Source organism: Notamacropus eugenii, chromosome 2 (genome assembly GCF_028372415.1).
Source record: "Notamacropus eugenii isolate mMacEug1 chromosome 2, mMacEug1.pri_v2, whole genome shotgun sequence".
In the NCBI taxonomy this organism is placed as follows: Eukaryota; Metazoa; Chordata; class Mammalia; order Diprotodontia; family Macropodidae; genus Notamacropus; species Notamacropus eugenii.
In genome coordinates this window covers 55,044,890-55,116,978 of record NC_092873.1, presented here as the reverse complement: position 1 = coordinate 55,116,978, position 72,089 = coordinate 55,044,890, and the positions used below count along the sequence as shown (strand labels likewise).

At 40.6% G+C, this 72,089-nt stretch overlaps 1 protein-coding gene and 2 pseudogenes across 1 annotated transcript; 1 reads left to right on the top strand and 2 right to left on the bottom strand.

Annotated features, from left to right (window-relative positions):
• Positions 1-12,478: 12,478 nt before the first annotated feature.
• LOC140522628 (wee1-like protein kinase 2) lies at positions 12,479-13,610 on the bottom strand (annotated as a pseudogene).
• A 24,213-nt stretch (positions 13,611-37,823) lies between these two features.
• On the top strand, positions 37,824-38,774 carry LOC140523475 (small ribosomal subunit protein RACK1-like; annotated as a pseudogene).
• Positions 38,775-43,193: 4,419 nt separating this feature from the next.
• LOC140522627 (uncharacterized) lies at positions 43,194-55,317 on the bottom strand. The gene is made up of 3 exons (XM_072637978.1): positions 54,103-55,317; positions 49,212-50,380; positions 43,194-43,233 (listed from the first exon to the last, which is right to left on the bottom strand). Exons 1-3 carry the CDS (start codon positions 55,315-55,317, stop codon positions 43,194-43,196), a joined length of 2,424 nt encoding a protein of 807 aa, XP_072494079.1.
• Between the last annotated feature and the right edge of the window lie 16,772 nt (positions 55,318-72,089).

Below are 72,089 nucleotides of genomic sequence, written 5' to 3'. Positions count from 1 at the left end.
GGCAAGTGTTCTCTTGGCTCCTCCCGTCCTGTTTCCCTGGGTTTCATCTCAGCAGTGTCTGTCAGCTGTCTTGGAGCAGATCAAGTGGGGGCTTCACTGGAGAGGCCTGTGTGAGTACTGAGTCATGGCTAGGACCAGTGTGGGCTGAGGTTGAAGAATGTGCCCTGCTGCCCTCAGAGAGTCTGGTCAAGCACATTATGAATTTTAAAATGAATTTGCTGTCATCTATTCCCCAGTACATGAGGTTCCCATGTAGGGTCCTGTTATCAGCGGAGTGGAGAAGAGGAATCAGTGGGGATGGGATTATAGGCAGGGGTGGATTTCAGAGGCAGGTTAGGAGGACAGGTGGAAGGGCGTTGAGGCAAGGGTCAGAAGCAAAGCAGAGGCCCAACAAGACCTGAACCAGGAGAGACCAGCAGGGGATGGGAGAGAGAGAAGGGTCAAACAGAAGGCATGATGCCTGAAGGAAAGAAGGGAGCCACTTGGTTGGAAGCCAGAGAAACTGAGAGGCCCTGAGGAGGGATGAGGAAAGGGGAAGTACTAAACCACCCAAACTGTGTTCTGCATCTGGTGGATGGGGTCCCATTTGGACTCCATGACTTAGGGAGGCTATTGATTGGCTGGAGAGGAGGCTGACCAGGGCTAGCAGAGCATCAGGCCATTTGAGGAATAGGGGAAACAACTGGGATTATTTTGCCTGGAGAAGAGAAGACTGGGTTAGGGGTGGGTTTGGATGGGAAGACCTGATATCTTTGTTCCAGTATCTGCATGACTGTTGTCCTTTCAGCCCCAGAACTGGGAACTATGGGGAGATTGCTAGTGGGGAGAGGTCGGCTTTAGCCTTAATAAAAAGGATGGAAACAACCACATGATGACAATTCAAGCTGGCCCAGACTAGAATGGGTCACCACAGTCAGTCAGCAAGCATTTTATTAAGTTACCTAGGAGTCAGATACCATGCGAAGACCAGGGTGGGAGGGAGAGATAGAAAGAAAGGCAAACAGCCTCTGCCCTTCAGGGTCTCCTATTCTAATGGGAAGAAGACTTCTATAGAGTAGATGAGAGGTATTCTCAAGGGGGAGGCACTAGGAGGCATAGGGTCAGGAGGAATAATGTACTGGTACATGTTTAACAACTGGTTATCTAAAAGAAAGGATAGACAAACCACACTTCTAAGTGAGATCTGCAGGAACATTTTCTCCAACACTTTATTTAAGTCTGGAAATCAGCAAAACAATGAATTAAGTCTTGCCTTGTTTGCTGGGTTCTCAGGTGTCAATCTTCCCTCAAGGAAGCAAGGGGTCAGAGGGAAATGAGAAAAGCATCCAGTGCGAAGGAGGAGACAGAGATGGGAGTTGGAGGATCATGTTCAAAGACCAGCCAGAAGGCCAGTGTTGTGCAACCAGAGTCTGTGGAAGGAAATAAGTAAAAGACTGGAAAGGTAAGAAGGCCCCCTTTGTAAAACACTTTAAAAGCTACAGGACTGGGTGTAGTTTGATCCTGGAGGAAATTCAGAGGGAGCCATGGTTCTTGGTTTAAAGGGAGGGTAGACGTGGGAGCAAGCCTGGTGTGGTCAGACCTGAACTTTAGGAAGATCTCTTTGGTAGCTGAGAGGATGATGGACAGGGTGGGGGAAGAGAGATGAGGCATTGGATTTCCCCCCACAAAGGTCTTTCAGCAGAAGCTAGTCATGAACTCGCCAGATTTATATTAGAGTAAGAAGAGTCTTTTTCCAATCCAATCAAACAAGTTAATTGATTAATCACCTTCTGCTGGTGCATAGTACAGTGCTAGGTACTGGAGATACAAAGGCAAAACCCAGAAATAATCTCTGCTCTCAAAAAGCTTGAATCCCATTGGAGGAGAGCACATGGCTACAATGTAGCAGAGTTGTTCTTTTTTTTCTTTTCCAATTGTGTCTGATTCTTCATGACCCCATTTGGGATTTTCTTGGCAAAGGTACTACCTACAGTGCCACCTAGCTGCCCTGCAATATAGCATGTATATAGTTAATCATTAGATTATAAGCTCCCTAAGGGCAAGGATTATTTTTTGCCTCTTTTTGAATCCTTGGGGCTTAGCACAATGACTGGCATGTAGTAGGTGCTTAATAATATTGATTGATTGATTGATTATGTGCATGGTGATATAAGAAGAGTGATCACTGGAGACTGTAGTGATAAAAAAAAAATTTCCTCCCAAAGGTGGTACATGAATGAGTTGGACCTTAAGTTATGGATTCTGAGAGAAGAGTTGAAGGCAATGCTAGAACTTCCCGGGCAGAGGAGTGCCCTAGTCAGACTTGAAAAATTATTTTGGCAGCTGTGGAGCAGATGGCTTGGAGAAAGGAGATAGTGGCCTCTGGCAGATGGATTACAAGGATAGTGCAATAGTCCAGACTCGAGGCAGTGAGGGCCTGAATGAGGCTGTAGAAAAGAAGAGGATGGGAGAGACTCTCTAGAGACAGAGTTTATACATCCTGTCATGTGATTGGACATGGGGGGTGAGGAAGAGGCAAGAGCTGAGGATGAGTCTGAGGGTATGACCTGGGATGACAGGAAAGAAAGTGATTACTTCTACAGGAAAACATGGTAATTTGGAAGAAGGGGGAGTTTGGGGAAGGGGGAAGACCATGGCCTTCATATGGATAAGTTGAGTTGAGATTGCCTGCAGAACAACCAACCTATACCAAATGGACTTCAGCACTGAGACTCTTCAGCTCAAAAGGCAGAGTGGTATGGTTTCTTAGATTTCAGGAAGATTGGGGTTCAAATCCCATTTCAGATACTAGTAGCTGTGTGACCCCTGGGAAGCCACTGTAACTCTCTGTGCCTCAGTTTTGTCCTCTGTTAAAATGAGTGTATTGGATTCAAAGGACTCTAAAGTCCCTTCTGGCTCTTGATTTATGATTTGAAACAACAGCGGTTGCCAGGAAGGGATTCCCAGAGTGTATCATCGTTCACACTCCAGTCTCTTGTGAATGCACATTAAAGAATGAGCTGAAGGCAGGAAGAATCTATTACCAACCCTTCTGACGCATCTCATGTTTTTTTTTTTTTAAAGACGTTTAAAAGATCTTTTCTTAAACCTCTTGCGCAAAATCTACGTGAAAGCAAACTATTTCCAGAACAGAATGTGGACACATGCTTCCTTCCTGTGCCTCGTCAGGGAAGGCAGATGACAATGAGACGTGGAAGGAAGGGAGAGCCGGAAGCGGGGAAGCCAGGGCAGCTCCTACCTAGACTGGCTTCACCTGTGGTCTTGGGAGTTGAATTCCTATGAGCCGATCCCAAGGAAGCCAAGCTTGAAAATATTCAACAGGAGTGTGCTGCCTTCTCTGTGGGGAGAAGAGTAAGATGGTGTCAAGACCTCAGAGGCCATGTGCTCTTTATTTTGCAGAAGAGGAAACTGAGGTCCAGAGAGGTTAAGAGGACATCACAGGATCATAGATGGAAGAGACCTCTAAGGCCATCTATTCCAATCCTTCATTTTATAGGTGAGGAAACAGGCCTAGGGAGGTTAATTGACTTGTCCATGGTAACAAAGGTCAGAAGAGTCCAAGGTAGGATTTGAACCCAAGTTCTTTGGCTTCAGAGCCAGTAGGATTCCTAGTATTCTATTGCTGTTTGTAGATTTATTGTTGTTGATTGTATGCCATCATGCCCAATCACTGTTACCATGAATGGATGCTTGCAGCACTCTACCCATGTCCCCACACATCTTAGCATGCCTTGTGTCTCTATGGGGGATAGGCTGATAAGCCCCATGGTTTTCCAAGGCCCTGTAAGTGGGCCACCTCCTGCTCCTGCTGCCAAGAACCAGGGCTTTCTCTTGTTCTGCCAGGTCTCATCTTGGGATCTTGATGTGGGATCTGGGATGATTTTGACCCACTGTGAAAAACCCAAAGGTCCAGAGAAGTCAGATAAATCTGAGGAAGCCAAGGCTCATGGACCTGAATCACCCATTCTCATCCGGCCCCATCTCCATCTCAGACACTGTGGCATAGGGTAGGAATTGAGGTGGGAGGGAGAAGTAGGTGGTAAAAAGGTGTGCCACTGGAGTTCTGGTTTTGTTTGTCAAATTCCTTCTATAAAGGAAATAATCCATTTATTCACTACCCGATGATTTTATGTAACTGAGAGTAAATTGGCTTAGGTCAGAAGGATGCCAGCTTCCTGAGGCCAGGAACAGCTTCACTTTTTTTATCTTTGTATCCTCAGCATCTGGAATAGTTCCTTGCACATAGTAGCCCTTTAATAAATACTGGTTAGATTGAATTGAATTAAGGAAGGTATTTTGTGAGAACAGGGACTCATAAGCATTGATTTGAGTACACTGAGCCCAGACTAGGTTTCTAAAGTTTGTGGGAGGCTAGAAAAGGATAGGCATGAAGCTCCTACTATGTGCTGGGAACTGTGCTGTGCATTTACCAGTATTATCTTGTTTAATTCTCATAACAATCCTAGGGGGTAAGTGCTTTTATTATCACTTCCATTTTATAGGTAAGGAAACTGAGGCTTTACATATTATATATCACTTCCAATCTTCACAATAACCCTGTCAAGTCGGTACTATTGTTGTCCCCACTTTATAGTTGAGGAAACTGAGGCAGACAGAAGGTAAATGACTTGCTCAGGGTCACACAGTTAATATGTGTCTAAAGTAGGATTTAAATTCATTTCTTCCTGACTCCAGGTCCAGCATGCTATCCCAGCATCACCAGACCAGGAAGCCCCCTTTTATACAAAGGATCTGTGACTTTGTCAGAGTTGGGGGAATCCTGGTATGGAAAGTTCCTCTAGCTACCTAGATTGCAATTCATCCATGGCTTAGTAGGTAAGTCACACAGAAAGGCTTAAGGAACACAGAAGTTATGTGATTTACCCACAGTCATAACTCTAGGACATGTGAGAGATGGGATCTGAATCCAGGCTCAGAAGTCTTGCCATTCTACTTCTGGTTTGTGGGAGTGTGAATGATAGTGGCCAGCTTTCCCTGGCAGCTATTCCCTAAGAGCCTGGCATCTGAGGAATGTATAGTGGCAGTGTGACCCTGATGTCATTATATTCCTGGTTCTATGCCCAGTGCTTGATTCAGACTGTTCTCTGAAGAGGTATTACAATTAACAAGATTTAAAAAAAAAAATCAACATTAGACTTAGTGAAAGAAAACACTCCCCCAACAAGCTGTCTCATCTAATTATGTTTAGATCAGACAAGATTTCTTGGTCTCATGTAAAATCCCATCTTCTACAGGAAGCCTTCCCCATTCTTGTTCATTTGTCCAGTCCTGTCCAACAGACTTTTCCAATTTTAAACCACAGTTGTTCCATGTTCGGTTCTAATTGTTGCTTCTTGACCCACATGCAGCTTCTTCAGGAGACAAGTAAAATGATGTGATATTCCCATCTCCATGAGGACTTGACACATTTTATTGTGATCTGCACAGTGAAGGCTTTAGCATAGTTAGTGAAGCAGAAGTAGATGTTTTTCTGGAACTCCCTTGCTTTCTCTATAATCCAGTTGGCAATTTGGTCTCTAATTTCTCTGCCTCTTCGAAAACCATCCTGCTCTTTTGGTAACTCTCAATTCACATATCACTCAAGCCTTGCTTATAGAATCTTAAACATAACCTTGCTTGTGTGAAATGAGTACAATTCCTTGGCATTGCCCTTCTTTAGACTGGGACATAACCTAATCTTTTCCTAACAGCAACATTGTGCAAAGACCAATTTTGATAAAATTAACTTCTCAACAATACAATGAACTAAGACAATTCCAAAAGACTCATGATAGAAAATGCTAACCACATCCAGAAGGACAACTATGGAGTCTGAATGCAGATGGAAGCATGCTGTTTTCTCTTTCTTTTTGTTGTTTTTGTTACTTGTGTTTTTTCCTTTTCATTCTGATTCTTCTTTCACAACATGACTAATGTAGAAATATGCTTAACATGATTGTACATGTCTAGTCTATATCAGATTGCATGCCATCTTGAGAAGGATGGAAGGGAGGGAGGTGGAAAATTTAGAACTCAATTTTAGAACAATGAATATTGAAAACTAAAACTAAATAATTTTTTAAAAAAAGTTATTCTGTTCCAATCCCATGGCCACTCTTAAGTTTTCCAAATGTGCTGCCATATTGAGAGCAGCTATCACCTCCACTAGCCTTACTGTTAGCAATGTTTCCTAAGGCCCATTTGATTTCATTTTCCAGAATTTCTGGCTCTAGACTGGTAACTATACCATTGTGGTTATCAGTAATGCTAAAATCTTCCCTCTTTTAATTTCAGTGTCTTCCCTCTATAAATTATTTCTTATTTATCCTTCATACATTTTGCTTTGTATCTATTTGATTGCATGTTCCCATTAGATGAGAAGTTTCTTGAAGGCAGGGACTGTCTTTTGCTTCTTTCCATATCCCCAACACTTAGCACAGTGCCTGGCACGTAGTAGGTGCTTAATACATGTTGATTGAAGATTGATAAGGTGCTACTATGTGGCGACTTTGGACAAACCATTTGACCTCCCTGAGTCTCTAAGGTTCCTCCTGGCTCTAAATCAAAGCTCCTGTGAGCCTGTCACCTCTTTGCCTGAAAGTCCCTCATTGGCCAAATGAGCGGCTAAGACTAGATGTCCTTTGAGGTCCCTTTCACCTCTAAATTGATGATCCTAAGGTCTATTAAAATTGCTGAAAGAAGTTTTTGAATGTGTTTATTAACTTGTCTCACATAGGACAGATCTGATCTCATTTCAAAGGGGTGGAATTTCTCCCTAACTCCCATTCATGCTCACAATCATTTCCTGAGCTTTCTGTGCCTACCTCTGCAGTCCTACTCATCCTGAAATGCGAACACACTTTAAAAAAAAGACTAGAAATGTTGCAAAAATGCAACCAGTGAACAGAAGGGGAACCAGGAGGAATTAGTTCTCTATGTGTGTGTGTGTCTCCTTCTCTTTCTCTTCCCTCTCTTTTCTTTCTCTTTCTCAGCCCTCTTTCTCTCTCTCCTTCTATCATCCATCTATCTATCTATCTATCTATCTATCTATCTATCTATCTATCTATCTATCTATCTATCTACCTATCATCTATCTATCATCTATCTATCTATCTATCTATCTATCTATCTATCTATCTATCTATCTATCTATCTATCTATTTTTCTATCATCTATCTTTTCCCCTGCTCTCTCTATTCAGAATATAAGATGTACAAACAAAAGATTCCATTGGATTGCTAGAAGAAATTTATTTTTTTTATTTTTTAATTTTTTTTTATTTTTTAATGTTTAACAATCACTGCCATACAATTGAGATTTTATCCCCCCCCCCCCGCCTACCCCCCACTACCCCCCTCCCTCCCCACGACTGCATACAATTCTGTATAGGTTCTACATATACTTTCCTATTGAGTATATTTTCACTATAGTCATGCTATGTAGTCAGACTAAAATAAATGGAAGAAATCGTATAACAAATCAGAACATGATACACAAACACACACACACACACAAACATGATCTGCTACATTTTGTGAATGACTTCCATATTTCTTTCTCGGAGTGTGGAGGGCATTTTGCCTTGAGAACCACCTTTGGGATTTTTTTTTTTTTAAGAAGTTCTTGCGTTATTACAAAATTCCAAGTCTACCAGAAAAAACTCTCGCACACTGTGGTCGTTGCTGTGCACAAAGTTCTCCTGGTTCTGCTCCTTTCACTCAGCATCAGGTCATATAAGTCCTTCCAGGCCTCTCTGAAGTCTTCTTGTTCATCATTTCTTATGGCACAATAGTACTCCATTACATTCATATACCATAATTTATTCAGCCATTCCCCAATTGATGGACATCCCCTTGACTTCCACTTTTTGGCAACTACATAGAGTGCTGCTATAAATATTTTTGTACATGTGGGACCCTTTCCCATTTTTATGATCTCTTGGGGATATAGTCCTAGTAGCGATATTGCTGGGTCAAAGGGTATGCACATTTTTGTAGCCCTTTGGGCATAGTAGAAGAAATTTATATCTGTTATAGACTGTGACTCTGGTGAAAGCTGTGGTGGCAATGGGTGTCCCCAGGAGGAAACAGAAATGAAAGATCCCAAGAAAGCAGTCTGGATAGGAATTGGCAGTTGATTGGATATAAGGTAGAATGTAAAGTTCTTGAGCGCCAGGGCTGTTTCAGGTATTTTATATTCTCAGTATTTGACACAGGGGTTGGCACAAAGTATGTGCTTAATAACTGTTTGTTGATCGACTGATTGATTGATATAAGGGGTGATGGAGACAGAAGAGTCAAAGGTGATGATGAGGTTCAGAGCCAGGATAGGAAGATTATATTATCATTAATAGAAATAAAGACATTGGGAGATGTAAAGCTTTGCAGGGGAAGATGATGAGTTTAGTTTCTGATAGGTTCAGCATGCTTTTCAAATAGAGACAACCGATAGTTGGTTAGAAACAGGAAACTGGAGACATTGATTTGGAGTCATCTTACGTTTGCATGCATGGGAAGGCATGAGATCATAAAGAGAGAGGCCAACAAAAGAGAAGAGAAGGGAGGTCTGAGCCTTGGGGACATGGTGACATTTAAGAACAAAGGGTAGACGGCAATGCAAAAAAAAGAAACCAATTGGCATGTATTAAGCACCTACTATTTACCAAACACTTTGCTAGCGGAGGTAAACAGAGCCAGGAAAACAAACAATATATGTGGTAACTGCAACAATGTAAAAGATTTTGTAACCACAAAACCACAAAGGCGAATGTTGCAAAATTACAAAAAACAAACCCAAGCATGCATCTAAAAGAGCGACCTCTTTGCCATAATTAGAGGTCCACAAGCATGTTATATTACATGTTTTCATTCTATTTTGATGAATGAAGTGGTTTGTTTGAATGATTTTTCTCTTCTTTTTTTTTCATTTTTTCTTTAAAAATGTTTTTTGGTATATAAAATGACTCTCTGGGAGGGGGAGGAGGAGGAGAAGGATACTGGGGGGACATTTTGGTGATGTAAGAAACAAAAGTATTAATAAAAAAGTTTTTTGAAAAGAGCAAGATATGTTCTCTAGGGAACCAGCTAAAGTAGGAGCTAACGCGCAGGAAGGTGAAATCCATTCTCATTAGCAAAGTCATCTTGCCCAGTAGGAGACCCCTTACCTACCCAATAGGGAGCCCAGCAGAACAACATGCCCAGCAGAGATGTTGTACTCAGGGGAAGCAGCTTCATTCCACCATGAGAAGAGAAAGAGCATTAGTGCCCTGCAAAGCTGGAGGGGTGAGTCACCTCCACGTCTTCCAGAAGGTCACAGAATCAGAAAATGTGAGAGTTGGAAGGCACTTCAGCAAGCCCTTCAGTCCACCTGTTCTGCCATTGGAATCTCCAGTATACCATACCTAATAGAGGTCACCCAGCCTCTGCTCAAAGGTAACCTCCCAGGCAGCCCACTGCACTTTGGGAAGGCTCTAATTGTTGGAAACGTTTGCTGTCCCCCCCCCCCCCACACACACAAGATACCCCTTCCAATAGCTGTTATGGCTCCTCTCCACCTACTTTCCTTCAGGCTAAAGTTGCATAAGTTCTTCACTTGGTCCTCCTATGTCATGGCCTCAAGACTTTCACTAATCTGTTTGTTCTCCTCTGGAAATCCCCCAATTTATTGAAGACTGTGCCTCCTTACCAGTACATTCTGCATGTGCTTACTCTTCCCCTTGACACTCTGTGTATTTGTGGAAGAGTGTGCTCCAGTTTTATGGCAGGGGGAGAATGCTGAATAGCCTATTATTCTTATAATATCATGTCAGTAAATACTTTCACATTAGGTTAAATGTTTTTTGCTTATTAAAGGTAAATTCACTGGTGGGGACTTATGACCTATAGAGTTTTGTTCAGTCCCACAGGAAATCGTGAACTTTGGGGAAGACCTCAGGGACCTTTGCTATGAACATAAAGTAGAAGGAGAGGTAGCTAAAAGAATGTGCTACATACATATTTTTGGATGTATACATGTCTCCACTGTTAGAATGTAAACTCCTTGAGAGCAGGTACTATTTCCCTTTTGTCAGTAAATGAAATAAAAATTTAAAAAAACATTTATTAAGTTCTAATATGTTCAAGGCACTCTGTTAAGTGCTAGGAATACAAAAAGAGGCAAAAGATAGACTCTGCCCTCAAGAAGCTTAGAATCTAATCTTTGCATTCTCAGTGCTTAGCAGGTTTGTTAATAAATGTTAAACAGGTAAGAAACATAACTCCTGTAGAAAAGCTGTTATGCTCATTGTCTCTTATTACCTATTATTTGATTAAATTTTTTAAAAAAGGAATTCAATTGCTTGGTTGGATAAATTGGTTAAATTAATCACTTAGTAACAAATAATCATTTACTAAGAAATAATTACTTACAAGTCTACGTTATCCCCCAGGACATCCACAGGGATTTTAAAAAAATAATGAAACATATTTGGTAATATTGTCAAAAGAGGGTTTGTACTATTAATACATAAATTTTAAATATAAAATGTTTCAAAAAGGAAAAAATTGTATACTTTTTTAATTTAAATTTTTATTTTCAATTCCAAATTCTCTCCACTCCCTCTCCCACTCAATGAGGAAGCAAGATAGTCTATATAATTTTTTAAAAATTCTGTGTTGTAGTGAGGTCTCCATTTAAACAGCAAGAATTTTTAGTTGACCCAGTAGACAAAGTTTGACTATTTCTTGCAAGTCAAGGGACCTAGTTCAAATTCTAGAACACTTATTATCAAATGCAGCTCTTTGCACACCTTAAAGCTCTATACAAATGGCTAGCTATTTTTTCTGCTGTTACTAGTTGCATGCCCATGAGTAAGTCCCTTGATCCTTCCAATTCTCAGTTTCTTTTACGAGAAAATTCTGACACTTACCTGTCCCACAGGGTTGATTGTGAAGAAAGTACTTTGTGAACCTTAAGCTAGTATTTGGTTATGAGTTATTATAAATGAACTAAACTATGATAGAGGACCCTTGACTCAGATGAAAAAACCATAGAATTGTTAATTTATAGCTGGAACAAACCCTCAGGGGGCTTCTAGTCCAGCCACACATTTTACAGATAAGGAAACCAAAACTCAGAGTAGGTAAAGGATTTTGCCAAGATCATACAGATTGTAAACTGAAGAACTGGGATTTGCCACCCCCTTGCCCCCACCCCCAGGCCCTCTGGCACCCAATCCAAAATTCTAGAGGAGAATTAAGAGTCCCTGTTCCCTTTCAAGGTTTTAAGCTTCTGTTTTCTCACCATCTTCCCTTTCTGGGGCTGCCCATCTGCTCTTTGATGTCAGATCCAGAGACCTCACTGTTCTCTTAGCTGCTGAGCTATTTCCTAAGTAGAGACAATTCTTATTTATTTTTTTTTGTTTTGGAACAATAAAATTTTTATTTACATGTGATGTATTCTTTTAAAAAAGTGATGGAAAGGGGAAACACTTGAATAACATTAATATCTTTAAAAGTCACTAGAAACAAAGCCAAACTCAAGTTTTAAAACCAAAAGAAAGCGGTGATCCCTAGTCAGACAAACAGCCACCAAGGAGAAGGGTAAGATTGGGAGAAGTCAGCAAATGTTTCATTGTTTCCAATGTTTCATTGAAGCTTGTTGGCAACCTCCTAAGTGTTCCTATTTGCAAATATGACTTCCCATTTCAATTAACGATTAGATATTCATATAACTATAGGAAGAACAGAGAATGTTGTCTCCCTCCAGAAAATATATTTGAAGTCTCACTAGTTACAAACCCATTAGGATTCTCTGTTGGGAGCAGGCATTGCTAAAGTCTATTAACCTTATTTCTAAAGTTGAGGCAAAGATCCCATCTCTCTCTAGGCAAAACATCTTCTGAGGGTCCTTTTGGAATGATACAACAACCATCTCTCATCCTAGAAAGTCACTTGAATGTCTTACCATTGCATCGATTTCTTAGAATTCAAAAACTCTTTTATATCTGTGCTCAAATGCACTGAATGGTAGCATCCAGGGATGTGAGGGTAGACAGAGAAATGCCTACCAATTAATATTATTTTTTCAAGTCTGTATCCAGTTGAAAAGCCTATATAGTTTTAGGGGACAGCTACACCTACGATACAAAGCCCAGAAAGACAACTTGCTGGGGGAGTTGCAGTCATTCCTAATGGCCATTGTTCCACTTTATAGCAGCAGGAATTGGTGTCCAGGTCCATCTTGGAGGAGTCACTGTTTCTAGAGCCATACCTTCAAAGTGGGGCTGGTTAGCATGAAATGGAACTCATCCGGGAATTGTGTGGAAGGGAAACAGGATGATGCTTACTCAGATTTCCCTAAGGTGAAACTGTGACCTTTTGGTTTTCCCTCCCACCAATCTACTGGAGCTACTTGACCCAGTTTCAGCAATGAACCCAAGGGGTCCAGGGTAAGTATTGACTGGTATCTTCTTGGTGGCTCTGGGCAAGATGAACTTCTTTCAGTTCCCTCCCAGCTTAGCCATCTTGGACTTTTCTCTGTCTAGCTCCTTCTGAAGCTTTGTGGAGTGTTTGAGGACTGTGTTCTTAGCTAAAGTTGCTTCTGTAGGTCTCCCCTCTGGTTTAGGATGGAGCATAACTTAATCAAATTATAAAAGTCTTCTGAAAGTTTCTGTGGAAGAGCTGGAAGATTGCCTCAACAGACAACACCAGGGTTCATCATTGCCTGGTGATGATTTTGCCCTCTGCAACCACAGCAATTGTGAATTCAAGGGCAAACATGTCTGTTCTGGGCAGGTATTGATAGTCCCCTTGTAAAATCTCATTGACCAAGAAGCAACTGTCTCCCTCCTCTCCTTGGGGGTTCTGGATTAAAGTCACAAGGTGCAGGTCACCAATTTGACACATCATGTTAGCAGAAAGGAATGAGTCATCTTCATTCTCCCCTTCTCCTGCGACATATGGGACATCATCTTGCTTTTCACAGATGTTACTGGGTTTGATTTCCAGGTGCACCAGGCCTGAGTGATGGATATACTTTAGCACCATGGAGATTTGCAGGAGCATATTCTTGAATTCTGGCTCTTAGAAAAAAAATGTCCAAGTTTCTCATTTTCAGACACAGCAGCCTGCAGGCTCCCACCATGGTGGTACTCATTCTGAATGATTATATGGTCTGCCATTCCTCTGCCCATGAGGAGTAGTAACAGCTAACATGGGGATGCTGCCCAAGCATTGCATGTGTGTAAACTTCTCACAAAGCTGAAGTTTCATTTGAGGATCCTCCCAAACATTTTGTTGAGCATTTAATAGCATAAATACATCCATCCAGCCTCTTGATACACTTGTAGGTGGAGCCAAATGATCCTACCTCAATTTTTTCTAACTTCAGGAATTCTTTTTCATTATGGGAAACCATGTTGCTTTCTGTTATCACACATCTCTGAAGAGATTGAAGGAAAGGAATATGGAATGAATGTGCCTATCAGGCAGTTCTTGCTCTCCCTTGTCATCAGAGAAGTCAGGTTCCTCAGGCTCTTTTCCAGTTTTTCTCTTGCTGCTGGATTGAGAGACCATCCTCCAGTAGGATTCTGTGGTGAAGGGGTCCATGTTGACCTGATGTGATGTGAACATCAGGTATGGGCTAATGGCAGGTGTAAATTGGGAGTGCTTAGACCTTCTCATAGATGGCATTCCAGAAAAACACACATTACTTGTTAGCAGAGTCTATCTTCATTCATAGTCTACCTTCCCCTTATTGGTTATTTCCAGTTTATCCTGTATATCACTTATAATTACATTTAAAAACAATTTAAAAATAAATACATAATTGTTTACTCAGAGTTGTTTGCATTATCTCCTCTGTGAGATCCTGGACAGTAGGACCAGAGACAGTTTGGATAACATCCCCAGGGTGATGTGGATTAGGGACCAAGTTGAACAGAACTGGGATGCTACCATACTATCAAAATCGTTTCACAGCAAGGCTTTCGAGACTTCCATGGATGCTTTTGCTAAGTCCTCTAGTAAATCACCTCTTTGTTAGAGTCCATTAATTAAATGACTCTAAAGCCCTTTATACCCATAAATGTCAAGTGCAGTAGTAATAACAAATCAGAAGGAATATATAACTAGTCTTCCTTTTCATACATTGCAAAATTCTCTGATTATACTTTTTCACCAAATATTCCAATAATTACAAAATATCTGTTTCTGTCTTTGTTTTACCCAATGGATTTCATTGATAGCAAGCACTCCAAGCAAAGGAACTTCCTCTATGAAAGCAGAAGGGCCACTTTTCCAGAATTTATAGGGTTGGGGTTAGAATCAGAGTGCATTTTTAGGGTTAAGGTTATGCTATGTCACGGAGGAACTCAGTGACTTCCCTGGGGTCAGACAGTCACTATGCATCAGAGACAAGATTTGAATGTAAGTTTTCCTTACTCCAAAACAGGATCACTATGTCAAACCACCTCTTCTTGTAGGGAACTTCTAATGAACTCTAAGAATGCAGCTCTGCAGCTGATGGTTTTAGGGAGCTGTCTGGAGCACTGAGGAGTTAAGTGAATTACCCAAGGTCACAAAACAAAGATGTGTCAGAAGCAAGACTTGAACCTGGGGCTTCTTTACACAGAGGCTGGCTCTCTGTTCACTATTGGGTGACTCCTGTCTACAGTGGTGGGGGATTGGGCAGGGGAGTGAGGGAAACTACTGAAGGCATCAACAGACAGTTAAATGGGAACAGCCCACCACCCTACAGAGCTTATGAGAAGACGCTGCTCCAAAACCTGGAGTCAACTTGAGCTTGTCACTTGTGTGAACTGAAGAAGTCACCTCCCCTTCCTGGGCCTCAGTTTCCTCATTTTAAAAATGGAGTTAGGGAGAGGATTCTGGAAAGATGGCGGAGTAGGTCAGAAAATTCCAAGCTGTCAAGATTTTCCCTCACAAAGCAGTCAAAATAACACCTTAGGAAAAACAAAATGTGGGTGGAGACAAATAAGAATAGGGGTGCAACAGGCATCTTCCTGGGACAATTTGAGAAGATTGGAAGAAAAATCCCAGGAAGAGGTTTGGCCCTTGTGATGAGTAAACACCTCCAGGCTAGGGTTCCTTTTAATAATAAACAACCAGCCCTGGGGTTGGTTGATTTGAGAGGCTGTCTTGGCTCCAGTCACAGGAACTTTCACCCCCAGGATAGTGAGGGGAGTAGGGTGTTTGAGCCCAGGAAGATTGAGAGAACCTTTGCTGATAAGGAACCCCAGACCCAGCTGTGCTGTGAAGAGCAGTGGGGGCAAGAAGGATCCAGCACATGCCCAGTAAGTGCAGAAGCAGTGGGGTAGAAAGCCTCTGGCTGTGGGCACTTACAGGAGGTTGGAGGCTTGGTTTTGGTTCCAGGCAGGAGGGGAGAAATGAAGATCTGGGGCAAGAGGTACCATTTTCCATACCCCAGGGATAGAGGCTATTACAAAAATTAAGCTATTACCAAAAAAAAAAAAATGCACAGGGAAAGGAGAAAGAATCCAACCATAAAAATCTATTATGGGAATATTGATGGCCGGGGATCATATTCAGAGGAGGATATTGAAATAAATAAAACCCAAAAGAGTAAGGTCACCTGCCCAAAAAGAATTCTTAAGAGATCTTAAAAAAGACTTTAAAAACCAAATGACAGATATGGAGGAAAAACTACAGAAAAAAATAAGAATGATCTAAGAAAAATAAGAAAGTTATGAAAAGAAAGTAAACCAATTAGAAAAGGAGATCCAGAATCTTAAGAAAGAAAATGACACCTTGAAAATTAGAATTGAGCAAAGTGAAGTTAGAGAAATTAAAAGAGATAAAGAAATAATTATCCAAAATATGAATAATGAAAAAATAGAAGAGAAAGTGAAACATGTCATAAGAAAAACAATATATTTGGAGAACAGACCAAGAAGAGAAAATATAATAAATAACCAGACTAACTGAAAGTTATGATCAAAAAAGAATCTTGATACAATAATACAAGAAATAATTTTTTTAAATTGTCCTGAAGCTTTAGAGCAAGGTGGGTAGGGGGGAGTAGAAATCACCACTTAGAAAAGATCCTATGAGGAAAACTCATAGGAATATCATAGTCAAATTCTGAGACACCCAACTCAAGGACAAAATATTAAAAGAATCAAGATTAAAATGACTCAAATATGGTGGTGCCACAATTAGATTCACACAAGACCAAGCAACAGAGACATTAAAGGACCACAGGTCTTGGAACATAATATATTGAAGAGCAAAGAAGCTGAGTCTCTGGCCAAAAATATCATTTCCTGCAAGGTTAAGTATTATCCTCAGTGAAAAAAATGGACATTTGATAAACTCTCAAACTTTCAAGACTGTTAAAAAAGCAAAACTCTGAACTTAATACAAAATTTGACACATAAGAACCAAGAGAAATATAAGGTATATACCAAAGACTGATTATAAGGACAGACAGTTTACTTTTTACTTTTTATGTTTATAAAATGCAAAATATATGTCTAAGATTCTTATTAATAATTGGGCAGCTCATAAGTAAGATTGGAGAAAACCTGAGTAGGATATGAATTTAAAAAGTAAAACCATTTAGAAACAGCTAAAAAGAGTAATAATTTTATACAAATGAGGTGCAAAAGGAAGAATCAATACAGAGAAATTAGGTGGGGGAGGAGGGCTGGTAACCTATTTTCATAAGAAATGGGTTTAAGAAGGAACAATACATATACATTTAGAAGAGTTTAAGAGTCTTCTAAATTCAGAAGAAATAAAATGATAGGGGCATAGGGAGGGGGGAGAGGACAAGGGAGAGATCTTTAGAGGGGTGGGGTAGGGAATAGGAAAAAGGGCTGTATAGAAGGGTGTTTAGATTTATGGGAATGGGAGGATAGGGGAGGGATCCTTGGAGGGTAGATAAGTAATAGGAGGGCAAAGTAATGGGTAGAAGTTAAGTAGAGGAGGCAGGAGGGATAGGAAACAAAAGATATGCTCAAACATAAAAACAAAGATCAGGAGTAAAATGTGTTTGGGAAAGTATGTGTCTATAAAGTATGTGTATGTAGATAGATGATAGATAGATAGATAGATAGATAGATAGATAGATAGATAGATAGATAGATAGACATAGAGAAACATATCTAAACTTTATTGTAGCCTTCCTGGGGGAGAAAGAACAAAGTAAAAAAGTACACAGCAGAGAACAGAAGAACTCACAAGGAAGCAAAGATGGCAATTTTCAACACACATACTATTTATCATATAGGCTTTCTTGAAATGAAAAGTTTGTTACATAATCTGAATCTTCTCTTTTGTTCTGTTATGCACATGACATGCCTTTTTTTTTCTTTTTAACTTTGTATTTAAGTTCCAATATGTGATATGTTTTTGATACGTTTTTGTGATATGTTTTTGGTTCTTTTTTGTATTCTGTATTTGTGTTCTGGTGTTTGAATCTAAAATAAAATTTTTTAAAATGGAGTTAGACCAGGCCCTTTCCTGCTCTAAATCAATCACCTGAGTTAATATATATGTAAGTGGTATCTGTGTAAATGTGTATGTATGTGGGGGGGATTTTTTTTTTTTGTACATGTAGGTATTATGCACTCACATGGGTCTGTCTTAGTGTGGCTCAGGGAGACAAAAGTAGATATTTTTAGCATCTCCTCCCCTCACCCTTCTCCAAGGAAGAATGACTTCTGCCAACAGAGGAAGCAGGAGGTTGGGGCCAGAGGCTGGTCACTCTGCTCTCCTCCAAGAGGCTAAAATTAGATCTATCAGCCCCCATAAATATTGCTAGTCTAGAAGAAGTATTTTTATGTTGAAACTATAGTCCTGATTGCCATCCCTTAACAGAATCTGAGCTCTATATCCAAGGTGTGACTCCCTTTCCACCAAATGCCCATTCCACAACGTAACAAAAAGACAATTAACCATTTATCTATGATATATAAGAAAGTATATGTGTATATATATATTGCATGCATATATGTGTATGTATGTATGTATGTATTTAAGATATTAGACAATACAGAATGAATGAGCTCTCCTATTAGGAGTGAAATAACAGCTCAATCAAAGACACATAGAGAGACAGACAGACAGAAACAGAGAAAGAGAAGGAGAGAGACAGAGAGACAGACAGAGAGAGAGACAGAGGAAGAGCGAAAGTAAAAGAGAGATAGAGACAGAGAGACAGAGAGACTCTCTCAGATTTCACTTAAGAGGAAATTCCCCAAATCTCTGGTGTAGCAAACTGGAGACATGGACATGATATAGAAGACAATTTTTCCACACATCAGTTTCTTCTCAGGATCTTTCTCTCCATTCAAGGACATGAAGAGAAGTTGAAATTATACATTTTTTCTTTCAAAGCTAGAAACCCAAAGAAGCAGGATCTCTCTTTTTCCAGCTTGGCACTGGATAATTCATCTCCGCCAATGAAGAGAGAGTCCCATTAAATTGGCCCTTTGGGCAAAGCATTACATATATAAAATGTTTAAGCACTTTGTGAACCTTAAAACACAACATAAAGGCTAGCTAATATTATTAAATTAAAGTGGAAAAGTAGTGATCATCAGAAACCCTGTGGGTAACTAAGTAGTGCAGTAGATAGAAGGCTAAATTCTTAGCAAGAAGACCTAAGGTTAAATCCTGCCTCAGACACTTACTAGCTGTATGATCCTAGTACACACCAGGTGTTCAATAAATGCTTAATAACTGATTAATTGATTTGTCAGTATGAGCTTATAAGTGTATTTTCAGTCAATTAGCACTTATCAAACATCTACCATTATGTTAAATGCTTGAGTTACAAAGAAAGGCAAAAAACCAGACACTGCTCTTAAGGAGCTCATAGTCCAATAAAGATGACAAGCAGGTAACTGTGTAAAAATAAGTTATATGGAGGATAAATTGAGGGAATTTACTGAGGGAAGGTACTAAGATTAAAGAGGACTGGGAAAAGCTTCTTGCAAGTGAGGCTTTATCTAAGATTGAAGGAAGCCAGAGAAGTGAGGGAGTAGAGTTGGTGTTTTAAGCATGATCAATTAATCACCAGTCAGTGATTAAATTCCTACTATATGTATGTACATATCTATCTATCTATGCATCTCTCTATATGCATGTACATATCTATATGTGTGTATATGTAATATATTGTATATCTCTCTATATATACATAATAAATGTAAAGTAGTTAGGAAGGGAGATGGTGTTAGGAGTGGAAAAAATAAATAGCTGTCCTCTACATGAAATCTCCATTACTCATGGAGTACCTTTTCTTGAAGAGTCCATGTTAATCCCTTTTCCAGGAGGCCCTAGATATGAGCCGTACTTAGGCTTTATTTAAAAAACTTTTCCTGGAACTCGAGGGTAAGAACAATACCAGAGCAAGATGAGAAAAAGCCTTCTCCTTTAAGGTCAGGCTTTCATAGTGTCACCACCCCATCCCTGTCACCAGCAATGAGTGATTTATTATTGCATGATCCCATGATGGTATTATAATTCCCCTTTGCTATTAGGAGTAGTTTTCAAAGGAAAGAAACCTCATTCTTCTGATAAGAGTCCAACCAGACTAGTCTGGTGACAGCTCTTATCAGTGGTCACCATCTTTAATAATAAAAGGCAGCATTTATACAGTACTTTAAGGTTTAATGAGCACTTTACAAATATTATCTCAAGCTAGATGTCCAGCTCTAGCTCCAGGATCCTGTGATTGGAACTCATCTATCCTCTGGAGGCATTAGTTTCCTCATCTGTTAAATAGAGTTCAATAGAGAGTAGGTTCCACTTGCTGATTCTCTGAATCCTAGGAGTGCCTGTCATTCTCCTCCACCTCAAACTCCCCTGCAATCATCCTTTTTCATTCCCTCACTTCCCCTAAAAGGAGACTGCATTGTCAGGTGGAAGCCAAGGCTCTCTTCTTTCTCAGTGGAATCCTTCATGAAAAAAAGAATTGAACTTCTACCCCGAAAGCAATGGTCTGGCCATGGTTCCAGGCCCCAGACATGTCTGACTGGGGTGGCTGTGTCTTCCTCAGCCAATATATTGTCACAAACTTCCTGCTAGCAATGTTCCAAGGACAAAAATTCTCCAAAGGGGAAAAAAAAGAGGAGGAGGGAGTCTATTGGCTTGTTAGAAAGCAACATGTCAAGGCCCTGGGGATGAGGTCTATACAGGGTGATGGGGATCAGAGCTGGAAGGAGTCACTGTTCTCCTAACTCCTAATTTTACAGGTGGGGAAACTGAGGCCCAGACAAGTGAAGTGACTTTCCCAGATTCCCCAGATTTGAATCTAGAGCTTGATGGTTTCAAGAAGAGCGCTTTAACCATTATGCCATGTAACTATAGATTCAGACCTGGAAGGGACCATATCATTCAGTTAGCCCAGCTCCTCATTTTACAAATGAGAAAACTGAGGCCTAGAAAGGTTAAGACCCAAATAGAACCCTCCATTCTTGTCCCCATACCCCAGCTGCTCTGGAACAGCCTCTTGGTACCTTTGGAACCCTGGAACCTCACAAGTGGGAAGGCCTTAGAGGTGATCTCTCTCAGCCTCCCTGCTCAGGAACCAGTGAACTCTTCTAAATCAGCTCCATGCCAAGGAGTGGAGCTGGATATCTAGGCCTCGAGAATGTAGGAAGGAAGGAAGGAACTGAAAAGACTTTGAGGATTGAGGGGGAGGCCATGGAACTCTGGACTTAGAGGACCAAAGTCCGAAGTCCAATGGTATTTACACTTCATGAGTGACCTTGGGCACTTCCTTGACTTTCTGGGCTTTTCTCATCTATAAAAGGAGAGGATTTGTACCAGTTGGCCCCTTCCACTTCACAATCTCTTTATTAGATTAGCACCCATCTGACTGCAACATGGGCCTTGTGCAGCTGAACCAGTTCAAACCAACCTTTCTGATAGATTTTCAGGGTGAGCATTAATACGTTGGAAATCAGCAAATGCTACAAATCAAGGCTTTATTGTTTGGTTTATTGATTGTGTAGACTAAGAAAACAATAAAGAACACGTTAATTGGTGAAGATTAAACTTAAAAGCATGTCACCTCTACAGATGGGGGATGTATGTGAGATTGACAAAGACAATGTTAAACATTTATTGGGACAGCCCTGGTCCCGTATTATATATGTATCATAGTGAAAAGTGGTGAGTTTAGAATCAAGGAAGCTCACTGTTCAAATTCAGGCCTTACCACAAGGAAGTGTGATTTTAGATGAATTCCTTATCCGTTCCCCTCATCCATGCATGTAGTGAGGAGGTTGAAGTCGATGGCCTCCAACATCCCTTCCAGATCAAAATCTCCAAGGTTGTTTTGGTGTAACTCATCCTTAAGCATACATCGTGTTAGGTTTGTAACAACCTAATGAGGCATGAAGTAGAGGAATATGGGAAATATTTGTGGTTTTGGCACTCCCAACATAGGACTCCCTCCATCAAGACAAATCTCACTCCATAAATGTGGCAGCTAGAATCAGAGGCCCCAGGTTCAGCCCAAAGCTTTATCTCTTGCTACTTGAGTCAATTAAATATCACTTAATCTCTCATGCTTCATTTTTCCCATCTGTAGTCAGGGTGTCAGACTAGAAAGGCACCAAATTCCTTTCTGGACTTTAATCTATGAACCTATGACTCATCTTAAGACTCTTAAGAGATGAGTGGCTTATGACAAAGAGGTCACATGACTTACCCAGGGTCATGCAACTAGAAAATGTAAGTGGAATCTTATTGACCTCAAGTATAGCAGTCTATCCACTGCCTTTTCTTCTTTCTGGTTAATATACTGCATACAAATGTAAACACCTCCCTGCAGAGGACATGAAGACAAGAGAAGGCCCCAAGAATTATTACAAGAGCACTCTGAGCTTACTTTTTAAGGTTTAGACTTTAGGGCTTATAGAGCATTGGGAAACTTTGAAATCTTACACACACACACACACACACACACACACACACACACACACACACACAGAGAGAAATTCTTACCTTTCACTATTATAGAACCAATGCCTATTATTCCTTGGAATATGTGAACAAGGGAATAAACCTTGGCTTTTATTTCAAAAACCTGCAAAGTAAATTAAAGCATTCTTTAGCTTGTGCATATTGTCAGCTAATTCAGCTTCTCCAGCTCCCCCCACGATCCCCACCCCCACCCCCAGCAGGCCCTCCCACTTGTTCCAGAGAGGCTTAGAAAATAGCACGTCACCCACTCAACTCCCTGTCTCTTTCTTCAAGGAAAATATTTATATGATACCACAGAGAGGGTTTCCATGGCAGTGATGACTTTCACACAGTTGCCTTGACAACTGCTTGAGGCTGTCTTGAACAATTTGAAGTACTCTTCTTGGACAAATAAGGAGAACCTGTTAAAAGTGACATCTAGTCTATGGAAGAAACCAGAGCCTTGAAATCTCTCCGTTCCATTTTTCTTTTTTAATCCTTAATTCATTTTTCCTTTCTTTTCTTCCTTTTTCTCATCCATCCCTTCCACTTATCATTTCCCTGAACATTCTCTCTTAGTCTCTTTATTTTTTTTCTTTTTCCCCTGCCCCCACCTAGGATAGTTTCCGAGCATTATGTTTTGATTCACTATGGAGGCAACTTCTGAGAGTTCTGGGAAGGGTTAAATACATGGCATGTAGGGACCATGCCAAAGATTACAGGAGGGAGAACAAATAGACACATGGTCCTTTTTATAGAGCTTGGGGACCCTGCTGGTGGGGATAGGAAGCAGGCTTCTGCAGGTCTGAGAAGCAAGCCTGAGAGGAAAGTCTACAAAAGACTGAAATGTCTCTCACAGAGACTAGGCTAAATTTCCCCACACTTCTAATATGTATGACCTTTTCTACATTAGATCAATTTCCTAGCCCTCCACTGGAAGAAGAGGAAAGTTGTGGTGGAAAACACTTTGGGCTGGGTAGACGTAGGTAGACCTAGGTAGAGTCCCAGCTCTGCTATGGGCTGGGCTTATTCAAGATGCTTCCTTTCCCTGTGCCTCAGTTTCCTCAGCTGTATAATGAAGTATTTTTATGATATTATAAGGTCCTCCAAACTTTGGCAGTCCTGGCTCATATTAACCAGGGCAGGGACTCTTTCATTTTTGTTTTGCTATCTATAACCTCTAACATATTGGCTGACACATAGTAGGTGCTTAATAGATGCACACTGATTGATTATTAATTGATCAAAAAACTATACTTCTCCCCTCCCCAAGATACTTACTCACCTGATTCTTCAAATTTTTCCTTCAAGGGAAAAATTTTAAATAGGACATATCTATTAATTAAGCCTTGAAATGAGAGAGAGAGAGAGAGAGAGAGAGAGAGAGAGAGAGAGAGAGAGAGAGAGAAAGGGAGAGAGAGGTGATAAAAATTCTATAAATAGATGATAAAGATGGTAAAGACAGAGAAATAGTATAGAGATAATAGCTGATAGAGATAGGTAGATAGACAGATATACATGTACATAACTTGAGAAGCTCAGAGTTTGAATCTTGTCACTGTCACCAGTTGCCAGTGGGACCTTTAGAAAGTCACCTAACTTATCTGGGAGGCAGTTTCGTTCTGTGGGAATTGAGAAAGTTGGACCAGATGGCATCTGAGGTCAAATCTGGCTCAAAATCTATGATCGATCCTGTGATCATGTCCCTCTCCTGTCCAACAAGCTAACCCTCGTAACAAAAAAATGAAAAAGAAAGGAAAAAAGAAAAGTTCAGCAAAACTAACCAATATATCAATCAAGCCTGAAAGTAAAAGTAGTGTTCCCCACCCATAGCCCCCCACCTGCCAACTCTGCAAAAAAGAAAAGAAAGGACATTTTCTCAGTTTTTCTCTGGGACCAACCTTGATCACTATAGTCACATAGCATTCAGCTTTCTTCGGTTTAGTTCTTTCCATTTATATTATTGCTGTCATCATGAATATAGGTTTTTTTTTTGTTTCTGCTTATTTCTCTCTGCATCAGTTCATATAAATCTTCTCTGGGGACTTTCTACACACAACTGGACAGAAAAACATGGTCCTGCTTACAGGACCACTTGATAAATTAGGTGCTTTGAAGATTAGAAAACCTTTGGGAATCAGTAGCTTTCCCTGCAAAGGAAATTTCTTTGAAAGAGTTCATTTACTATTACTAGAATTTGTTTTTAAACTTTCCTTCATTGTGGAAATAGTTCAAGACAGAAGCCACACCCAGAGACCAACCTTGCTGACCTGTTTTGCTTCATCCTTTCTCCCAGTCTGCATCTGATGGTGGAAATGCTTTGTAGAGAAAGAAAGCAAATCATTTAGATTATTTCCTTCTTCATAAAATATCTTAAAGTTAAATAGGATCTCAGAGGCAATTCATCTAGGCTATGCCCTCCACACTATCCCTTACAAGTAGGTGTTGATTTTCAGCTTGGAAACCTGAAACCCCATGTTTTCCAGGAATGGAAAAAAGACCCAATCTACTTCTGAGCAGCCATAATTGTTAAGCATTTTTTCTTGTGTCAAAGCTAACTTCTATAAAACGAACATTGCTCCTTCTTTGGCCCTTTGGGGATAAGCTGAGAAGCAAGACTTGTACTCAACTGTTTTATGTCTTGGGCAAGTAGAAGTTTTAGAAACTAAGTATGATGGGGGCAGGTGGGACTAACCAATGAAGGTCCAGTGCAATGTTCCCTGCCTGGTTCCAATCCAAAATGTGAAGGCTTGGTGAATTTACTTCCAGCCATGTGTGACTGAGGGACAGATACCAGGGTAATAAAAAATCTTCCAATAAGATAAAAAGATGGAACTGAGAGTACAAAAAACAAATTCAGATGGAAAATCTCTTAACTTTTTAATGGCTCTTGAATGAGGCAAATTGCTATGAACCACTCAGTGGAGAAAAGGCAGGCTGCCCACTCTCCTGTCCAGCTGCCATGTATATGAATATATGGCCACCCTGCTTCTTTCCTTATTCTTTTTTTCCTCATCTTAGATAATAGGATGGATAGAGATGGAACAGATCAGGTCACTATCTCATGAGTTTCAAAAGATCAGAAGACCCAAATGAGGTGCCCTCAGCAACTAGAATGAGTAGTAGAGACCACCAAAGCTAGTGGCAGCAATCTGAGTCTACTGAGTGATCTGACTGGCCCAGGTCAGTAGTATATTGGCTGTTAGTGAAGATGCCATGTCCTTCAAAGACATAGCCCAGCTGAGCAAGAGAAGAACTCATCCATCAGTGATACCACATCCAGAACTGTACTTGGTAGGGACTCTACAAGAGGGCCAAGAGTCACAAGATCCTTGGTCCCATGGTTACTTGGTCACCAAGTCACTTGGTCCCTTGGGACTGGGTGTATGCAGAGGACAGAGTGCCCTCCTCAGAGGATATTTTTTATAACTTCTCCACTTTCTATATCTTCTCAGAAGATATTTCTTTTCTTTTAAAGCTGATGACAGCTGGTTGATTGACATAGTGAAAACAGCTCACAAGCAATAGTTTCAGAAGCCACAACCTCTGGAATCCTTAGGGAGGAGTAGTTAGCTCACTCCAGAAACTAACTTTCCAGTGTGAGCTGGGGCCTGAAGACTGAGCCCAGAAGGAGTGTTACACCCCAAATAGAGTGGGTAATAGGTTGATAATTTTCAAAGGTAGAGAAAAGAATTTAGACTAAGGACCATCTCTAGAAGAAGATGATTTATTTCATTTCCCTAAAAGCTTTCTTGATATTTAGGGCTTGAATAACATCCTCATTCAGACTCCTTTAGATCTCTTACTTCCACCATTAATTAGGGCCTACAGCCTACTTCTATAGAAGTAAGATTGGCAGGACTGAGAGATTCCCCTCTCTCATGGAAACCAAAATCAAAGGCATTTGTAAGTGTAATTGTCATATTATTTGTTAGTATAGTTCCCATTAATAATAGTATTTCACAGGTATGTAGTTTAAAAAAGCATTTCCTTAAAAAAAAAACCAAAAGCCTAATGAGGTAGGTGATATAAATTTTATCCCATTTTAGAGATAAATTGAGCCTCAAGGAAGTTAAATCACAGATTTTGGGAGTTGGAAGGGACCTCAGTGGCCATCTAGACCAAACCATACTTAAAAGGAATCCCTACTACACTATACCCAACAGTTATCCATCAATGCTGAGATGTTTGCTACGTGCCCAACATTCTGCTAAGCTCTGGGGATGCAAATAGAAAAGCAAAGACAGTCATTGCCCTCAAGTAGCTGCTATTTTAATAGAAGGTGATGCACAAAGGGGAGTGATGACCAGAGAGGGGCCCTTTGACCCAAAATGGGACAGTGATATGGAGAGTGCAGCCATAGGAGAGCAATGGCAGAATGGATTGGAATTATGGAGGTGGGAGGTGACTGGGATTGTACTTGTCCAATGGCAAGACAAAGAAGTAACTGGAATTAAATTCCATTTCTTTCATGTCATCTCATCCACATTCCAGGAAAATCCATCTACTGATTCTAAATCAATCCTTCCCTAGTCTGCAAGCACAGACTCTAGTCCTGTACTTCAGACTTGGATGGGGCTCACCGCATGTTATGATCTTTTCAAGTAACTAAGGATGAAAAATAGTTTGGTGACTGGTTTTAGATGAATGATGCTTTAAGGAAGATGGAGCAAGAGAAATTCTCTTCTTTCCAACAACCAGACTATCTGTGTCCATTCTATAGAGCACCGAACTTGGAACCAGGAAGAGCTGGGGTGCTTCAAAGCTGTGCAACCTTGGGGAAAGTATCATTTCTTCTCTGAACCTGAGTTTTCTCTAGGGTGAGGGGGGGATTAGATAACCTCTAAATTCTCTTCCAACTCTAGAGTAGCTTACCTGGGAAAAAAGGATTTGGGATGGAAGCAGGGAGTCTGTAGGTCGTAGCTTGAACAAAGACTAAAAGGAAGGATTTGAATGAGAAAAATCAGAAAACTGAGCAAATGAGAATGCCCAGCTTTCCATATGGCTGCTTCTCTGCTGGAAAAAAAATCTCTACATAAAATTATATACACACACATATAATATACATACATACATACATTTTTTTCATCTCTTTTTCTATTGGTAGGACTAGCAACAGTACCACAAGGACATCTATAACAGCAATTAAAGCCTCAGAAATGCAGTCACGACTCCTGGGCTCAGACATGGGTCATTGCCATGTGGGTGGTGAGAAGGGGTCTGACAGACAATGGGAGTGAATGAAACCCCTCCTTTCCCTCTCAAATCGCGGCTCGATCTAGTGGTGCCTGCAGCGGGGGCTATTGTAAAGTTGAAAGCAGCAGAACAAAAGCGATCTCCCCCCTCCACCTCCGCCTCCAGTATCTGAACCTCAGTTCCTGTGACACACATCAATGGTAGCACTTGCAGGCCTCTATTCTTCCACCCACTGGTGGTAGCTTCAGTGGACCTAATGGAGCCCCCACTCCTTTCCAAGTCCTAGAGATGATTGGCACTTCTTTCCACCTGTTTGTGAGCCCTGATGGATAGGCCATGTGCCCCAAGTTTGGGGATAAGCTAAGATGTCCTATTTTTCATCTCATTCACATCCCACTCTTAGAATCATAGAATTTCAGAGCTGGAAGGGATCTGGAACTGAATCAGTCTAAACCCTCTCATTTTTCAGGAGAGGAGAATGACTTGCCAAGAGTAAAGCTATCAATCTCTAAGTATTACTGGTTCCTTAAGAGAAAAATGTCATGAAACCAGCCAGTCTGATCTGCTTCCCAGAAACAGCGAGGAGACATTTCTCCTTTCTGTTATCTCTGTACTGGGGATTGAGACTTTGTGCTCTGAACAATCCCATAAGGTCCACTGAGGCTCCCCTAGACATTTGTAATCATGCGAGAAGAGGAGAGAGGAGAAATAACAGCCCTCTTTAAGTATGTGAAGGGCTATCAAATGAAAGAGGGATCAGACTTGGTCTATTTGGTCCCAGACAACAAGACCAGAAGTAATAAGAGGAAATGGGAGAGAAGCTGATGATGGAAACCATCATGATAGCTCGCCTTTTTTCTTTGGTGAGTCCTACATCTCCAAGGACCTCAGCAGTTCTCTGGGCTTCTAGTACAACTCAGAAATGAAAAATGCTCAGGCTTAGCAGATGGGACCTGCACAGTCCATATACTCAAGGAACCCAAGAACTAGGTATGCTCTTCATTGTGACTATCTGTTGCTGCTCCCTTCCTCCAGCTTCTTGGTTCAGGAATTCCCCCATTTGGTGCAAAGGCTTAATGTGGCCCAGGAAGTCCCCTGCTTGACTTGGGGTCACCTCCACTTGATCCAAGAAGTTTAGTCCAGGAACTCTACTGGATTCGGTATCCCTTTATGGTCACCTCCATTCCAATGTGGGTTTAAGTCCCTGCAGCTTCAACTTAGTCTAGGTTGAGCATCCTTCCCTGAGATTTTGGGTATCCTGGATATGTAGACCTCCTCCAAAAAACTGTTTAGAGTCTGTGTGTTTCTTTTCTTTTTTTCTTTACTTTTAGTTTTCAACATTCCTCTCCACAAGATTTTGAGTTGCAAATTTTCTCCCCATTTGTCCCTACCTTCACCCCAAGACACCGTGCATTCCGATTATCCCTTCCCCCTATCTTCCCTCCCTTCTATCATACCCTCCTTCCCTTATCCCCATCTTCTCTCTCTTCTTGTAAGGCAAGATAGATTTCTATACTCCATTACCTGTATTTCTGATTTCCCAGTTGCATGCAAAAACAATTCTCAACATTTGTTCCTAAAACTTTGAGTTCCACCTTCTCTCCCTTCCTCCTCCCCATCCATCCCCACTGAGAAGGCAAGCAATCCAATATAGTCTATAAATGTGTAGCGTTGCAAAAGACTTTCCTCCATCCTATCCTGCCCCTCATTTATTTTATGCTCTCTTTTGACCTTGTCCCTCCACTTAAGTGTTTACTTCTAATTATCCCCTCCTCCCATTTGCCCTCCCTTCTATCATCCACCCCATCCCACTTATCCCCTTCTCCCCTACTTTCATGTAGTGTGAGATAGATTTTCATACCAAATTGAGTGTGCATGTTATTCCCACCTTAAGCCATATGTGATGAGAGTAAGCTTCACTTTTTCCCTCTCACTTCCCCCTCTTTCCCCTCCATTAAAAAAACTTTTTCTTGCCTCTTTTATGTGAGATAATTTGTCCCATTCCATTTCTCCCTTTCTCCTCCCAATATATTTCTCTCTCATCAATTAATTTTATTTTTTTTAGATACTGTCTCTTCCTATTCAACTCACCCTGTGCCCTCTGTCTATATATGTGTATAATCCCTCCAACTACCCAAATACTAAGTTTCAAGAGTTACAAATATTATCTTTCCATATAGGAATGTAGACAGTTCAACTTGAGTAAGTTCCTTATGATTTCTCTTTCCTTGTTTACCTTTCATACTTCTCTTGATTCTTGTGTTTGAAAGTCAAATTTTCTATTCAGCTCTGGTCTTTTCATCAAGAATGCTTGAAAGTCTTCTATTTCATTGAATGTCCATTTTCCCCCTGAAGTATTATACTCAGTTTTGTTGGGTAGGTGATTCTTGGTTTTTACTCCTAGTTCCTTTGACTTCTGGAATATCATATTCCAAGCCCTTGGATCCCTTAATGTAGAAGCTGCTAGATCTTGTGTTATCCTGATTGTATTTCCATGATACTTGAACTGTTTCTTTCTGGCTGCTTGAAATGTTTTCTCCTTGACCTGGGAACTCTGGAATTTGACTACCATATTCCTAGGAGTTTTTCTTTGGAGATCCTTTCAGAAGGTGATTGGTGGATTCTTTTGATATTTATTTTACTCTCTAGTTCTAGAATATCAGGGCAGTTTTCCTTGATAATTTCATGAAAGATGATGTCTAGACTCTTTTTTTGATCATGGCTTTCAGGTACTCCCATAATTTTTAAATTGTCTCTTCTGGATCTATTTTCAAGGTCAGTTGTTTTTCCAATGAGATATTTCGCATTGTCTTCTATTTTTTCATTCTTTTGGTTTTGTTTTGTAATTTCTTGGTTTCTCATAGTCATTAGCTTCCATCTGTTCCATTCTAATTCTGAAAGAGCTATTTTCAGTGAGCTTTTGAACCTCCTTTTCCATTTGACTAATTCTGCTTTTTAAAACATTCTTCTCCTCATTGGCTTTTTAGACCTCTTTTGCCATTTGGGTTAGTCTATTTTTAAAGGTGTTATTTTCTTCAGCATTTTTTGGGTCTCCTTTAGTAAGCTGCTGACTCTCTTTTCATGATTTTTTTTGCATTGCTTTCATTTCTTTTCCCAATTTTTCCTCCACCTCTCTTTCTTGATTTTCAAAATCCTTTCTGAGCTCTTCCATGGTCTGATACCATTGCATAACTTTTTTGGAGGTTTTGAATGTAGAAGCCTTGACTTTTATGTTTTTCTCTGATGGGATGCTTTTTTCTTCCTCATCTGAAAGGATGGAAGAAAATGCCTGTTCACCAAGTAAGTAATCTTCTATAGCCTGATTTTTTTTCCCTTTTTGGGCATTTTCCCAGCCAGTTACTTGCCTTTTGAGTCCTTTGTCAAGTGGAGGGTATGCTCTAGGGACCTGTAAGTTCTCAGTTCCTTCAAGGGGGTACAATCAAGATAGAGGACTTTACTCCTCTCCTGGTCTGTGCTCTGGTCTGGGAGCAATCACAAGCACTCTTCTGCCCAGCATCTGTGAATAGGATTCCCTCTCCAGAACTTCCACCAGCTCCACCAGCTCATGCTCCTCCTGACCCTAGAACCACCACTCAGTGTTGAGATTCAGATCAGCAGCTCAATTCCCCCAGCGTCTCTAGGCCAAGGGCTCCAAAAATGAACACTGCTATGCCTGGGGATGGGTTAGGGAATGACCCTGCTCCCTTCTCACCCAGGTGAAAGAGTTTTCTCACTGACCTTTGAAGCTGTCTTTGGTATTTGTACATTGTGAGAAATCTGGGAACCACTGCTGCTACCCATTATTCTGCACCCTGAAGCCTGCTCCAGTCCTGTCCCTGCTGTGTCACACAGCCAATGCTGGACTGAGCTCTGCTCTGAACCTGGAGCAATAGACCTTTCCTGTTGGCCTTCCAGGATGCCTGGAAATCTCTTTCACTCTGTCATTTTGTGGCTTCTGTTGCTCTATAATCTGTTTGGTCATCTTTTACAGGTATTGTATAGGCTGTGGAGGGAAAGTTTCTACAGATCCATCCTTCTACTCTGCCATCTTGGCTCTACCCCCTGTGTGTTTCTTTCACAGAAAAATGATTCAAAGATCTAGTTATGTTTAGCCTGTGGAAGAGAATAATTGTTCACATTTATAACTCTTTATTCACAATAAATATGTATGGAAAGGATATCATGCTCTGGTGGCCTGGACCACCTCTCATTCTTCAGCCTCCTGAAGCCTAACTCCCAGTCCTACCACATGAGTGACATTACTCTCCCCAAGGTCATCAATGACCTCCTTATTTTCATACAAAAAGGACTTTTCTCAGGCTTTGATTAATTGTCTATATCTCTTGTAGTCCACAGATTTCTCTTGAATTGATCCAAAGTTAATCACTGAGGGAAGGAATAAGGAAGCAGGCAGGTGAAGAGTGTGCCAAGGTCTCTATGGTACCCATTGATTGTCCCTAAGGGAGCACCATTGGTGAAGTACATGACCTATCCAGTTACATGCTTTATGGAGCTTATGACTAATTACATTTTCACCAACAACAACCAAGCATTGGTTATGTAGCCTATATCACACTACAGAATGGCCCCCAAGAAAAAAGGATGCCACAAAGAGTGGTGGCTATGGAAGAAAAAGATGTAGATTCAAATCTCATCTCTGGTATTTACTACTTTGTGACTTTGGGTGAGTTATTTAGACACCATGGGCCTCAGTTTCCTCTTCTGTAGGATGAAAGCTGCATCCTATCTCTCCACCATACCCAGTTGCCTTTATAAAGGTTTTATAGTCAATTTCCTTTGCTAACATAACAATTTCCAGACCATCAGGAGATTTCTTGTCTAAATGATATACCTCCTATTCCCTTTACTGGGAGCTTTAAGGTTAAGCTTCCTTGAAAATCTCCACAATTATATTGTAAGCTCTGTGAGAGCAGGGACTATCTTTTGCTTCTTTTTAGCACTTAGCACAATGCTTGGCCCATAATAGACCTTTAATAAATGCTTATTGATTGATTGAAAATCTCATCCAGTTGGTGAATACTGCTCATCTATTGCCCATTTTTTCTATGCTTCCTACACCTAGTAGAGCCCAAGATCCCAGTCCCATCCCAGCACTTTTATTCTCTTAAAATGCTGCTTCTTCCCCCAACTTTCTGGCTATTCTTTCCTTCCTTAGCTTCTATGGTCCTATGCTACCATGGCTCTCCTCCTGCCCCTCTGCCCAATCCTTCTTCCCCTCATTTGCCAGCTTTCTTTTCTTCTTTCTAACTACAGGCATTGGTCCCAAGGTTCCTTTCCTGGCCCCATTCTCTTTCCTCTCTGAAGTCTCCCTCAATAATTTCATCCCCTCTCATGGTGTTAATTTCTGGGAGAGTGACTCCAGCCCCTACCCCTTCCCTTAACTCCAGTCCTGGATCTCCAATCTACCACCAGAGAGTTGTACCTGAATATCCCACCTACACTGAAAATAGCAGCCCGAACATTTCTGATCTCATGATCTCTCCCCCAGAGTCTGTCCTTTCTCCTAACTGTTCTACTGTTGTTGACACTTAGTGGCCAAATCATATTTCTGTTGTCTGTGCCTATGTCTTCACTTTTGTTCCCTTCCACTGGCACTGGCACCATCTGAGTTCAAGGTCTCATTGTATCTAGCCTCCTGTCTTCCCTGCCTCTAGTCTCTTTGTGCTCAAATCCATCTTAAACACTCCTGGGTGAGTAATTTTTCACAGCGCTCAGTTTATTTCACATTCCTTTTTTATTCAAGAGCCTTCAATGGTTCCTGATTGACGATTAAATAAAATAAAACTCCCATCATTCAAGACTCTCTATGCCCAGGTTCAATCTGCCTTTCAGGTCTTACATCATACCCATGTATCCTCAAATTTTCCCTACCTGAAAGGTGGAGACTGGGGCATGAATACATTCCAGGCCAAAACCAATGACATGCAAAGGCATGGAGGGTGAAAGGGGGAGAGTGAAGGTTTGGTCAGCCAAACTTCTTTGCTCATTCCTGGTCTCTTACTTAGAATGTTGTAACACCACATTTGGTCAGCCAATCTGGAACACTCATTGTTCCCTATGCCCATCCTGCTTTTTTCTGATATCTATGCTTGGGCTTTTGCCCAACTTGTGCTTGTGCCCCATTGTCATCTGGTGAAATCTCTTTTGAGTTTCTTTCCCCTCCATGAAGGACTATCCATACAATGTCAGAGCTGGAATGTACCTCAAATGGGCCCTCCCCTTCACAAATCTTGCAGCCAGTTGCTGGCCTGTATAAGCTTGCCTGGAGAACAGGTCACCATTCCCTTGTCACCAATAATAGATTCAAATATGGCAGCTACTAGTCTTGTTGTCCATTTGATCTCTAGGAGCAAAGTCCTCCAGCTGAAATATGATATGATATGTTATATTATCAAAACAAATTCAAGATAGTTTGGAGAGGGAAGGCACCAGTAGCTGGGAGAATGTGTCAATCTCTGTTTCCTCATCTGTAAAAATGGGAATAATAATAGCACTTACCTCCCAGGGTTATTGTGAGGCTCAAATGAGATAATGTATGTCATTAGTGAAGATCTGACATGGCTAAGGTTCCTGTGATTCTTCCCAATTGAGGCAGAATTTGGGGGGGTGCACACCAAGGGGTATGAGAGTGGAAAGAAAGTTCCACAAAATGAAAGGCAATATAGTATAATGGAAAGAATACTAAACTTGGGGACTTGAACCTGCATTCTTGTCTCATCTTTGCCTCTTACTACAAGTGGGCAAGATGCTTCCCATCCCTCAGTCTCACTTTTCTCATTTGTAAAATTAAAATGTTGGACTAAAGGGTCTCTGAGGTCCCTTGCAACTCAAAATCTAGACTTTTATGGTTGTAAGACCTTAGGCAAATCACTTTCCCTTTCTAGCCTCAGTTTCCTCTTCTGTAAAATGAGAGCATTGGAGTAGATGACCTCTAAGGTCCCTTTCCTTCAACTCTATGGAAAAGAATACCTGACCTAGCTCATGGTCTGCATCTTCAAAAAGCCCAGAAGAAAGAGGTGTGCCTGTGCCTACTTCTGGAGTGAACTCCAGAGCTCCTAAGACACAAGGAAAATGTTGACCAATAAACCTCTGCAATTTCTCTTGGAAGTTTCACAGGCTGCCTCAAAGGGTTCTGTTTTTCCAGGCTGTGGCGCCATCCTGTGGTGTTTCCTTGGATTAATTGGTTGTTCTTTGTCCATTTCATGCATTTGCTGCTGTCCAGCACTTCCCACTACTCCAACCCTGTTCAAGCTGGGTCCTTCCCTCTATCCCTCCAGCCTAGAGAGGTTAAGGGTCCTGTGGGTAAGGGGAGAGATGGAGGGAGTCGCTGTCTTCTTACTTGGTTTGAGCTCCTTCCACTGATTCTAATCTAGGAGTGACCTTAAGATGTCGTTTCCTAAGTTATAAAGAAGCAAGAAACCTTTGAGTTCATCTTGTCCAGTTCTATAATTTTATAAATGAGAGCCTAAAGCCCAGATTGGGTGTGACTTTCTCAAGATGGTGCAGCCTGTCCCCAATTACAGAATCACAGAATTGGAGAATTGGAAGTGACCTTAGTCACCTTCTAGTCCAACGTATACACAAAAGTCAATTCCACTATAACACACCTGATGAGTGGTCATCCAGCCCAGTTTGGAGACCTCCAGGAACAGAAAACTCACCACCTCACAGGCAAACCATTTTACTGCTGGACAGTTCTCATGATTAGACAGCTTTTTCTCTCCAGCATCAAACCTTGATTTTCCTCTACAATTTCCATCAGTCATTGTCCCTGGTCCTGACCTTGGCGGCCAAACGGAACAGGTCTAACCCTTCCCATATGTGATAGCCTTCAGATACTAAAGGTCAGCTACCATGTCTCCCTTGAATTTTTTCTTCTCCAGGCTAAAAACTGTTAATTCTTTGACCAATAGGATTATTTTTAAATTTTAAAATATTGCATATATATATACATTTAGATAGATAGATATGTACATTAAATTAATAAATGAATCTACACCCCAAGTCTTCCAATTCTCTGATGCTGGATTTGGAGTTAACTGTCCTGGGTTCAAATCCTGCCTCTGATACTTTTCTTCTCTATAAAATAAGGGGGGGGGGGGGGAAGAGTTTGAACTCTAAGCTTGCTTCCAGCTCTAAAATCTGTGTCCTGTGATTCTATGATTTCTAATGTTTCTTCTAGATCAAAGTACGTCTATGTCTACAACGCAAACTTGGGTACACTCTGCACTGTATCTTGCTGCTTTCTTAAATGTGATTATTTATGGAAATATGCTTTACATGTACATATATAACTATGTCAAATTGCTTACTATCTTAGGGAGGACTGAAGGGAGGAAATTTGAAACTCGAAATTTTATTTTAAAAAATGAATGTTAAAAATTGCCTTTTCATGTAATTGGAAAAAATAAAATACTATTTAAAAGAAAAAGTGTGATTATCTTTCAATAATTGGACTCTTAAGTTTCTAGACGTTCATCAGTAAAGAGGAAGATGGACAAAAGATGATGAACTAAGAAGTGGCAACAACAACAAAAATAATAATTACTAGCATTTACATAATTATTTATAATATATAATTTATAATTATTATGTTATTTTATTCTCACAACCCTGACAAGTGGGTGCTATTATTATTCCCATTTTACAGAGGAAGAAACTGAGGCAGACAGTGGTGAAATGACTTGCCCATAGTCATATACCCAGAAAGGATCTTTGTTCAAATTTTAACTCAAGTCTTCCAGACTCAGATCCAACACTGCGCCCCCTAGCGCCTCTTTGCTGCTAATGAGACTGAGAAAAGGTATCTGGCGACAGAAAGCAGTCAACCTGAGCATGTTTACGGTCAGAGGTGAAAGAGTCATTAGAAATGGAGGAAAAAAGAAGATGAGAAAAAGAGAAAATGGTTGATAGAGTAAAGTCCTAAAAGAGAAATAGAGGTGTGATTGTTGCTCTACCCCCACTCCCTATACTCACCAGCCCTGAATTACACTGTTTTTGTATGAGAAGCAGCTTTGGTGTAGCAGGTGGAGAGCAGGCCTTGAAGGTAAGTTCAAGTCCTGCCTTTGACATAGACTGGCTAGATGGCCCTGGACAAGTAACCTCTGCAAGCCCCAGGCAACTCTGTAAGAATCTCCAAGTGTCAGAGCAGGCTTCAATCTCTATTGAGAAGGAGGTCTTTATGCCAGTGGAATCACTGACTCCATCTGTATTCACGTATTGAACTTCTCCAATGCTAGCTGATCTGCACTGGCAGAGGAAAATTCCGCACTAGGAGTTCACTATGCCAATAAGAGCACAGGCCTTGCTGAAAAAAGAAAAGAATTACACGTATTTCTTTGTGCATGTACTATTTTCCTCCAAGTAAATGGAATCTTCTTGAAGGCAGGGACTGTTTCTTTTCTGTCTTGTAGCAGAGTGTCTGGCACCTTGGAAATGCTTAATAAGTAAATGCCTGCTGAATTCAGCTGAATTGAAACTTAGGACTGAATAGAAAGAGAATTCAGCAGGGTCTTATCAGCAGAATCTCCATCATCTGGTGCCAACCTCCCTTCTATGACTTATTTTCCATCAATCCCCTCCACACACACTATGTTCCATCACCTGGACCACTAGCTGTTCCCTGATCTTCTGCTTTCTCCCATCTCTCTGCCTTGCAGTTGGCCATGTCTCCCTCCTGACACACCACCCTGTTGTACTTCTTTCTACCTGTGGAAATTCTTTTCTTCCTACAAGTTTCAGCTCGGGTGCAGTCTCCCCCATGAAGCCTTCCTTGACATGCCCAGTGGAGGAGCACTTGCTCATCTTCCTATTGCTCCCAGCACTTTTCTTGACTTTCCCCTCCTCAGCCTTGTCCCTTTCTAACTTCTATCCTACTTCTCTGTGTATGTGCACTCACCCCCAGAGATTGGAAACCCCCTGAAGGCAGAAACTAGGGAATATTTATCTCTGCCTTTCTTACACCAAATATTTATTATTCCCACATACACCAAAATATTGATTGCAGCATTTTTCATAAGAGGAAAAAACTAGAAACAAGTAGATGCTCATTAGCTAGTAATGGTTTAACAAGCCACAGCACACAGAATCATAGATGTAAGGCTGGAAAGGACTTCATGAACATAATGAAATATTTTTAAGTTGTAGGAAAACAGTGGAGATGACAAACACCGAGAAGCACAGGAAGATTTATATGAACTGATGAAGAAAGAAATCAGTAGAACCAGGAAAACAATGTACACAAAGTCTACAACAATGGAAATGGGAAGAAAAATAACAAATGAAGTCAAATGCTAGGTAACTATAATGACTAAACTTGACCCCAAAGAAGAAATGAGAAAATGCATGTCCTTTTCTTCTTTGCAGAGATGGGGGGACTATGAGTAAAGAATATTGTATGTATTGTCATATTCAATCGATACTTTAATTTTGCTGATTTTTTTTTATTTTTTATTTCATCTTCAAGAGATTGGTCTCTGGGTAGTGGAGAAGAAAGTGATGTATTTGGAAATAAAGATGATAGGAAAATTATTTGCAATTTTTTAAAAGAATAAATGCTTGTGCTCTTTTCTTGCTGGCCTGCTGGTGTGAAGGAGAACTGGCTGGTCTCTCTCTGTACAATCTGGATCCATCCTTCCTCCTGGAGCGATCCACCAAGGTCTCGCCATCATGACTGAACAAATGACCCTCTGGGGTACCCTTAAAGGCAACAATAGCTGGGTGACGCAGATCGTCATGACTCCCCAGTTCCCCGACATGATCCTGTTAGCCTCCTGAGATAAGACTATTATCATGTGGAAGCTTACCAGAGATGAGACAAATTATGGGATCCCCCAGCGTGCCCTCAGAGGCCACTCACATTTTGTTAGTGATGTGGTCATTTCCTCTGATGGCCAATTTGCACTCTAGGGCTCCTGGGATGGCACTCTAAGACTATGGGATCTCACAACTGGCACTACCACCAGGTGCTTTGTTGGTCACACCAAGGGTGTGCTGAGCGTAGCCTTCTCTTCTGACAACCACCAGATTGTCTCCGGTTCACAGGATAAGACTATCAAGCTGTGGAATACCCTGGGTGTCTGTAAATACACTGTACAGGATGAGAGCCACTCAGAGTGGGTGTCTTGTGTCCGTTTTTCACCCAATAGCAGCAACCCCATCATTGTCTCCTGTGGCTGGGACAAGCTGGTGAAGGTCTGGAACTTGGCCAACTGCAAACTGAAGACAAACCACATTGGCCACACAGGCTACCTTAACATAGTTACAGTTTCTCCTGATGGCTCTCTCTGTGCCTCTGGAGGCAAGGATGGTCAGGCAATGCTGTGGGACCTCAATGAGGGTAAGCACCTCTATACTCTGGATGGTGGTGACATAATCAATGCCCTCTGCTTCAGCCCCAATCGCTACTGGCTCTGTGCTGCCACTAGGCCCAGCATCAAGATCTGGGACCTAGAAGGCAAAATCATTGTGGATGAGCTTAAGCAGGAAGTGATCAGTACCAGCAGCAAGGCTGAGCCTTCCCAGTGCACATCCTTCGCCTGGTCTGCTGATGGCCAGACTCTTTTTGCTGGATACACAGACAACTTGGTATGGGTATGGCAAGTGACCGTTGGCACTTGATAAAGGGATCAACCATAACTCAGATTTTGAAATAAAGACCTTGATTTTTGCCTTTTGAAAAAAAAAAAAGAATAAATGCTTGTTTAAAGGATTGAATTGGTTTTTTCATCTTTTGAAGTCTAAAGGTAAACATAAGAAGACCCAAACATCAGCATTATAGGGAAATCTCCAGATCACAGCTTCTGCAAATGGGATTTTATATATAGACAAGCATTCTGACATACCAGAGGTAAAAAATTCAGGGATATGGCTTGGAAAAATTGAAGGTGAATTCCAGGTAGGCACATAGTATCACAGAATCATAGATTCAGAGTTACCAAGTGCCTCTTCCAATGGAAAGTTCCTCCTGGAACTTCCATTTTGTTGAGGGGCCCAGATGGGACTTCATTTTCCTCCTAGGCCTGTTCCAAGCTCCTAAACTTGCAGACAATGTTGTCTCATTCATCTGTCAGCACTGGTGGCCTCCTCATCCTAGAACATCTGACCATCCCTGCAGTTTTCTCAACTAGGAACATCCAGCCCCCCTCCTTCCGCTGTTGGCAAGTTACTCTTAGAGCCATCATTTTGTGGAGGGGTACAAATGAGTACAAATTCCTTTCCTGGCTTCATTCCTGGTTTCAAGACTTTAAAGCTTACCTCCCTTCTATTCTCCCCTTTCCACCCCACTTTCCAGGTTCTTTGTCTATATTTTCTTTCCCCCACTAGAATGCAGCTCTTTTTGCTTGTATTTTTACCCCTAGAACTTAGCACAGTTCCTAGTACATATAAGCCCTTAATATATGCTTATTTCCTTCCTTTCTTTGTTACCATCTAGTATTCTTGGTCAACTCCTTCATTTTCTAGAAGAAGAAACTAAGGGTCAAAGAGGTTAAATGATTTTCTTGAGGTCCTAGAGCTTGTAAGTAACACAGCTAGGATTTGAACTCAGAATCGCAGGACTCCAAACTAGTGCTCCTATCCTTGCACCACACAGTCTCTTTAGAAAATCCTAGATGTGAGAAGCCACTACTACTAGTAAATGTGAGTTTAGAACCTGACACTCTAGCGAAGAATACACTCCCCTCTATCCTAGAAATAGAATGAAATCCTGAGACGACCTGACAAATCATATGGCATGGAGGAGCAAACTGAGGCTCCCATTTTTTTTTCATATAAATATGTCTAAATGAAGCTTTATTTTCAATCTTGTTAAATCCATGGCAAGGCAAGCTTAGCAAGCTAAATTTTTTTTACTTGGAAATTCATTTGTAGGCTCATGGGGTCATGATTTTAGAGCTAGAAGGGATCTAGTTCCTGGCCTTCCCTCCCATTTTATGTATGAAGAAACTAAGGTTCAAGGTCTTACTCTTCAATTGCCGTGACCTTAGGCAAGTCACTTACCCTCTCTGAACTCAATAATTCTCAATAATCTTTCAAATAAAGATAAAGACTAGATGACCAAGTCATCTCTTCCAGTGTTAGCACTTTGTCTATCACTCAATGATACATTTAGACATCATCACACGTAAGATCTATGTTTCTTTACATTAGGGGAAAGAGTGGTTTCACCTCCCCACCTCCAAAGCTCTTCCAGCTTAGCCTTTTCCACTGGCTCTCCACTCTTTGCCAATATCCCTTTGTGGTTGCCCCTTATCCACTCACAACTCTAGGCCTTCTTCTGGGTCTCCCCCTTTCTAAGGAACAATTTCCCAGCCAGCATACCATCAAGCTTCCTACACCAGACTTCTTTTCAAACCCCATCTGTTTCACCAAGTCTTCCAGCTAGGTTGACCACTCACTTCTATGCATCACCACCAGACTGTGATGACAAGCCACAGGTTCAGCCACTTTGGCATCTATCTGCCAGGCCTCAGAAACCAGGAGGGCTCCAGAATCTGACATGGGGGCATCTCAGTCGGTGAGGGGAAGACATGAGTGGACATCCACATTTCCTCACCCATCTGGACTACACCCATGAACCTTTTGATCATCACGGCTCTTCATGTAGGCAAATCTCTTGTTCAAGATGATTTTAGAGTTGGGAAAGACCTTGGCAATCCAAGAAACAGTCCAACCCACACCTGAAAATGCATTCCCACTCAACTACACCTGATAAGTGCCCTGTCTTGACAACCTCTAATGAGGGAGGACTCACCCCTTCCAGAGACAGCCTGTTCCCATTTTGAACATCTCTCATTATCCATATTTGAGTGCTAGCTAAGGACTAAGAAGCTTCAATTTGTCCTTCTACATCTCCAGCCATCGTTCCTGCCCTCAAGGATCAAATGCTGTGTGGAACCAGCATCCAAGGAGACCACTGTGATCATCGTCTAGTATCCTTGGAAGCACCAATAACCCCAGTGAAGGTGAAGTCTCACACCCACCTGTCGTTGGATGACAAATCCCTTCCTTATGTGGCTTGGTGAAAGGAAGAGAAAGGTCTGATTGAAGACCCATAATTTCTTGGGTGACTCAGTGCTGACGCTGTTCTGTGGCTGGGAAAATAAAGACATGGAGGAACCAAACTCCAACTTGGGAGGGAGGTTTGCTGTGGACAATTGGAACTGGGAGTGAGCGGGTCGCTGAGGTTTGAGATCTCTATGTGTAGTGCTTTTGATTTTTACTACACTTTTAGTCAAACTCATGAATCAGCTTACCCAAAGATGACCTTGTCTGGGAAGTGAGTGGCTGAAACAATGCTGTCTGCAAAGGAAGAGATGTGACCGGGAGGTGGGGAGGAGTCATATGAGCGATGCTTCCTGAGACATATCGCTAGATAAGAAGCAAGGATGACAGAGTGTAGGGTCCCTGATGTGTACCTACCTGTGGATAGGACCTAGACATTCGTATAGTAATAGTTAGTGGGCTATTAGGGAGCACCATAGTGTAGATCCCAAACCTGGAGTCAGGAAGATTCGTCTTCAGGAGCTCAAATCTAGCCTTGGACGCTTCCTAGCTGGGTGACCCTGGGCATGTCACTTAACCCTGTTCGCCTCAGCTCCTCACTTGTAAAATCGGCTGGAGAATGGAATGGCAAACCACTCCAGTGCCTCTGCTAAGAAAACCCCAAATGGAGTCACAAAGAGTTGGACGTGACTCAAATGACTGAATAGCAATGATAACTAACATGTATCTAATACCTTAAGACTTTCCAAGCACTTTAAAAATGTTATTTCATTTTGCCTCACAACTCCATTTTATAGATGAGGAAACTGAGATTGAGAGAGGTTAAGTGACTTCTCCAGGGTCATACAACTACCAAAAGTCTGATGTTGAACGTGAACTCAGGGCTCCATCCACTGCCCCGCATAGCTACAAGATTATTTTAATTTTAATTTTTCCATCTTCCTGACCCCAGGGCAGGTGCTCTGCGCACTATGGCATCCCCTAGCTGCCCAGTTGTCATTGTACCAGGTTTCCAAAAGATGGAAAGCATGATTGTAGGGGTGAGGAGAGGGAAAGATCACCCCGGGAAGTCTAGATCAAAGGAGAAAAATAAGCTCCCAGGCATATCTGTGTTTGCTCCCAAAAGTATGAGGCCCCAGGTTTATGGCAAGCACAGGTTATTCATGCAGATTAAACTTCTAAATGTGCTGTGTGTCTTTTTTTCTCAGAGAACTGGTTGCTAAACATTTATCAGCACACCCCTGGATGTAGTAGTTCTGGAAACTTGCCTGAAGACCCCCATGGCTCCCTATTGCCTTAAGGATGAAATGTAAGCTTCTCCTGCATTTTAGACCCTCCATCATCTGGTTCTACCTTGTCATGCACTCTCTATCTCAACCAGTCTGACCCTGATATTATTTCCTGATCTCCTGTTGAAACCTTGGGGTCCCTTCATGACTCAGTTAAAGCTGTATCTCCTCCCTGAAGCCTTGAATAAGCCTAGTAGCCATTAGTGATCCTTCCCTGCTTTTTCAAAATTCCATTGCTAATTGATAAGTAAAATGGAGTTGTTGCATTCCATTCGCATTATGAGTATCTTGCTATATGTAATATCCAGCCCCCATCTACCTTCTGAGTAGAAGCTCCTTAAGGCCTGGTCATAATATCCTATTTAAAACTGGACAGGACCCCAGAGGTCATCTAGTCCAATATTCTAATTTTCTGGATGAAGAAATAGGCTTAAAAATGATTTTTCCAGGGTCACACAGGTAGTGAGTAGCAGAACCTCGATTGGAACCCAGGTCCAATGACTCAATACTTAAGATTTTTTCCCATGGCACTACATTGCCTCCTGTGTCTTGGGTCATTTTATATAAATATTTGCCCGGCACAGTGTGGTACATATTAGAGATGTTTGATGTGATGCTGAAATGCAAGAAAGTTGGGGGACTCTTCTCTGTCCTAGGATCACTATTAGTAGATATACCCTGATTGGAGAAAGTAACTTGGAGTCTGGAGAATGATATGTCCAATCTGAAACTTATTTTTTTCCCCCTAAACAGGATGAGGAGTGAGGGAAATAAATTCTTCACGAATGAAAGTTGACACAAGATGGCGCCACTTCCCAGCCAATATTTTGCCACAACAGCTCATAAGGAGGAACTCTTTAGACCAATCTGTTCCTCCTCTCTATCTGTTCACCTGCCCCTGAGGGGGCTTCTAAAGGACGGTGTGACTGCTGGCACATCTTTGCCCCTTTGTTGGTCACCTGTGCATATAAAAAGGCCAGGAATGTGAATTCCCTGTCTGTCCTACACACTGGTCTGTTAGGGAACAAGAAAGAGTGCACTTCTCCCGTATCTGCTACCAAATCTCCAGGCTCATGGATGTTGGCTCAGGTGTCAGATCCACTCCTTTTTTTGAAATGTATAGATTTCTTTTTAGTTTTCAGCATTCACTTTTATAAGATTTTTGAGTGCCAAAATTTCCCCCCTTCCCCTCCCCTTCCCAAGGACAGCATGCAATTTGACATAGGCTATACATGTACAATCATATTAAATTTATTTCCACGTTCATCATGTTGTAAAGAAGAATTAGAGCAAAAGGGGAAAACCATGAGAAAGAGAAAAAGAGAGAGAGAAAATAGTATGCTTCGATCTGCATTCACACTTTATAGCTCTTTCTCTGGATGTGGGTAGCATTTTCCATGGACCCACTCTTGCTTCCCTCATATCCATCAGTGACATCAGGTCTTGGGATACAGTGACGGCAAAGGCTTGATACCCTGCCTTCCCTCTCTTCCAAAGTGCAAGCAAGGGTGGTGTTTTCTGTTCTTGGGAACACAGCCCTGGAGCTAGAACCTTGAGAACAACTCGAGTTTCTCCTCACTTCTCTTCCAAGTCCCCATCAGTCTCAGGGCAATTATTTTGGGTTTTTCCTAGAGACACTGTGAGGTAGCAGAAAGGGTACTGGTCTTGGAATTAGGCAAGACTGGTTTTGATTTAGCTTTCCTGAGATAGATGGAGGGACTCATAGATCCAACGATGGGCTGGAAAATCTATCAGTCTTCCCTTGTTAGAGAAAGGTGGTCTGGTTGTCAAACCTTGGGAGTTGGGTGCTCAGAGGAATTTGGTGACCACAGGGCCAATGCAGATGGCTCATAAAAACAATGCAGTGTCTAGCAGAGACACAATGCCAAGTACAGAGACATTATCTGTAGTATTAAGAATTTATCATAAAGCCTTATTCTAAAAACAGCTTTGCCAATCAATACCCCTTCTCCCAAAATTTTATTCCTTCCCTTTCTCCTCCTCTCCCCTTTCCCCTTCTCCATTCCTGTCTTCTCTTCTCTCTTCCTCTCCCTGGACCTTCCTGTTCCTTTGTTCCTCTTCCCTCCTTTTTTGCTTCTCTCCTCATCTCCACATCTCCTTATCCATCCAGACCGTCCTCCACTCCATGTACCCATTTTGTGAGGGAACTTAGAAAACATACCTTGAAGTCATTGTGAACTAAGAATTAAAGCCTAGCCCCCTTGCGATTACTTATCAGACTTTCATTGCCTTGGTACCTAAAATGAATGCACTCTTCTTGAAAATATGTGCAGTTCTGAGCAAATGTTGGACTTTCTCCTCATGATTACAGTAACATAGTCAAGATGGAAGGAGCCCCTGATACCTTTCTCACAATACCATTGACAAACGGAGCCATGCGAACACCTCTTCCATTCGTACCCTCTCTTTGGTGCCTCATCAGAGAGGAACAACCAGACAGTTTTTGAACAGTTATCTCTGTTGTATCTTTTGTGGTATCTTGCATAATTTCAGATGTGCAGTAGGGGTATCTTTTCTTAGGGGGAAAATCTTAAGGGGCATGTCTCTGCTAAATCAAGTGATACTTTAGTCAACCAACAACAAGCTCAGTGAGATCTTGCATTTTCTAAATCCTGCCCAACTGTAAAGCTAAGGTCACTTCGAGAAGAGAGATTATCAGTTGCCTGCTCTCTTTGCATATTTTTGTAAGCTGACTTTGCACATACTCAGTTTGTCTACTACGGAGTCCTCTGAGTTCCCCACCACATGGATGGGTCTTCCTTTAAAAGTGGTGAGACCTGAACTGGTTGCTCTCTTTCCACCATCTCTTCAATTGGGCTCCAGACTGCTATAACCAGCATGGGCACCCAGTAAGAGGCAGAATGGATTTGCCTTTTCCCTGCCCACCTCTGAGAAATGGGCCTAAAGTGTTTCTTTCTTTTCTGCTTTGTTTGCCCTCAGTTTCAGATGCCAGAGGTGATTCCTTAGGAGTCTTGGAGTTTGAGCCATGATGACTTTGGAGCCAAGATTATAGGCAGATTGATGTAACAACCAGCCATCTCAGCATGGGAGTGTAAACACTTGCTGAGCACTATAACATCTCCTAAACCAGACCTGCAGTGACTCCAAAGAGATTATCCCCAAAAGCCAGGTGGAAAAGGAATGCCTTCATCCACGTGATGAAGCCAACTTGGATGGAAAAAACAGCTCTCTCTCTATCTCTGTGAATGTATACACTTACATATATACATGCACATATTTATATACATATGCGTAAATATATATGTGTACACACTCACATATGTGTATATATGTGTATACACACATATGAATATATATGTATGAGTGGAACATTAAGCCATTCTACTCACATATATTCTACTCGCACATATGTATACATACATTATGTATGTATGCATGGATGTATATCTTGAGCAGACAGTGCTAATGAACAATGAGCTGGGCCCAAAATGAAACATGGGGAAAAGGGGATGCATGATGCTTGATCATTTCAAAGTTATTTTAATTACCCTAAACTTCCCATGAAATAAAGGTGAATATATTTAGCACTAATACTCATTTGGAGATAATTGTGCAGCTTTGAACTGTAATGTTGGAAAAGTTTGAGATATATAGTTTCTGGGTATTTTAATAATTTTGTTGATAAGGTTAGAATGTTACTAATAAAAGAGATCAGTGGCACTCTCAAATTCTAAGGATCCCTTATGGTGATAGGCTCACAGTTTATGTCCTTGGAAGAGTGGGTGTTCCCGAAGGTGGTAATCAACTCTGATTGGTTAACAATGAATGAGAAAATGAATATTATTATGAGAGGTGGATTCATTCTAATGAATGTCTTGGGATTAGTAACTTGGATGACCCTAGTGTTGTTCAAAGAGACTTATCAGTTTATATATCACCTATCTGACAAAAGAGAGAATCCACATTTTCCCAGATCTGCCTGAGTAAAACTCAATGAGCAGGAATCTTCCCATTTGTTTAACGTTATAATTTCATTTTCGATCTTTGATTAGATCTTAACCTGGGTAAATCTTTGCTCAAGATTTCCCACACTAGTTGATTTCTGGATAAGGAAGTAGAAAAGAACTGAGTGGAACAGGTATATTTAATGAAGACTGCTCAGGGGACCCTTGTGTCAGCCAGTTTGTCTCACCCAGCTCTGAGAAACCAAACAATAGAAAATCTGTTTTTCTTAGAGATTCTAGTTTTTTTTGAATTCTTTTTGTGCTCGAGATAGTCCTTGACAGAGACTGCTTTTTGCTTACTCCTAGACTGCTTTTATTTACTCCCTTATCTCCTTTCTTAGACAATTACTCCATATTACGTGACAGTCCTTGAACAGGAGTTGTTCATTCCCATATTCCCCCCTTTTTCTAAAAATTACTGTTGTGCACTTATCCTTTGATGCTGGGGTAGATTTTCCATGGGTAAGTTGTACCCTCAAGGCCCAGCCAATGGGCTAAGAGAAAGGGGGTTGGCATGAGGGTATTGTGGTCGGGGTCTATAAAAACTGCTGTGCAGGGCACCTCCTCACCCTCCTCGGCCATCGTCATGTTGAGCACAGGCAGAAATGCCCTTTCTTGAGAAAGCTGAATAAATATCTTTCCCTTTTACTCCTTGGTCAAGACTCTAATTTTATTAAAGGGGTCATCCCACACAGAACTAATTCAATTAGTTATTAATTACAAGAGAAATAATCATTTCTCTCAGAAGCATTAAATGTTAGTCTGTCAAGATTTAAAGTTGAGAGCCCCCAAAGAGCAATAGAGAGACAGGTCAGAGGTATGTGCAACTTCTAGCAGATTCCAAAGGAGTAACTATGCAAGAGAAGCTACATAAAACATATCATCACAAAAATGAATGACTGTTAAAAAAAAAAAAAGATCAGTCACACCTCAAGAGTAGAAAATGATCAATAGATGCCCTTCATAGGATCATGGGGAGAAAAGAATATATATCGATAGGTCTTTCACTCTGTTACTTTTATAGAAACTGAGTCCTAGAGGGGTAAGTTGACTTGCTTAAGGTTACACCAGAAATGTGTAATGTACACCATCCATGTCTTCTAAGTCTGAATCTAGTGCCAGTACTCCTGTGCTAAGCTCCCTCTCCACCATGTTCTATTGGGTATCCAAAAAAACTCAGATAATGAGAGCACTGTTTCTTCCAACTCTCATCCCACTTCCGCTATGTTGTAATTTTAGAATGGCATAAGCGAGGCTATAGTGGGAGGTATAGTGGGAGTTAAAAAAAATCTTCCCTGCCCATTAATAGGCCTCAGATGGAGCTACTATGGAAAGTTTGCTTATGGGAAGATTTGCTTGCTTGCAGGCTTTTACACTTTTTGGTAATTTGACACTGAAGCTCCTGGGCTGTGAGGCCTTCTGGCTCTATATATACTCTGAGGTTAGGTTTTGCTTTGAGGATCAATCATTGTGATTAAGCCAGATGAGACTCTGGAAAGCCACTAAGGAGCCCCCCTCCCTCAAACTGCTTTGAAAACCCAGATGTTGTTGCTTCTCTCTCTAGTAACTAGGTAAGTATGTAATGGTTAGACAGTTGGATCTGTCTGTAGATCTGTGATGTATGTATTGCCTGTGGTCAGACAGTTAGAAGTCTTGTCTGTTGGTCCTCCTTATATTTTCTCTGTTGGTACATGTGTTTGATTAAAGTGACTACTGATTCCTCAAAAGTTGCTTTCCTTTTAGGAAAGTAGATCTAAGAACCTGTACAGTAGACCCCCCTCTGTATGCTGGGGTGCTTACTGCTACACCAGGTTAGAAAGGCACAAATGGGTTGTTATCTGACACAATGGAAGGATCATTATAGTGAGAACACAGTTCTACTAGGGTATTGTAATATTAAGCAGAGCCTTCTGTTGCAGTTTGAGGTGCTGAGAATCCTAAAATGTAAGGGTAGAGGGCAAGTCTGCCTCGAAAGAATTTGACCACTCAAGCCTTCTTTCAATTAAAGTAGTGAGACTTTATTTAACAACATTTTTGTGGGCAAGATTCCAAGTAAATCTCCACAATTTAATGGGGGTAAGATTGGTACTTATATACAAGAAAAGACAGTGAGAAGATCTAGAGGGGATTAAGGAGTATCAAGTAAACTAAGTAACTAATCATGGTGAGCTAGGGAGGGCCATATGCCTTAAGTGAGAAGTCAGGGCTTGGGTTGTATATGAGAAAGTTCAGGAAAATTCAGGGTTCAGGTCCCATAACCCTATCACTTCCACAAAAATCTTAATCTGATTCCTAATAGTCATATAGAGGTAACAATCAGCAGAGCACAAATGCTACAAAGTCCTAATAAAGTCAAAGGTTTCAAATATTGACCTGGGCATGTTTGTTGTCCTGAGTGAGGGCCTCTCTTAGTTGTGAGATCCTCATTACCAGAAAGTCAGTATCAACATAATGATCTTTTTCGGTGAGAGCAATCCATGAACGGCACCTATTAAACTATAAAAGGGAGTACAACCTCTATTTGAAAGGTGTTGTCATTTATAAAAATCAGATTCTTGAAGAACTGAAGTAAATATGAATAGGAGTCACAATTATCATTACTAATTTAATTTGATAGCAAGGGTCTTGATCTAGTGTAATTACCTCAAGGTAATGGGAGTAGAGGGCATGTGATTCTAGGGCAAGTGTTCATCAAGTCAATTCTGTGCTATAATACCCCTCTACTATTCTCTCAAGTCCACCATCATCTTACTCAAAAAGAGCTATCTAAAATTTTCTTCAAGAGATTTTTGGCATCATCAGCAGCAGTATTAATGAAGTGCACATGTAGGCAGTAGGTCTTTCCAAAATGGAAGCCAGCATTGACAAAAGCTACTGGAGAGAAGAGGTTGTCAAACAATTTTAGGAGCTTTCCCTTGATATTCTCCTCGGTAAGAAGTGCTATCAAATCCAGAGACTTCATGGAGGCCTTGATCTCCTCCACTGGTCTTTCCAACTTCTGTGCCACCTGAAGAAGAGATGTATCATCCACCCCAAAAACATCTCTATAATATTTCAAAGACTTATCCAGTGTATCTAAGTCATTAATAATGAAGCCTGCTAATGGAACAATGACCACAGTAGCAGCCTTCAAAGCCTTCAGCCAGATCCTTTCTTTCAGGGCATCCTTCTTCCTCTCAATTACAGCCTCAGAAACATTAGGCAGGGCCAGCAAAAAAGTGTAGCGTTTATGAGCTGGAAGATCCTGTTGCAGCGTTTCCTCCAGCTTTGGGAAGTCATAATCAGATAAATCAAAGTTAGAGATTAGGAAGACTTGAGTCTCACTCATACCCTCAAGGTTTTGCAGACAGTAATTTCTCACTCTCTGTAGAATTCTCTCCTCAGAGAAAGACTTGGGTTTGAACTTCCTTTCATTATCCAAATCTATATCTACCATGGTTCTAACAAAGTAAAATTTCTTTTTCCTCTCTCTTATCTCCTGGACCAACTTCACATCATTGACTGTGAATCTTGAAGCTGAAAGGATGATGAAGAAATCATAGTTCTCGAACTGCACTTGATTCAGATAAGTCTCAGGATGAAAATAAGGGGTCCCAATTCCTGGCAGGTCCCACAGCTTCACATTAGGATATTTAGGGTGCTCATAAGCAGTAGCTTCCATAGTGGTCTCTACTACCCCAGTGCTTGCAGAGTCCTTTTCTTCATGCCCAATTCCTCGAAAGGCATTGATGAAAGTGGACTTCCCACACCCTGACTCCCCTGTCACAGCAATATTCAAGAGAACATTTTCTGATGCTTTTAGTGTCTCTTGGATACTGGAAGCCACCTCTCCTAGTCGTCCCTCCTGGAAGGCAGACTGGATCCAAGTAATTCTATCTTCAGGCAAGAGGTCACCATATATATTGGTTGCCATTCTACTGTATGGCATAAAGGTGGAGGCTAAGTTCTGAAAATTCTCACCACTGAGGGTAGTATTCAATGCCTCCATGATGCCAAATTATAAAGGGACCTGAGAGGGTGAGAAAAACAGGCAGATTAATTCAATGGTGTAGAACAATTTTCAATGTTAGATGTGAGAGAGGAGAACATGAAGTGACATTGTCACCTGACCAATAGATGGTGTGGCACGAAGTTCAAACCTGCAACAGTATAAAGAGCTTCCACTGGTCTGAACAAAATGTAGTCTTTCTGTAGCCTTACTTGGGAAGCTACCTGTTCATTTAGGGAGGAGGAATGTAGAATTAATCAAAGCTCTCCTGATTTCACAACAGGTATTTTACTTTGTTTAAGGTGAGCACGTTTCTCACAGTTGGGGGCTTGCTAGTTGGGCTCATTTCTCACATCCTGTGTGATTTGGTGGGAGAATGTGAGGCAGATTTATGGCTTACTTGTCATATTTTGATATTTCTTGTATTGAATAAATGTTATATGTTGAATAATGTTATCATCACTCCTGCTTTTGCCTTGATGGAAATGAATTTCATGTCAATGGGAAGTACACTGATGGGGGCTCAGGAGCTAGAGAGTACAGAATAGGAAGGAATCTTCCTCTCTCTTCCACCATATTAACCCTTTCTCATGATGCACCAAAGTTATTGCTAAGATTCTAAGAGAAAAAGAGGTTGAGTTGTAGTCATATTTTCATAGCCACAGCCATCCCTTCCACTCTAGGAATATGAAAATAAGTTAGAGTGAGTCAATCAGCCCAGAGTGAGAGAGACAGACAGACAGAGGGACAGAGAAAGATAGAAAGTACCACTGCCCAGGAGTGAGTCTGAGACCACTCAGGACACATTTATATGAAGGCATGGATGCCGTGTTTATTATATTTGTATCTGACAGGAAGCAAATAAAGCATAAGTAAAACGTTGGCTGATTAAACTGGGATTCAGAAAGTTCACAGCAGGCTATAATAATGGATCCATTCAAATAAGTTGAAATTTAATAGACATGCATGAGTTCAAAAAACCGACTGTATAAAAAATTAGAGATAGAATATAGCAAGACAGCAGGTTATATAAAGGGAAGAATAAGACACTTAAGTGCTTCAATTATCTTTAAACACAATATGAATCAGCAAAGAATGGTAGCCATTTAGACAATTCCTACTGGTGTACAGCATTGTAGTAGGCAGTGGAAGAGAAAAAAAAAAAACAAGATTAGGTAAAGCAGAGTCCCTAACCTCATAGTGTTCACGATATAGGAACAGTATAAAATATAGAACAGATAACCATAAAATAAAATCATAAGTGATAAGGGCATTGAAGTGTTGCAACATAAAATGTCCTATGAACTTTCTGATATTAGTCAATGCAATCTCACAGTAAATTCATGATAACATAATGTCCCCCAGCGAGATAGGTGATAGTCCAATCCTGCTCAAGTCAGACTGTGTACCCTGAAGTTGCCACATTCCAGGAATGATATTTCCAAACTAGAAAACACCAGGAGGAAGGCAAATGGGGTTACAAAGAGCTTGGAAACTGTGTCATTAAGGTATCAGTTGAAGAAACAGGAGATGTTTAGCTTGAAGAAATGACTTGTGGATGGTATAAAAGGTGACTTTAAGGATGACCATGTGGAAGATGGATTGTGGTAGCATGGATTAGGAATAGCAAAGGGAAATTTTTTATCTCCTTATAAGGAGAATCTCAATAGTTGACACTGTCCAAAAATGAATGGGCAGCCCAATAAGTGATGAGTTCCCCACACTTTCAGGTCTGGAATTAGGCAGGATAAGAATATGTTCGGGATGTTGCAGAGGGGATATGACCTCTAAAGTTCTTTTCAACATTGCAAACTATGATCCAATGATTCAGAAATGCAAAGGCATAAATAGGATGGAGAAGATCACTTTTCCTCTCCTCTTTACCTCCATCCCTACTTCTCCTTTCTGTCCTTTTGCTTCCAACTTTCCTGTTTCCCCCTTCCTCTTCTTTTTCTTCTTTTCCATTTCCTGCTCCCACTTTCCCCTTCTTTACCCTTCCTTTTATCTTCCCTATCCCTTGCCTTTGAACTTGACTTCAAATTCAGTGATCAAGTTACTCAGAACCAACTCATGGGAGGAAAAAAATAAAGCAATAGGAGTTGGTATAATATGACACACATCTTTGTGAGACCACTTTGTGGTCAACTTTTAAAATTATTTCCTATCTCTATATCCATTTGCTTTTCTCCCTTCCCCTCACTCCCCACTTCTTTCCATGTCCACAGCTATGTGGTGTACTGGATAGAGTGTTTGACTTGAAGTCAGGAAGACCTGAGTTCAAATCCTGATTCAGACACTAACTAGCTATGTCATCCAGGACACGTCATGTAATAATTGCTTTGAGGTACATTTTCATTTGTGAAATGAAAATAATAATTGTACTTGTCTTAAAAGATTGTTTTCAGTATCAAATGAGATAACATGTAAAGCATTTTACAAACTTTAAAATTCTTTATTAGTAGTAGTAGTAATCGTAGTAGTAGTAGTGGCAATGGTGTTGGTAGTTGGGGTTATAGAAGTGATGGTGATGGTGGCAGTGGTGGTGGTGCTGGTAGTAGTAGTAGTAGTAGTAGTAGTAGTAGTAGTAGTAGTAGTAGCAGCATCAGCATCAATAGCAGTAGTATCTCCATATCTGTGGCTCTGATACACTTTCCCACATGACTACCCTCTATCAATCTTATATTGTTGAAATTAGTCAAGCAGTCATGCGCTATTGTCCTCTCCTTATTTTGTATGTGTGAGGGTTTGTGGGTGTGGAACTCTACATGTAACACCACATGTTAAAAAAGTATTTTAGTTAGTTTTACTGAAGCTTTGTCACCTTTCCCTCTCTTTTATTTCCCACTACAAAGTATGGCTCTCTTGGAGAGGAAGTGGGAAAGGATACATTGGGAAATGTGAATCATGTCAAAACAAAAGTTATCAATAAAAATTATTATTAAAATTATTATTATATTATTATTATTACTACTATATGCCTTTCAACAAAGTAAGGACAAAATCCAAGCAGCAAGGCGAAGCAACAAGCATTTTTATTTATCTCTAGGATTTAAAAAAAATTTTGAGTTTCAAATTCTCTCCCTTGCTCTAGCTCTTTTCTCACCCACTGAGAAGATGAACAATATGAGATCAATTATGCACGTGAAATAATTTGAAACATATTTCCATATTAGTCAGGTTGCAAAAAATCAAGAGAAATAAAGAAACTGAAAAAAATTTTACTTTAACTTGCACTCACAGTACTGTCTGAAGGTGGAGAGCATTTTTCATCATGTGTCTAGAATTGTCTTGGATCATTATCTTGATCAGAGTAGATAAGCCTTTCACAGTTGATCATCTTTACAATATTACTGTTACTGTATACAGTGTTTTCTTGGTTATGCTCATTTCACTCTGCACCAGTTTATACAAATCATCCCAGGTTTTTCTGAAACTACCTCATCTCATCATTTCTTATCACAACCATTTATTAAATGCTTAATATGTATGAAGAACCAATTAAATTCCACAAGGGAAATGAAGTATGAAGAGGGCAGTTAACAGCTTAATTTATGATCAGAATTTTTATGTTCGCCCCATTAGAATTCTAACGAAACTAGCATTAACAGGTATGGAGGGGAATGGGCCTGACTAGCTCTGCCAAAGGTCATTGCTCTAGGTCCACCTGTCTTCTATTTTGCCAGAAGGTCCATGTTTGTCCAGCGTTCCTCAGAGGTTTCCCATAATTTGTTGAGGAGAATTTTAGCATCATTGGTCACCATCTCAAGGAAGTACAAGTGTGTATAGTAACTCTTTCTGAAGTAGAGACCAGTGTCAAGTAGACTTCCATTCACTGAGCAGAATATTTCAGCATAGCTTAAAAGTTTCTCACTGATGATTTCATCCTTCTTAATTGTCAGCAGATGTGGAGACTTGATAAGAGCCTTTACCTCTTCCAAAGGTTTATTGGATGCCTGCGAAATCTTAAGGAGAGATGCATCATCTACACCAAATTTTCTTTGATAATTGGCCAAAAGTTTCTTTAATTGAGCAATATCATCTTCTTTACTGATACCTATGAAAGGCATAGTGGCCCATGGGCCAGTCTTCAAGGCTTCCAGCCAGATTCTTAACTGAATATTAGCTTTTTTTTGGTCAATTATATCCTTGGAAATATTGGGAAGGGACAGAAAAAAGACACGGCGTTTATGCTCTGGAAGCTCTTTTGCTAAATCATCCTTCAGCTTAGGGAAATCATAGGATTCTAATTCAAAGCTGGAAATCAAAAAGACTTGTGGCTCCTCAATCCCTATGTCCTGAAGATGTTGTAGGCAGTTCTTTTGTATCATCTGCATAACATTCTCCTCCTTGAAGGTCTTGGGCTTAGATTTCTTTTCATTAAGCAAATCAATGTCCACTTTGCTTCTAACAAAGAAAAATTTCTTCCCCATCTGTCTGATCTTCTGGGCAAGCTTCACATCGTTGACTCGAAATCTTGATGAGGAAATGATGAGGAAGAAATCATAGCAACTGAATTTCACTTGTTCAAGGTAACTCTCTGGTTGGAAATCACGGGTCCCAATGCCTGGAAGGTCCCATAGCTTTACGTTAGGAAACTCTGGGTGTTCATAAGAAGTAATGTTTGTGGTTGTCTCTATGACCCCAGTGCTAGCAGCACCCTCATCTTCATGCCCAACCCCTCGGAAGGCATTGATGAAAGCGGACTTTCCTGCACCTGACGCCCCTGTCACTGCAATGTTCAGGAGGGCATTATCCATATCTTCAATCACCTTATTGATTATAGATACTGCTTTATCAAGTCTGCCCTTCTGCAGGTTTAATTTGATTGAAGTGAGTTTTTCTTGAGGCAGGAAGCCTAACCCCCCAATCTCTGTATTGTTATAATCATTTATCATATTTGAGGCCAAAATCTTTGGATTTTCTTCAGAAAGTAAAGAAGGTAAAGAAGAGGATGAATGGTCCATGACTGGTCAGTGCAGATCTCTGAAGAAAGGAAAGAATAAGAATGGTGAAGGAGAGCCAACCACCAAAGTGGTTTTTAGAATCAGCTGATAGCAAGCAACCAGACTCAGATGTCTTTCCTCCTGGAAGAAATTGCCGTCCATTCTGGGTTTTTCTCTTTGAGTATTAATCTGTCTCCCTCAATTCAGTAAGCATCTTTTATACTCTTCTTTAGCCTTAATTTGTATTTTGTAAGTGGTCAATACATTTTGGTGGTGGTTTTAATGGTTGTGGACTGAGTTATGGAGGAAAGAAGAGGGGAAAAGGGAGTATCCTTCTAGCCTGATGATTCCACAGCTATACTTGGTAAAACTTCCCAAAACCAAGTCAAGTACATAAGCATTTATTGAGAATTTGATAAAATGAAGTAGGGTCAAGATGGCAGAGTATTAGAAGCAGTACAGTGATTTCCCCTCCACAAACTTCCCCCAATAGATATAGATGATGCACCAACTTAAATCTTGATGGAGAAATTCAGAAGAAGTCATAGTGAGTCATTTTTCCAGCCCATATCAACATAAGGAGACACATGGGGAAGTCATCAGATACTGGGGATAAGTCGGGCCAAGAGCATACTATGTGGAGCACTCCAGCATCCAGAGAGAGGCTGGACATCAGGCAAAAGAAGGTCCTATACTCATTCTGGGACACCTTCAGGGCACCAAGAGTGATTGGTGCGAGTTGACTGCTTTCTCACTCACTACCGACTCATGAGTCACAACTGTGTGGATTGAGGAGGAGATCTGCACAGGACAGTGGTTTCCCCAGGGGAGGAAACCTTGGGCTGTGTGCTGAGGAAATTCAGAAGTCAATAGCAGCATCAACAGTGTGACTTAGACTCAAGGCTTAGAGCTAGGTCTCAGTTCCCAGTATTTAACCCAACCCACAGAGGAATAACCAAGGTAGAAATTCCAGACCAAAGGTGAGCCTGAACTTCTGTAACTCTGAATCAACAGAGCTTTCCAGCTGGCTGATAGTCCAGCGTCAGTCTACTCTTGCTCAGATTCAAACTCAAGTCAGGAACTTGCAGAGCTTAGACCAGGGGGCAGCCTGCTCTAAATTAAATTACTTTGGGAGCATTGAAAACTTTCAGGTCCTCAGCCTATTCCTGAGATTTTGGAATAGCACAGTATTCAATGCCCAGAGAGCAGCAAGAAAACCAGTCCAGATCTTCCCTCCAGAAGTGTGACAAAGCCCAGCCCTTACAGCAAGTCTGAAGTCATGAAGTAGGTTAGAAGAATGGGCAAGCAAACAAAGAATTCCACCATGATGCACTATTATGGCGGAGGGATGCTCAAGACACAAACCCAGAAGAAGAGAATGATTTCAAAATGTCTACAAGCATTGCCTCTGAGGAAAACACAGCTTGGGCTCTAACTCAATTAGAATTGTTGGAAGAGATGATATGAGGGTTGTTTTGGTTAATTTATTAATTTTTAGTTTTCAAAATTCATTTCCTTAAGTTTTAAATTTTCTTCCCTTCCTTCTCCTCCCCCCTCCCCAAGATGACATGCAATATAGGCTCCACATATGCATTCCCATTAAACACATTTTCACATTAGTCATGTTGTATAGAAGAATTAGAATGAATGGGAGGAACCATGAGAAAGAAAAACAAAACAAAACAAAGCAAAATAGTCTGCTTCACTTGGCATTCAGACTCCATAGTTCATTCTCTGGATGTGGATGGCGTTTTCCATCAAGAGTCCTCTAGAATTGTTTTAGGTCTTTGCATCACTGAGAAGGGCTAAGTATATCAAAGTCAGTCATCACACACTGTGGCTGTTGCTGTATAACATGCTATTCTCCTGGTTCTGCTCACTTCACTCAGCATCAGTTCATATAAGTAAAATAAGAGGTTTTTTTAAAAAAGAATTTAAAATGTTTTTGTAAATAAAATGAGAGTGCTTGAGGGAAAAAATGAAAAAGAAACAAGAACTATGGAAAGGGAATTAACAGCTTGGCACAAGAGGTACAAAACCTTGCCCAAAGCAAAAAAATTCACTCAAAGTTAGAATGGACCAAACAGAAGCCAATTACTTCATGAGGCAACAAGAAATGTTGAAGCAAAGTCAAGGGTTGGGGCCAAGATGGTACAGTAGAGATCCCAAAATTTCCCTCCAAACAAATGAAAGTTACACCTTAAATCAAATTCTGGAGTAGTAGAGTCAACAAAAGGTCAGAATGAGACACTCTTCCAGCCCAAGACAACATAGGAGGCCAGAGCCCACTTGGGATGAAAACACAAGTGGTGGGACTAAGTGGTGATGACAAGAAAAGATATGATGGAAGGAAATATACATTAGTAATCACAATTATGAATCTGAATGGGCTGAACTCATACATGAAGAGTAAAGGGGAGAGGCTACAGCAGAATCTATTCTGCTTTGGCTAAAGTAAAAAACAAAAGCAAGGGTAGCAATCATGATCTCAGACAAAGCAAAAGCAAAAATAGACCTAATTAAAAGAGATAAGCAGGGAAGCTATATCTTGTTGAAGAAACCATAGACAATAAAGTAAAATTAGTACAAACATATATGCACCAAATGGTATAGAATCCAAATTTTTTATATTAAATTATTTTATTTGTTTTCTGTGTTCTCCAATCACTTCCATATATCTTAGATTTTTTCCCCTCCCTTCTCCTTCCTTCCAGACAAGGACTGTTTTGAAAGTGCCTGGTTGACTTTGGCATATACTTTTGGAAAAGTGGTATGATAGAGATATGTGGTTATTAATGCTCTTTTTTGTTCTATTTTGTACGCAGAAATGCCCATTCTAGGATGCCTAGGTTCAGATTGTTATAAAAAGCAAAGCTTTATCTATAAGTAGAGAAAGATGAGAACAGAGATAGAGGGGCAGAGCGTGTGGAAGAGAAACATCAGGACATGGGGTAAAGACCTTCTGGGACTTTGAGTGATCCTGCCCCTTTCTTTCTTATCCCTTTGCCTCCTCTTTTCCTTTTTTCTCTCTTCTTTTTCTTTTGCCTATAAGTCCATATATCAAACAACCAAAAGAAATCCATCTATTAGATGACCCCTGAGATATCTTCTACTTCTTAACCTACCATGTGTTCCAAAGTGTATTTAGAAAATGACAAAGCTCATTGTTTGATAAAAATTGCTGGGAAAACTGGATAACAGTGTGGCGGAAATTAGGCATAGACCCATACCTGACACCGTACACAAGAATAAAGTCCAAATGGGTACATGATTTAGGTATAAAGATTGATACCATGAATAAACTGGAGAAGCAAGGAATAGTGTATTTTTCAGATCTATGGAGAAGGGAAGAATTCTTTACTAAAGGAGAGATAGAATGCATTATGAAATGCAAAATGGATAACTTTGATTACATTAAACTGAGAAGTTTTTGCACAACCAAACCCAATGCAACCAAAATCCGGAGGGATGTAGTAAATTGGGAAAAAATTTTTACAGCTAAGCTCGGGGATAAAGGCCTCATTTCTAGAATATATAGAGAACTGACCCAAATGTATAATCATACAAGTCATTCCCCAATTGATAAATGGTCAAAGGATATGAACAGGCAATTTTCAGAGGAAGAAATTAAAGCTATCTATAATCATATGAAAAAATGCTCTAAATCACTATTGGTTAGAGAGATGCAAATCAAAACAACTCTGAGGTACCACATCACACCTATAAGATTGGCAAACATGACAGAACAAGAAAATGATAAATGCTGGAGAGGATGTGGGAGAGTTGGAACACTAATTCATTGTTGGTGGAGCTGTGAGCGCATCCAACCATTCTGGAGAGCAATTTGGAACTATGCCCAAAGGGCTACAAAAATGTGCATACCCTTTGACCCAGCAATATCGCTACTAGGACTATATCCCCAAGAGATCATAAAAATGGGAAAGGGTCCCACATGTACAAAAATATTTATAGCAGCACTCTATGTAGTTGCCAAAAACTGGAAGTCAGGGGGATGTCCATCAATTGGGGAATGGCTGAATAAATTATGGTATATGAATGTAATGGAGTACTATTGTGCCATAAGAAATGATGAACAAGAAGACTTCAGAGAGGCCTGGAAGGACTTATATGACCTGATGCTGAGTGAAAGGAGCAGAACCAGGAGAACTTTATGTACAGCAACAACCACAGTGTGTGAGAGTTTTTTCTGGTAGACTTAGATTTTTGTAATAACACAAGAACTTCTGAAAAAAAAAAAATCCCAATGGTGGACCTCAAGGCAAAATGCCTTCCACACTCAGAGAGAGAAATATGGAAGTCACTCACATAATGTAGCAGATCATGTTTGTGTATGTGTATCTGTTTGTGTATCATGTTCTGATTTGTTATACGGATTCTTTCATTTATCTTAGTCTGACTACATAGCATGACTATAGTGAAAATATACTCAATAGGAAAGTATATGTAGAATCTATACAGAATTGTATGCAGTCGTGGGGAGGGAGGGAGGTAGTGGGGGGTGGGTGGGGAGGGATAAAATCGCAATTGTATGGCAGTGATTGTTAAACATTAAAAAAATAAAAAAAATTAAAAAAAATTCAATTTAATATAAGCAAAATCAACCATTTTACATGTGATGCAAGCTTAAATTTGTTTAATCAAAAAAATCTATCATTTGTATTACTTGGAAAGTATAATAAAAACATTTGCAACTGTAAAAAAAAAAAAAGAAAAAAAGAAAATGACAAAGCAATGAGATCTGCAGCTTCCAGAGAGGAACATTGATAGAATGTAAGGATGGAGGACCTCAGGCTTGGAACATCTGGGGACATCTGGCAGAGGTGAAATTTGAGATAGGATGTAAGGGATGGATGGGAAATCAGCCCATGAAGAGGGGCCAGGGGACTGGGGGGGGGGGGTGTCAGATACCTTAATTGGATTCTGTCACCCCTTGAATCCACTAGATCATGTGGAAAAAAATCAATTGCTTCAGTGAGAAACCAGCTCCACACTTACCTCTGGGGTTAGTGGACAAATACTCTGGCCTCCCTTGGACACCTCTCTTTTCAATGATCCAGAGCTTCTGTTGCTTGATTCAAAGGCAGGAACAGATACTAAAACTTCTGACTTCAAGATTTATATATGATTAAGTTCCCACCCTTATACAGTGTGTTGGTTTTCTTTTGATAAAGGGGACCTGAGATGAAGCTTTCAATTTCATTTTCCCAGAAAAGACAACATTTTTAAGAAGGGATCTTATGAAGGAGGAAAGGATAAAGGAAAGGATTTTGAGCTCACTCACCAATTACTCAATCAACAAGTAGGTATTCGCTATCTCCTCTTTGATTCAAAGTGTTTTAAATGCCTGTATTAAACACCTACTGTACATGAGCCACTGCACTTTGTTAGAACAGCAAGGGTCCTTAATGTCAGTAGGTTTTGAGGTGTGCAGAAAGAGACACAGGCAACTGTCCTGAGCCACAGGCATTGCGGAGAAAGTGCTGGGAGACATGGGGGGTAATATAGGGGGTGCTGCATGGAAGAAGCTCCTTAGCTGGGTCTTGATGGGTGATGAAGACTTCACTGATCAGAAGTTAGAGAAAGGGAGGGAGGTGGACAAGGTGATGCCCATTTGGGGAATGGTGAATTGGTCCATTTGGCCGGATTATGGAATAAAGTTGATAAAGGATTGTCCAGGTGCACTTCTTTGAAACTTCAGCAAATAAGGGACAAGGACAAGAAGATTAAGATAATGACAGTAGCCAGCATTTATGTAACCCTTTAAGGCATAAAAAGGGCTTTACAAATATTGACTCATTTGATCCTCAAGAAAACCCTAAGAGGTAGGTACCATTATTTTCCTCATTGTATAGATTGGGAAGGGCAGTTAGGGGGCACCATAGTGCACAGAGCACTGCGCTTGGAATCAGAACGACTCATCTTCCTGAGTTCGAATCTGATCCCAAACATTTACTAGCTGTGTGCCCCTGGGCAAGTCCCTTCACCCTGTTTGCCTCCATTTCTTCATCTGTGAAATGAGCTGGAAAAGGAAAGGGCAAAACCATTCTTGTATTTCTGTCAAGAAAACTCAAAAATAAGTTAAGGGGATGTCCATCCATTGGGGAACAACTGAACAAGTTGTGGCATATGAATGTAATGGAATACTATAGTGAGATAAGAAATGATTAACAGTCAGACTTCAGAAAATCCTGGAAAGACTTAGATGAACTGATGCAAAGTGAAGTGAGCAGAACCAGGAGAATATTATATACAATAACAGCTACAATATGCAATGACCAACTTTGATAGACAGCTCTTCTCAGCAATGCAAGGATCTAATACAGCTCCAAGAGACTCATGATGGAAAATGCCATCCATATCCAGAGACAGAACTTTGGAGTCTGAATAAGGATGGAAGCAATTTGCTCTTTTTTTCTTTAGTCATTTTGTTTTGCTTCTTCTTTCTCATGGTTCCTCCCATTGGTCCTAATTCTTCTTTACACATGACTAATGTGAAAATATGTTTAATGATTTAATAATTTATTATTTTATTATTACTTTAATTACATATAATATATAGATATATTGCGTATATTACAAATAATAATATATTACTATTTTAATATGTTATTAAATTATTAAAAATGATAAAATAATTTAATGAATGTATATGTAGAGCCTGTATCAGATTGTAAGCTGTCCTGGGGAGGGGGAGAAAATTTAAAACTCGAAAGCTAATGGAAATGAATATTGAAAACTAAAAGTTAATCAATTAATTATTTCTTTACAAAAAAGAAAACCTCAAAATGGGATCAGAGAGTCAAACACAACTGAACAACAATAGAAAGGAAAACTGAGGCTTACAGGGGTTAAGTGACTTGAACAAAGTCACACAGCTGGTGTCTGAGGTAGAATTTGAATTCAGGTCTTCCTGATTCCAAGTCCAGAATTACATCCAGTGCATCCATTCCTAGCCACATATTAAGCTAAGATGATAAAGAGAGGAGGTCCTTTCTGGTGGGATTGAATTCTAGTATACCTTGCAACAGATCTAAGGGTTTGAGTGGCTTGGTGGCACACCAAAAGTCTGTCAGAGTATGAATTTGCCCCCAGAACAAGGATTTTTCCTTATCTTTTTCTTGGTTGTTCATTTGCAGAGATCTGCAGGAAAACCCTGGAGTTTGAAAAAACAAACGGTAGGGCCTTGAACTTTTGAGCTCTTTGCTGACAACTGGACAGATAATCTTTATCTGGTTATCATCTATCTGGCAGAAGTACTGCAGGGTTACTAGTGATTAGGGTTGGGCCACTGATAAAGGGAATCCAACACTGTACCTACAAGAATTATCAAAGCAAATCACTATACTTTGACCCCTGATCTAGAGGAATAGAAATCCTCAGAGTCCCCAAGGGAGCCTAACTGGGGATACTACCGCTAAGCCATGGAAGCAGCCCCTAGCTCATATCCCAGGCTTCACAATGAAATGAAAGTTGAAGGAATTGCCCCAGGAAGGGTGTGTTGCACTGAATTAAAGTAACCTTATTATAGACTCCTGTTTGAGTCTACTCCTAATGCTGTAGCTCATGAGCCCCCATTGGTGTGCCTCCCATTAACAATTAATTGGTAGAGTTAATTAGCACTTGGAAAAGACATTTTATTCACATGGTATGGAAAAAAGTAATTACAAAAACACTATGCCCCCAAACTGGAGTGGACTCTTCCACAAACACATATTATATCCATAGAGCAAGTGGGCACAAGCTGGAAGGGAAATGGTAGTAAGGCATATATCTAAAGAGCACATGTGGTCAAAGCATCTCACAAGTCTTGGTACTCCAGGGCCTTGACATCCTTTCCTTCTCCATAATTCAGGACCATGATGTTCTTTCTGCCTTTGGAAAGTCTTTATGAAGTTCTCTGCCCAGAATGGTATTTGTGCTAGTCAGGTCACTAATGTTGCCTGGGCTTGCTCCTCACAAAGCTCAGTGTTATTCCTGGACAGGCCAATCAACTAGATTCCCTGAACTTGCTGCTCAATGAACAGCTGTTCATTTCTGCTTCCTACAATTTCAAGCAGTAATGCTATCTTGTCTTATTCTTCAATGAAATGACCTGTTCTTTCTAGGATCTGTTATTTGATCCACCTATTCTTTGACTCTGAATTATTTAGTTTCCATTTAAATCATATGATAAATACGTTAAAAGAACATGGAAGGAGATATTTTTCAAAACAATAGATAGGGGAAGAATTCTTGATCATGGAGGATATTAAAATGGGAAATTTTGATTACATAAAAATTTAAAGTTTCTGCACAAAGAAAATCAATGCAGGTAAAAGTTAAATGTAATTGGTAAATTGGGGAAAAGCTTTGTAGCAATTTTCTCTGATAAAGGTCTGATGCTCTAGAAAAAAACAATTAAAAGCTAATTCTAGTATATAAAATCAAAAATCCCAAATGAATAAATTGCTATAGAATATTAAAGGGAAGTTTTCAAGGGAAGAAATACAGGATACCAACAGCCAAGTGAAAAAAAATGCTACAAATCACTATTAAAGAAATAAAAAAAAAAGACACGGAATAATCTTATCACAAACATTTGATGGGTAAAGATGGCAAAAACAGAAATTCACAATTTCTGGGGAAGGTGAGGTAGGGGGACAAGGCACAATTATACACTGATGGTGGAGCTATAAATTAGTCCAATCATTACGGAAAGAAATTTTTAACGATACCCACAAAATCATTAAAGAAATTGATGTAGAAATGCTGCTTCTGTACATTTGCTCCAAAAGAGATCAAAGAGAGAAAGGACAAAAACATTTATAGTAGCACTTTTTTGTATTGGCAAAGAATTGTTAACTAAAGGATGTCAACTAAAGAGTGGCTAAAGAAATTTTAGAGTTATAGCATAATGGTATATTATCATGCTGAAAGAAATGTCAAAAGGGAAACCTGGGGAAACTTGGATTAACTGATGCAGAGTGAACAGAAATAGGACAATTTGCACAATTACTATTAACATTGTAAAGAAAAAGAACTAAGATCTCTGACCAATTCAGTGACCAACCATAATTCCAGAGGATCAAGGAGAAAGGTTGCTTTCCATCTCCTTTGGAAGATGATAGTGATGGGTTCCAGGCACAAAATGAGGAATACACTTTTTTTAAATAGGGGAGGATTGGGAGCAAGAAGGGGGATGCTGTTCAGTTGTTTCAGTCATGTCTGACTCTTCAAGACCTATCCTGGGATTTTCTAGGCAAAGAGATGGGAGTGGTTTGCCATTTCCTTCTCCAGTTCATTTTTCAGATGAGGAAACGGAGGAAAACAGAGTGAAGTGATTTGCCTGGGATCACTTAACTAGTAAGAGTCTAAGGCCAGATTTGAAGTCAGTAAGATGAGTCTTTCTGACTCCATGTCCAGCACTGTATGCACTATGGTTCCACCTAGCTTCCCATAAGATAAAGGAATAGCTATAGGGAAGTAAAAGAAGAGGGTAATTGAAGAATGTTTTAACGTGCACAGAAGAGTAAGTAGGAAATTCATAGGGGAGACAAAGAAAAGTAAGACAGCTTTTAAACTAACATGCTGAATGTACTATAAAATATATATATTTTTAAAAACAAGTTGAAAGTAATAGAGCACTGTGGTTTCATATAATAATCCTCTTTTTCTTTTCTTTTTTGTATGTGGATATGATTATGTTTGTTGGTATATACCAAATTCAAAATAACAAAAAATAAAAATTATTTTTACAAGATGCTAGACATGCTGAGTCATGCAGACAAATATTATTTCCTTTTTTGGCTGGGTTGGCAAAGTAACAGATCGGAGAAATGCTTCAGGTCTAATTTAACAAGACTTTAGCAAATAATTTGCTAAAGTATTTCAGATAATTCTGGAGAAAATGAATTCAGAGCTGGCTGGATGGTCAGACAGACTCAAAGAGTGATGTTAATGGTTCAGTGTCAACATGGTTGGGGACCTATGCAATTCCTGTTCTACGCAAGGAGCACAGGTAGACCAACTGACCTTCGAAAAATGGTGGCCTTTCTTTTTTAAAAAAAAAATATTTATTTTTAGTTTCCAACATGCATTTCCACAAGACTTTGAGTTCCAAACTTTCTTCCCATTTCTCCCCTCCACCCACCCCAGGGCACTGTGCATTCTGATTACCCCTTCCCCCAATCAGCCCTCCCTTCTATCACACTACTCCCTTCCCTTATCCCTATTCCTTCTATTTTCTTGTAGGGCCAGATAGATTTCTATATTCCATTGCCTTTATATCTTATTTCCCAGTTGTATTTAAAAACAATTTTTAACATTAGTTTTTAAAACTTTGAGTTCCAACTTTTCTCCCTTCTTCCCTACCCACTCATCCCCACTTAAAAAACAAGCAATTCAAAATATGTTATACTTGTGTAGTTATGTAAAAGACTTCCATAAAATTCATGTTGTGAAAGACTAACTATATTTCCCTCCATCCTATTCTGCCCCCCTTTATTCTATTCTCTCTTTTGACCTTATCCCTCTTCAAAAGAGTTTACTTCTACTCCCATTTGCCCTCCTTTCTATCATTCCCCCATTCCACTTATCTCCTTCTCTCTACTTTCCTGTAGTGTAAGAGATTTTCATTGCAAATTGAGTGTGCATGTTATTCCTTCCTTAAGCCAAATGTGATGAGAGTGAGGCTCACTTTTTCACTCTTACCTCACCCCTTTTCTCTTCCATTGAAAAAGCTTTTTCTTCCCTCTTTTATGTGAGGTATGCCCCTTTTTATTTCTCCCTTTCTCTTCCCAATATATTCCTCTCTCACCCCTTAATTTTATTTTTTAATATATGATCCCTTCCTATTCAACTCACACTATGCTCTCTGTCTATATGCATATAATCCCTCCAACTACCCAAATACTGAGAAAAGTCTCAAGAGTTACAAATATTATCTTCCCATGTAAGAATGTAAACAGTTCAACTTTAGTAAGTCCCTTATGATTTCTCTTTCCTGTTTACCTTTTCATGCTTCTCTTGATTCTTGTGTTTGAAAGACAAATTTTCTATTCAGCTCTTGTCTTTTCAACAGGAATGCTTGAAAGTCCTCTATTTATTTATTTATTAATTAGTTTAACTTTTAACATTCATTTTCACAAAATTTTGGGTTCCAAATTTTCTCCCCTTTTGTCCCCTCTCCCCACCCCAAAACACCGAGCATTCTAATTGCCCCTATCACCAATCTGCTGTCTCTTCTATCATCCCTCTCTGCCCTTGTCTCCATCTTCTCTTTTGTCCTGTAGGGCCAAATAACTTTCTATACCCCATTACCTGTATTTCTTATTTCCTAGTGGCAAGAACAGTACTCAACAGTTGTTCCTAAAACTTTGAGTTCCAACTTCTTTACCTCCCTCCCTCTCCACCCCTTCCCTTTGGAAGGCAAGCAATTCAATATAGGCCAAATCTGTGTAGTTTTGCAAATGACTTCCATAATAGTTGTGTTGTATAAGACTAACTATATTTCCCTCCATCCTATCCTGTCCCCCATTACTTCTATTCTCTCTTTTGATCCTGTCCCTCCCCATGAGTGTCGACCTCAAATTGCTCCATCCTCCCCATGCCCTCCCTTCCATCATCCCCCCCCACCCTGCTTATCCCCTTATCCCCCACTTTCCTGTATTGTAAGATAGGTTTTCATACCAAAATGACTGTGCATTTTATTCCTTCCTTTAGTGGAATGTGATGAGAGTAAACTTCATGTTTTTCTCTCACCTCCCCTCTCTATCCCTCCACTAATAAGTCTTTTGCTTGCCTCTTTTATGAGAGATAATTTGCCCCATTACATTTCTCCCTTTCTCCTCCCAATATATTTCTCTCTCACTGCTTGATTTCATTTTTTCAGATATGATCCCATCCTCTTCAATTCACTCTGTGCACTCTGTCTCTGTGTGTGTGTGCATGTGTGTGTGCATGTGTGTGTGCGTGTGTGTGTGTGTGTGTGTGTGTAATCCCACCCAGTACCCAGATAATGAATAGTTTCAAGAGTTACAAATATTGTCTTTCCATGTAGGAATGTAAACAGTTCAACTTTAGTAAAGTCCCTTATGACTTCTCTTTGCTGTTTACCTTTTCATGCTTCTCTTCATTCTTGTGTTTGAAAGTCAAATTTTCTTTTCAGCTCTGGCCTTTTCATCAAAAATGCTTGAAAGTCCTCTATTTCATTGAAAGACCAATTTTTTCCCCTGAAGTATTATACTCAGTCTTGCTGGGTAGGTGATTCTTGGTTTTAGTCCTAGTTCCTTTGACTTCTGGAATATCCTATTCCATGCCCTTTGATCCCTTAATGTAGAAGCTGCTAGATCTTGTGTTATCCTGATTGTACTTCCACAATACTTGAATTGTTTCTTTCTAGCTGCTTGCAATATTTTCTCCTTGATTTGAGAACTCTGGAATTTGGCCACAATGTTCCTAGGAGTTTTTTGGATCTCTTTCAGGTGGTGATTGGTGGATTCCTTGAGTACTTATTTTGCCCTCTGGTTCTAGAATCTCAGGGCAGTTTTCCTTGATAATTTCATGAAAGATGATGTCTAGGCTCTTTTTTTGATCATGGCTTTCAGGTAGTCCCATAATTTTTAAGTTGTCTCTCCTGGATCTATTTTCCAGGTCAGTTGTTTTTCTAATGAGATATTTCACATTATCTTCCATTTTTTCATTCCTTTGGTTTTGTTTTGTGATTTCTTGGTTTCTCATAAAGTCATTGGTCTCCATCTGTTCCATTCTAATTTTGAAAGAACTATTTTCTTCAGTGAGCTTTTGAATCTCCTTTTCCATTTGGCTAATTCTGCTTTTGAAAGCATTCTTCTCCTCATTGGCTTTTTGAACCTCTTTTGCCAATTGAGTTAGCCTATTTTTCAAGGTGTTATTTTCTTCAGCATTTTTTTGGGTCTCCTTTAGCAGGATGTTTACTTGTTTTTCATGCTTTGCTTGCATGTCTCTCATTTCTCTTCCCAGTTTTCCTCCACCTCTCTAACTTGATCTTCAAAATTTTTTGAGCTCTTCCATGGCCTGAGCCCATTGGGTGGGCTGAGATACAGAAGCCTTGACTTCTGTGTCTTTCCCTGATGGTGAGCATTGTTCTTCCTCATCAGAAAGGGAGGGAGGAAACACCTGTTCACCAAGAAAGTAACCTTCTATAGTCTTATTTTTTTTCCCTTTTCTGGGCATTTTCCCAGCCAGTGACTTGACTTCTGAGTATTCTCTTCACACCCACTTCACCTCCAGATCTGCCCAGCCAGCACTTGGAGTCTGAGATTCAAATGCTGCTCCCCAGCCTCAGGGCTTTGGCGGGGGCGGGGCTGCTATTCAGTGTGAGATCAAGTTCAGGTGCTCAGGTGGGGGCAGGGCTGCCTCACAGCTCATGGCTCAGTTCCCTCAGGGGGTTTATGCAGAGACCTTCAACAATGGATCCAAGCTCCTGCCTGCTTGGAGAGCCCTGGTCTGCTGCCGCCTCCGCTGCTGCCTCCCAAGGGGGCCTGAGTTATGGGGGCACCCCGCTCCCCTCTCGGCAAGCTGAGAAGACCCTCTCACCAACCTTTGGGGCCCATGGAGGGACGTGTGTGGCCGCTGGAGATTCTGTCCCTGAAGGCTGCTCAGATCCACTCCTCTCAGTGCCATGTGGCTGAGGCAGGGCTGGGCTGGGCTCTGGGTCCGCAGAACAAAGGACTTTTTTGCGAGAGGTTTTCAGGCTCTCTGGAACAGAAATCTCATGTGCTCTGTTGTTTTGTGGCTTCTGCTGATCCAGAATTTGTTGGGAGTTCTTTTTTACAGATATTTTATGGGCTGTGTGTCGAAAGTCCTCTATTTAATTGAATTACCATTTTTTCCCCTGAAGTATTACAGTCAATTTTACTGGATAGGTCATTCTTGGTTTTAATCCTAGTTCCTCTGACTTCTGGAATATCCTATTCCAAGCCCTTGGATCCCTTAATGTAGAAGCTGCTAGATCTTGAGTTATCCTGATTGTATTTCCACAATGTTCAAATTGTTTCTTTCTGGATGCTTGCAATATTTTCTCCCTGACCTAGGAGCTCTGAAATTTGGCTACAATATTCCTAAGAGTTTTTCTTTTGGTATCTCTTTCAGGAGACAATCAGTGAATTCTTTCAATATTTATTTTACCCTCTGGTTATATAGAACATCCGAGCAATTTTCCTTGATAATTTCTTGAAAGATAATGTCTAGGCTCTTTTTTTGATCATGGCTTTCAGGTAGTCCCAAAATTTTTAATTGTCTCTCTTGGATCTGTTTTACAGGTCATTTGTTTTTCCAATGAGATATTTTACATTGTCTGCTGTTTTTCCATTCCTTTGTTTTTGTTTTATAATTTCTTGATTTTTCATAAAGTCACTAACTTCCATCAGGCCATTCTAATTCTAATCTTTAAAGATTTTCATTTGACCAATTCTGCCTTTTAAGACATTCTTCTCCTCCCTCTTTGACTTTTTGAGTCTCTTTTGTCATTTGGGTTAGTCTATTTTTACAGTGCTATTTTCTTCAGCACTTTTGGGGTCTCCATTAGCAAGCAGTTGACTCATTTTTCATAATTTTCTTGCATCACTGTCATTTCTCTTCCTGATTTTTGCTTTACTTCTCTTACTTGATTTTCAGGTTACTTGATTTCTTTTTGAGCTCTTCCATGGCCTGAGACCAATTCATATTTTTCTTGGAGGCTTTGAATGGAGAAGCTTTGACTTTGTCATCATCTGTTTCTATGTTTTGGTCTTCCTTGTCACCAAAGTAAGATTCTATAGTTTGATTCTTTTTTCAATTTTTGCTCATTTCCTCAGCTATTTCCTTGACTTTTGAGCTCTTTGTCTAGGTAGATCTCTGCTTCCAGTGGGGGTGGGAGGGGGTGTACTGTCAGTCACTCAATTCCCCCACAATCTGTGGGCCCAGAACTCCAGAAACAGTCATTGTCTCTGTCCCGACTGCTGCTGTGTCTGCTGCAGGTTTCTCTGCCCCCTTCCCCCACTGCTGCCCTGGGGGTTGGGGCCAGACAACTTCCCTCTCTCACCCTGGTCCCACAGGCTTTTTTCCACTGACCTTCTAATTTGTCCTCAGCGTTTTGGAGTCTTGAAGTCTGCAAACTGACAGAGGTGCAAGACTTCCCAAGGCCTGCTCAGGTCCTGTCTATGCCAGCACAGCCCACACTGGACTGTGCCTTGACACCAACCGTGGCAAGATAGAAACTTCCTGGCCACCTTCCAGGTTGTCTTGGGCTAGAGATTTGCTTCACTCTGTCATTCTGTGGGTTCTGCAACTCCAGAATTTGTTTAGAGTCATTTTTTACAGGTATTTGGCTAGGCTTTGGGGGAAAGCTCTAGAAAGTCTGTGCTGTTACTCCACCATCTTGGCTCCACTCCATGACCTTTTTCTTCAGCACGTTTTCCTCTGATCCAGATTTTGCCTGTTGCCCCCAAGCTTGCTGTCTCTGATTCGCAGCCTCCCAGAATCCCTTGAGTTGCATGTAGTCTTCCCTGTTCATCTCAAAGACTACCCTTTCCCTCATGAGATTGCCCCAATTCTCCTCCAATGACTGCCATATGCAAAGACAGAGGAACTACCATATCTAGAAGATTTTTGACTCCCACATGAGCCAGAGGTGCCTCTGTGATCTGCTAAGGTGAGTGAGGCAGGGTTCTAGGAATCTTCATGCCCACAGAGTGACAACCCAAATATGCCCCCATATAGGTCTGTGCTGTAGCCAACTCAAACCCACTTAAGAGAAAATGGTTAACTTCTATACTAAGAGCATTTACACCTCAGAAAAGCAGCTTCAGCAGGATTTGATTTACTGTTTTGTTGACTGTCTGGACTTAACAAAATGTTAATGATGCAGAATGAACTTCAAATGTGTGTGTGTGTATGTGTGTGTGTATGTTTGTGTGTGTACATTTTTTCCTTAGAGAGATGGTCATTAACCCACCAGCTCCCCACCGTACTGCTCTACAAACATTGTTTAAATTCCTCACCAGGGCAGCACAAAGCTCAGGCAAGGAAATTTCCACCAGTGTGGCAACCTGGGGCCTTCAGGCTAATAATGATAATAACCATTTATATACCATTTGAAGGTTCCCAAAGTGCTTTGCATCCATGATCTCCCTGGAGACTTCCAACACCCCACCATGATGGCTCTATGAATGAGCCATGAATCCAAAGAACAACTTTGGCAGCTGTTTTTAAGGTAATCTTGGCATCTTTCTATCTGTCCCAACAAGGGGCAAGGTTTACTTGCAGCCCACGCCCAACTTCAAACTCCTATCAATAAATACTTGATGTCTCAGCCAAACCTAATGAGAGAGAGGAGGGGGAAAGGAGAGAGGGAGAAACAGACAGAAACAGAGATACAGAGAGAGACAGAGACAAAGAAAGTGAAATGGTGACAGAGACAGAGAAAAGGATACAGAGACACAAAGAGATACACAGAAAGTTAGAGCCAGAGAAAGACACAGAGACAACAGAAACAAAGAGAAACACACAGGGAGACAGAAATAGAGAAAGAGAAACACACAGAGAGAGGGACAGAGAGATAGGGAGACAGAGAGATAGAAACACTCAGAGAGCAGACTCTCTCCTGACTGCCCAAGCCCAGCTTCCTGTTCCATGCCAGCATCCCCAACATTGCCACCAGAAGGTGGAGGCTGAGGCCAGATTGTACCTCATGAAGGTTCCTCAAG

Excerpts from the sequence above, each read along its gene's own strand:
- LOC140522627 (XM_072637978.1), bottom strand. The coding sequence starts at position 55,317 with ATGATAAATGATTATAACAATACAGAGATTGGGGGGTTAGGCTTCCTG. Across the intron at positions 50,381-54,102 it reads GGACAAACATGGACCTTCTG|AACTTAGCCTCCACCTTTAT; the intron begins GCAAAATAGAAG and ends GAGAATTTTCAG. Across the intron at positions 43,234-49,211 it reads GATGCCAAAAATCTCTTGAA|TCGTGAAGAATTTATTTCCC; the intron begins GAAAATTTTAGA and ends GTCAACTTTCAT.